General features: G+C 42.9%; 1 protein-coding gene across 1 annotated transcript; it reads right to left on the bottom strand.

The window, feature by feature from the left end:
- Positions 1-3,673: 3,673 nt before the first annotated feature.
- Positions 3,674-45,249, bottom strand: LOC115651507 (alpha-1-antitrypsin-like). The gene is made up of 5 exons (XM_030562588.1): positions 45,109-45,249; positions 15,794-16,460; positions 9,788-10,061; positions 5,455-5,602; positions 3,674-3,859 (listed from the first exon to the last, which is right to left on the bottom strand). Exons 1-5 carry the CDS (start codon positions 45,247-45,249, stop codon positions 3,674-3,676), a joined length of 1,416 nt encoding a protein of 471 aa, XP_030418448.1.
- Positions 45,250-60,948: the final 15,699 nt, after the last annotated feature.

Here is a 60,948-nt window from a genome sequence, read left to right as displayed (position 1 = left end):
CACAGTTGCTGTCTGGCAATCCTAATTAGGCCTAGTCCTGCACATCCAAACTCCCCATGAGGTCAATGGTGCACCCTCTGGTGCCTGAACACAGGGTTAGAGGAACCTCATTGAGGTCATTAGAAGTTTAGGGTGCACAAGAAATACAGGACTGGACCTTATGTAGCATTAAAATATGATCTTCTCATTGCCATACACAGAGGCTTTTTCTCAATGCTCACACTACTTGACCTTTCAACAGCCTTTGGCACAGCTGTCCATTGTTTGTTACAGATGGTCCATTTACAGGAGTAGCTAGAGTAGTCAGCCCAGCAGTGGAGTGACTCCAATTATTCCTCTCCAGCAGGACCTAGAGACTGATGATGGACAACCGTCTTCTTCTCCAAAGACGCTCATGTGTAGAGACCCATGGGGACCTATCCTATCCCTTCTCCTTCTCTTAAATAACTACATGGGATCCCTGAGAGGGGATAGACCCATGCGAGTCATATTATTATCATAGGATCCTTAATTCCATAGGACAATAAGATGATGTTGTATATGTCAATTTCCATCGACTCAGCTTATATCACTCCACAGATGTCAAACCTCAAGGAGATCAGTATCTGGATGAAGAACAACTGGTATAAACGCTGGTCTGGCAAGACTGGAGAGATGATGGTGAGAGGGGGAAACACTCAGACAGCAAGCTGGGACATTTCCTTCCCTTACTTTCAATGTGTCTGCTCCATGTTCATCAAATTTTGTGTGAAGTCATCTCTGGTTCTCTTTTTATCCTCACTAAGCCTAGATGATTAGGGTAGCATCAGTGATGAAAAACATCTTCCACCTCTATTTTGCTAGAAACCTTTTCTGATTTCTCTCAGATGAGGACCTGGCCACTATGATTCAGTATCAGCACCAGACTGGTTTACTGTAACACATTGTATCTGGTACTGCTGATGGCAACACTAAAGGCTTCAGTTTGGAAGAAAGCAACAGCTCATCACCTTAATGGAAGAGGTCACTGTGAGCATATCCCCCCTGGGTGCTAATCCCCTGGAAGTCTGCTTCCAGGATACAGCTACATCAGCAACTCCATCCAGGACTGCGGCAATCTCTATGGTACAACACAGTTTTACAGAACCCAGGAAGAAGAATGCAAGAGGAGCATTCTCAGTCCAGGGTGTTGTATCTTGCTAGGTGCAGATAGCAACACCAGATTGCAAAAACTTGTATGTTTGCTCCTAGGTGGTTCCTGTAACTACAATTCATAGAATATCAGACTTAGAAGGGACTTCAGGAGGTCATCTAATCCAACCCCCTGCTCAAAGCAGGACCCATCCCCAAACAGATTTTTACCCCAGATGGCTCCCTCAAGGATTGAGCTCACAACCCTGGGCTTAGCAGGACAATGCTCAAACCACTGAGCTATCCCCCACAGGCTGCACCATAGAAAGTGAGGGTGGAGGAAGGAAAGAGGAGGGGAAGAGGAGGAGAACTAAGAATGTCAGCTCTGTGAAGGAGCAAGGGAATAAAACTTATCTTTGCTCTCATCTAGTTTCCCAAGAATTCTTGAGAGGGTTCAGCCACAAAAAAGGAAGTTCAGGTGTGGAACAGCTTCCAAAGGAGATCAAACAGACTCAGAATCTGACCACCTTTAGGGCACTCTGCCAGCTTTCCCATCATAACCAAACTAGGGACTAATTGCAAATGCAGGGGCTGTATCTGTCTCTGTGTGGTGTGAAAGAAGTAGAAAGCTGACGGATAAGGTAGCAGGAAAAACAATGAGACAGCAAGAACAGCATTGGTAACATGGTCCTGAGAGAAAGCCAGGAGAGAACTTTTTGGGCAGAGTGCTAGCTGAACAGAGGCTTAGAACTGTGAGCAAAGAAACTGCCTCCTGTTGTTTGCTTCCTGCTATGTTTGGAGAAACAGGAGTTTATGTGCATTCTTTATAAATAACAAGGATTGCATCAAAGAAATATCTATTATCAGTAACTTCTCCTAATGAAAGCAATCTGCAAGACCCTAAATATTGGCTAACCACTCGGGCCAAAAAGGGTACCAATATATACATACATGGGAAAGATCAGAGGCCTCTATAAAGTCCACTACAGACCTCCCTATGGAGATCTTAATTAGCACATAGATATAACGCTGGTTGATGCTGGGATTAGCTAGACTGTTTGCATCATATGTCCTAATTGCTTAATTCCTGTTCTGTAGAAATCACAGAGTACAATTAAAAACTTTTAAATTTCATGTTTATTAATTTTCATTTCTCTGACATAATAACTTTTCTGTATATTTCAAGGTCAAATATAAAGACTGGAAATCATAACATAGAATACCCATTAACAGAATCACTCAGTAATTTACCTCTTCTTCCACTAAAGGTCAGAAAACATACCATCATTATGAATATAGGAGAAAAAATACTGATAGATCTTCTGAAAAAAAAAGTAAAATGGTATGAAGGTAAAATTTAGGTAAGAAAAATATATAAATAAGCATCTGTAGTATAAATTATCTTGGAACCCTTTGCATCCTAACACTAAAGAGAAATCCTATACAACTGTGACTATATTAAAATATAAAGCAGGTTTTGAGCTGAGTGCAGATATTCTGTGAAGGTACAATCTGGGAACAGGCAGGGCCCACTTCAAGATACCACAGCCAAAACATGTAGTTATGTAAAACTTGGTGTAAGTTACAGATAGGCTGTAAGTGATGGATTCTGCAAACATTTACTACTGGAGTGATGTTTACTGCCATGAGTGGTTCCACAGGATTAGATTCATCCTATACTGTCAAAAATACTGACTCGGGGACATTGGGGAAACACAAGCCATTTTCCCTATTTGGAAGCTTCCAAAACTCGACTTGGGCCCCGGCACAGGGCTGACCTAAACTGAACTTTGATTCAGTGCCGCACAGAGGCCACTTCAAGGATGCAGAATTGCTGCGGCACAGTTCTACTCTGGTCACACCTCCTCCCCTTCCTGATCTGCCACTTCCTTCTTCTGGCCTAATCCTGCCATGCCTCTGTCCTGCCCTAAAATGGTCAATACAGAGGTGTAAGTGTTCTTCAGCAGGGAGACCTTACACCTTCTCTATGACCCCTTTTCATCCGCCTGGGTGGCACAAAGGGGCCACAGGGCAACGATTTATTAGACTCATTGACAGCAATGGGGCCACTCAGGGTAGTAAGCACTACATTTATTAATAGGTGTCTGCTAGACTGAGCCCTCAGGTTGGTAAGAAAATGGATGTAAATGGTAAAGAAGCGTAACGGACTAATTTGGCAGTCAGTGAGCATGCAAAACAAATGTAATGTACACGGTGAGGAGGTGGACAGGAGGGGTCTCGACATCTTTTCTGATCCTCACTTTCCAGAAAATGTTTTGCTGCTTTCAGCATTACAAAGGATTTTCTCTTTTCACCTCTGCTGACAGTTCTGCCTGAACTTGAATGTCTTTTCTTTTCTTTGTTTTTAAATGCAAACTCAAACCAATCTATAGTGATGGTGATTTAAAATCTATTAAAGTTCTCAGTTGTGAAGCAAAATATACAACACTACAAGGGAAAAGGTGGCCTCTAAAGCCATCTCTACGCTGATTAGATCAAAATGTTTCTTTATTTAACAGTGGTGATAAATTACTCGTAATTAATGCATACAGAACTTTAGTAACTATTGTTCCACAGGGTTCAAAATTTTGCCCATAAAGAGTATGGCACCATCTTTAACTACTACCAGCATGAAGGGTCTGTTGACTATAACGGTAACAGGCACAGACATTGGCACTATTTCCATAGTAGAGGCTGCTGAAGCTTCAGTGCCATTCTCATCCACATTCACCATGGCCTGATGGATAGCCTACAAGGAAATCAACAAACATTACCGTTCTGAGTGTGGACTGCAAGCAGGTTTCTGAATATGAGCTTGATTGTTTTTAAAGCAAAAGTGTTGAGAGAAATAACTGCTAAAGAATGAGCAACAGGTGTGAGTGAACCCCACAAACCAAAAGGGCTACTGCAAATCCAGCAAGAAAAATTGGTGATCTGCATGAATCAAAATCCTTAAAAGAAGCCATTCTCATAGTCACTATTTCATACTATTATCGCAAACACTGGCCCTGATTCTCCTCCCGCTTACCCCAATGTAAATCAGGAACAACTTCACTGAAGTCAGTGGGGTTACGCTAGTGTAAAACCAATGCGAAAGCAGAATTACACCCAGTTGTTTGGCAAATTTATATAGTGGAGTAATAGTTCACAAGTGAGAAAAATCAAGAGTGGAAAGAAAATAGATTTGAGGGGTACAGATTGTTTTCCTTGCATATGTCTTGTATGTTAACATCAGAAGTTGCATAGATAAAATGGCTTTGGGACAGAAAAGGACACAAGCTGGTCCTTACCACACTGAGAGACATTGCTAGACCTGGATTCATTAGATTACATCTGTTCATTTGTGGGTGGTTGAGGTTTTCTGTATTGTTTTTTAACAGGAGTTCAGTGTTAACTAATCAAATGTACCTTGCATGTAAGGTATAATTGTAAGGCTCTCAAACTGACAATCCAAACGGACTGAACATGGGTTGAACTGTAATGGTCTGCAAGGGGCTGGTACTGAAGCTAACAGGAGCTAAGGGTGCTTCTCTAACTGGGAGAAATTTTTGGACGAAAACTTTTTTCAGTGAAAAACGCTGATTTGGTGACACTGAAATAGTTTGAAAATGCATGCCAAGTTTGACAAATTGTGTGTGTTTAAAAAGATTTTCAAAAAAAAATCAAGAATCAAAATGTTTTGATTTTGTTTCAAAATCCCCTTCATATTTTTTAATTAAAATGCTGTAAAGAGAAACAAAAGGTTTCATATCTGGTTGAGTGAAATGTTTCAGTCAAACCAGAACAATTATTTCTCACTTCTTGCTTTCTCAAAAATGTTGTAAGTTTGACCTGACATGATGTTTTTCCCTTGATTTTACTGGCAAACTTCAGAATTGCCAGTAAACCAAAGAACCTGTTTTTTGCCCAGCTGTTCGTAGCACCTTACAGAATTGAACCCAGTGTTTTTAATAATGGGAGAGGCAAAGGCAGCTATGCAGAAGCAGCAGAAGCAATGGAAGCTCTGAAAAACAGCACTTTGTACCCCTTTCATATCAAGGGGAAGATGGCCATAGGGGTCTCCTCTGGGAAGTGAGTGAAGGGAGAAAGAGATTTGCTCAAGTGTGCAGTAAGTAAAGTGGCCCCATGTACTGTAAAACTCTACTGGGCCAAAAATGTTGTATCACAGCAAGTTACAGCATATACAACTGCACAAGCAACCTAGCTAGTTTGGGCTGAATATTCCATCCCTCAGTCCCTGCTTTTCATACAGAGAAAAGCCTTTTTATGTGGGTTTCCCCTAGGAAACATTTGTAAAGATATCAGTTATCATGGATCCTTTAAACAGAAAGAAACCTAACTTACCTCTGAAATCTCGTGCCCGGGCTGCCCAGTAATTCCAGACAGGTCAGCTTCATTAGTAAATACTTTTCTGATGCCCAGGCTATAAAGAATTTGTTTTAAGTCAAATCTTCCATGAACAGAGAATCTTGGCAGATATAAATTGGTTGAACTGTCCAAAAAGAAATGCAAGAAAATGGTAAAACATTTCAATCAGATGTCACAGTGCAGGGCAAACTCATTCCTGACAACATAACATGCTGTGGTGATTACTGAGAAATTTGTTTGCATTGTTTCCACTAGTCCATAGAGAAGATTTGACTGAAGACCCATGACAGATTTCCTCAGGTGGGGAACAGGTGGTTTCTGATAAGTAGTATTGGACTTGGAGGAAGGATGGCTTATAGCTAAGGTGCTATCCTGGAATGTGGTAGACCTGGGTTCTATTCCTTGTCACTTAGAATCTCTGTACCTTAGCTTCCTATCTGTTAATTAGGTATAATAGCACTGCTCTGCCTCACATGGGCGTGGTAAGGATAAATACACTGAGGTCTGGGAGGTGCTCAGAGACAATGGTAATAGGAGCTATAAGGATCTAATACAGACAGTTTCAGGACAGCTCTAAGTAATATTGCTAAGTACAATGAGGCTGTGCTTCTGAATTTGACAAGTGCAGAGCATCTGGATTATACCTTCACGCAGCTTTTTTTTCCTCCCCATCCTCCAGGAGATTCCTTATCTGCCCCATCAAGAACCTGATTCAGTGACAGCCACTGAAGTCAAAGGGAAGATTCTCATTGACTTCAAAGGACTATAGATCAACCCTCAGGACAGCTCATCTCAATGTCCATAATCAGGAGAACTGTCCAGCAGGCTTTAAAAACAGACTCAAACTTCAGAGCCTGCTAGACCATCTTCCAACCTTCTATTACTGGTACATTGCCAGTGTCCCTTAAGATATCTAAGGTTGTACTGTATTCCCATTCTTAGGGAAATTTTCCTCCTTAAGGCTCTTAAGCCAAGATTTTCAAAAGCAACTAGTGATTTTGTGCTTGATTTTCAGAAAGTGCTGGGCATTCATCCTCTGAAAATCAATCCCTTGTAAGGTGTCTCTAGCTGGACACCTAAAAAAGCAAGGCACCCAAATTCATGAGTCCCTCTTGAAAATGCTGGTCCTAGCTTAACAATTAAATTAAACCTGTGGGAGGAAAACGAACAAAACAAATTCCAAAGAGAGCAGAAGAATGTGTGGTACCTAATTTATTTAGGAAAAAGCTAACAACAAAGCATATCTGTCTAGTTCATGAATCATATTGTTGGCTCTATGTAAGATTTAGTCGATTTAATGGAAAATGAATTCTTCAGTGCTTTCTGTAAAACTAGCCAATGCTCAGTATTTCTGGTGCCATTTTTTTCTCATTGTCCCACTGTCTCTAGTTTTTCCGGAGTTAGTTCTAGCATCTACAGTGGGAAGCACTAGCCATTTGATAGCACGTGAGAACATGGCATAAGTTAGATGCTAGGACTGTTATTAGCTCTTAGTGCTAGTGGAGGTGCAATAGACTCTTTCCTGATTGCTGATCTCTTCCCTTTTCCTGTTTTTTTTCCGGCAGAAGGTGCTGACTGCTTCCCTATTAATGATGCAACTGTCATGGGCCATTTTTATCCTGCCATTATATAGAATAACCCATTCCACTTGTCCCCATCTACTGCTAATGTGAGAGGAAAGAAGAATATAGCACACACACAGCCTTAGGAAGAGAGGAGTAGACACTGGGGCACACAACAAATTACCCACAGGTTAAACAGGGACCTTGCTATACATAAGGGTAATACTCTGTGCTTCTGTACCTTCCGTCCCACAATCTCAATGGGGTGACCAGATAGCAAGTGTTAAAAATCGGGATGGGGGCAGGGTGATAACAGTTGACAGTAACAAAGCCTCTAATATCAGGATGTCTGGTCACTCTAATCTCAACAATAATGAACACTTCTCACAATACCACTGTGAGTGGCATCAACCCATTTTGCGGGTGGGAAACTGAGGCACATAGAGGTCAAGTGACTTGACCAAGATCACACAGAAACTTGGTGTCTGATCTAGGAATAGAATCCTGAGCTCCTGAATCTCTAGTCCTGAGATTTAACCATAGGGCAACCCCTTCTTCCCTGAATGTAACCTACTGAAATGGCCTGAAGTACACTGCTCCCAGCTGCATGCAATTCTACGTTATCTCCATATATTTATTCAGACCAGAAACACCTCTACCCTGATATAACGCTGCCCTTGGGAGCCAAAAAATCTTACCGCATTATAGGTGAAATCGCGTTATATTGAACTTGCTTTGATCCGCCAGAGTGCGCAGCCTCCTCACACCCCTCCCCCCAGAGCACTGCTTTACTGCGTTATATCTGAATTTGTGTTATATCGAGTCACGTTATATCAGGGCAGAGGTGTTCATTGAACTGGACTGTGCAAAAGTTCTTCACTGAAACCAGGCATAACTCAGCTGGGTTTATGAAAGTCAAATGACCTCCCCTTGGAAGCTCTCTTCACTACCACAGTGGGGTGTGAGGCATCAGGCTGCAGATTGACATGAAGGTGCCAAAAAGAGAACAGGACCCAAGGAGTTCCAACTATATTACTGCTAAACAGAAAAACAGGTAGGTAGCCTACTCCCCTGGAGGCCCTTAAGTGGGTTTGATTTAGGGAGTGAACGGATTTATTACACCCTGCCAAAGATGCAAAATGGACCAAACCAACTGCTCTGAAGACTCTGTGGAGAGAAAGAAGAGGTTTACTGGTCCTCCGTTTGCATGAGTGCCAAACTCCAGTGAATTTCAGTGAGTGAACATGTCCACACAAAGCCAGCTCGTTGGGGTCTCTAATAATGAGGTCTTTCTATACTACAAACCATAGAACTCCACTGCTGCTTTATAAGTAGATTATTCCAGTTTTGGAAAAGGTAAGAACATTTTGCTTAGTTCTTTGTCTGCCGATACTAAGGCAGCTCCTCTTTGCACAATTCATGTTTATTTGACAGGGATAACACCACTGACATTATAGTTAAGTTGTTTCATTGCCTGGTACTGATTTTAGGAACAATCATAAGCATTGGGGCTGAAACTAGCAGTGTGGGGGGTGTTGCTGCACCTCCTGGCTTGAAGTAGTAAACTAACAACCCAAACACATGGTTTCTGCACCCCCACTATAAAAATTGTACCAGCACCACTTTTCATGAGGATCCTCCTGTTGGTAGAGCTAGATTAAATTTTTACATTTTTGAAGTTTCAATGAAAAATAGTTCACATGTTTCAGTGAAAATTTTTGTGAAAAAGTGTTGCCATGTTTCAAAAAGCTCTGCCAGCTAGTCAACGTAAAGAACTGTAAACTGTGTATTTAATTTAATTCATTTCCTTGTCTTAAAGCTGGAGTTTGGTAATCTAAGGCAGTATTGTTAAGTGTTCAGCCTGCTTGGTGCATTTATGTGGACATTCTTACTCTCCAGAATGAAAGGCCCTGGGTCCGCCAACAGGCACATGCTTAATTTTATGCACATTAGCAGTCCCACTGTAAACAGGCAAGAAGCCAAGCACATTTTCAGCACTGGAACCTAAATTTGTCCCTTTCAAAGTGAGTTAAAATTCTAGCTCTCATGGTTGCAAAGATAATGTAACATGAATATAATCAATGAAATGCCATCTTCTTGGGTCTGCTAGTAGCCTGAAACAAAAGCTGCCACAGGGAGGGAAATGCAAAAGGGGAAAAAATGAGATAAAGGGAGAACAACAGACTACAGAGAAAGGCACATGGGAAAGCAAAAGAAACAAAATGCAGAAATGGCAGTGGTCCTAAAAGGAAGCAGATTTTCACATTGAGTGATACAGAATGTGACAATAGGATATTGAACAGATAACATGTCCTAGGCTTGGTCTACACTGCAGACTTATGTCAGTGTAACTATATCACTCAGGGGTGCTATGTCGACAGGAGGGCTTCTCCCATCAATATAGCTACCACCTCTTGGGGAGGTCAAGTACCTACACTGACAGGAAAAGCTCTCCCTTTGGCATAGATAGCGTCTTCACTACACTACAGTGGTGCAGCTGCATCAATGCAGTGCTATACGTGTAGACAAGCCCTGGAAAATAACTAAACAAGTTAACTACATAAAGGCCATATTTTAGTCTTGATCTTTATGCATTAACCTCACTGAGGGTAGCACATTCATTCTAATGCTGTACCACAGCCAGGGGATCATAGTTAAAATACAATCATCCTTCCCCACGAATTTGTCCGACACTCTTGATCTAAAGGGACTGCCTGCCACCAGAATTGAGAGCTGAAAGATTTTACCTTTCTGAAAGTAATTTTCTCCATTTAGTCAGACTTTCACATGACAAGCCATTCTCCAATTTCCTCATTTGTCCTTCATCAGGCAGAATAAAATATGCTTTAATGCTTTCTTCTTTATAATCCATTTGCACCACGGTGCTAGACAGCTGGGCATCATAGGCACGTTTGCACATGCCCATCCGGAACATCATAGGGACTTTAACAACTGTGTTTCCATCCACAAAGAAGTCATCCTCTTTAGTGTACTTTGGATTGAAAGTTTTATTCCACGTGGCTTATGATTCAAAGAAAGAGAGAGTTAGTGGATGTTCTGGGAACAAGCAACCATCCTTAGTTGGCATTAACTGCAGTAGCTGTATTTGCCTTCAGAACTACACCAATTCACACCAACTGAGGATCTGTCCCTAAACGTATACATTAGAATAACTCAACTGTAATATGCTCATGGGGGGGTTGGGTTGGGAGTGGTTTAAACTTACCCAGAAGCTGTTCTATAGTAAAAGGATGGTGCTTTCAACTTAGATAGCCATCATATACCCCAATGCCTGTCCTCATGCCAGAAGGAATTGCCAGACTATTCTCAGGGAGGAGGCTTAATACATTCTCCAGTGTCCTAGCACAGGATATGAGTTGATCCTGCATGTCTGGCAGCAATTTTCAACTGACACCAAGCAGCATGAAAGCTGGAGTAAACATCTCCTGCCACCACATTGGCTGGGTAGCACACCAACATTTTAAACACCCTCCAAAACCTAATTTGGATGGGAAAAGCCATAAGTAGACTGTGCCCTGCTCTCATCTCTAAGAAACACCCTCACAACCTCCCCTCACCTCAGTCAAGTTTAGGTGCGGGACTAGGTAGCGGAGTTTTCAGCCCAACTGATCCCTTTCTTTCACTTGGGTGAAGTCCATAAAAGATCCCTTGTTCAAGGGAGTGGACTTCAGCCAAGTGGAAGAAAGGGATCATTTGGGCTGAAGACTCCTCTACTTAGTCCCACACCTAAACCAGATTGAGGTGAGGGTGTTTCTTAGAGATGGGAGCAAGGCACAATCTACTGATGGCTTTTCCCATCCAAATTAGGTTTTGGGGGATGTTTTAAATGTTGGTCTGCTACCCAGCCAATGTGGTGGCAGATGTTTACTCCAGCTTTCACGCTGCTCAGTGAAAACCCTCTTGCAAAATGTACTGGGCAAGCAGAAAACATGGGATTTTCAAACGCTAATAGCTTGGTCAAAACAAAACCAATCTTTTCTGAAGCGCTCAAAGTGTTTTCAGAGAAGTGTCTTCTTCTTGGTGAGAAGAAATTCCAAGCCAAAATCCAACTATTCACCCTCATTCACTGCATCCATAGGGCTGTTAACAAACAACTAGAAAAATAACAAAACATTGCAATGATGTTTCTTGTAATACGGAAATAAATTGTTTCCTGTCCTCCCAACCCTATGTACTAAAAAACAGTTGATCTATTAATCAGTCTTGCTTAGACTTTCCCAACTGATGTATTTTTCAGAAAGTACTGAATAACTGAAAACAGAGCATTAGAATGCATTTACATGCTTCCACTGTAATGCTGTATGTTCCCACCAGATAATGCTTAATATCTATAACTTCCTTTTCTTTGTATAATGCATATATATATATATATATATATGCCAAAAATGCACCCCTTTCTTGTAATTAGAAGCGAGATACCTTGAATTCTAGTCCCACCTCAGACACTGTCCTTAATGATACTAAAAATAGTGTGTGTTAATGCCTAGATATATGGTGATGGGAGCCTTAAAAATACCTCAATGACATTAGCTCGTAATAAATCTTGTTTAACTGAATTCTTGAAGTGACTAATCTCATCAAACTAAAGATGGTCCCAAGTGAAGCAGGTTAAAAACTGGCATTTCTGTCCTGCAGGAAAATTCTGATTTTTTTTGTCAAATCAAGACAATGCCAAAATATCAAAAACAGTGGAATGGAAAGTTCTGAAACATTTAGATTCAGAATTGTTGAAATGTTTCATTTTCATATTTCTGATCAAAATTAAATGTTTCAGTATTCCTGAATCAAAATGTTTCATTTTGGTATGTTGAACCTCAAAATATTTCTTTTTATGATGGTTCTACAATTAATCTGTGTCCTTTGAGCTGCTGCAATGTCTCATGGGAGCTGTAGTTCCCATGCCTTGTGCCCCTATTCTCTATGGGCTAGGCTCCCTAGCTGGACTACAACTCCCACAGGCACTGTGGCAGCTCAGGCAAACAGAGATTAATGTGCAATTGATCTGAAATGAAATGTTTTGATTTGGTTTCACAAACCAAAATGTTTTGATTCAGGTTAATCTAACACAAAATGAAATATTTAATTTAGATTTTCCAGATGAAAAATCAAAAAATTTAGGCAACAATCAAAAATTTTTACAGAAATTTTTGATTTTGTAGCAAACTGCATTTTCCATTTAAAATAAAACATATTGAAAATTCCTGACCAACTCTAATCCTAAACCCCAATATTCAGATCTGGATCTGGACTGCAAATTCCTCAGAGTTCATCCAGAAATGCCTCCTTTATGACTACTAGCCTTAGCAGCTCTTCCTAATTCAGAGACAATGAATCTGCATTTCTGAGCTGTTGGATGCAGTCTGCCATCATACAAAATGTCACGAAGAACAGAGGATACTGTAAGTAAGAGTTGACAATGTTCCATCTAACTGTTTTTCATGGAAAATCAAGGTTTTGACTAGAACCTTTTTTATGAAAAATCGTTGCTTTCTGGGGAAACTTTTGTGGAGCAACTGAATCCCTGAACACCAAAATATTTTGGTATTTGATATTTCACTGAAAAGTTATTACAATTTTCTTCAGAAACCAATCCCTATTTTCTGATCAGCTCTAAGTCTAAATTACACTTTGCTTCTCAATTAAAGTACATGGGCAGCACAATTACCCTGCTGGGTAAAATTGGTCTGGTTGACTAAACCCTGGACTGAGAACAATGTCCTCTGGAATTCTAATCCCTCCTCCAACCCTGAGTCACTCTGAGGCCTTGTGCAAATAATTTCATCTCTACCTTTTGTTTCCTCAGCTATAAAACTGGCATAATACGAGTTACATAGTACTTAAAGGTGTCATTATTATTAATTAATGCTTGTATGGGGCTTTCAAGATATAAAGTGCAAAGCATTATTCTTTTAAAGAGGAGAAAATTGCTACATTGTGACTGTAAGCTTCTCCATAAACGGTGTAGCCACAAACATGATGTATGTAATTTTAGAGTAAGTCTGTCTGTTAAAAGAAGGCTCCAATTTTTGTACTGTCAGGTCAGAGCCCCTGGACTCTTCTTTAACTCGGCAGAAGTATTACCTTGTCATGTTTTAGGGAAATTCCATAGTGAATCACAACATTTTTTGATAAGTCACAGGCCCAAATCCTGATATGCTCAGGCAGCTATTACTTGCTGCTTACTCGGACAAAATTCCTACTGGTTTCATACACAGCTTTGGTTAAAAACTGAGTAAGGATGTCAGAATTTGGCAGACAGATTGCATATTGGGGACATTCATTAATTCTTCCCTACTCCTCCATCCAAACCCAGATATGCCTGTGCTGCCCCTCCTCTTAGCAGGGCACTTTTCAAGGAGGTCTTGCCTCTGCAATTCTTCACAATGCTCCAGGGACAAAAGGAAACCCAGAGCTTTCCCTTTCCAGTGGGTTGGACAATAATTCCTTGCTGGACTATGAGGGCAAGTAAAATGACAGGATTTTTTTGGGGGGAGTGGGGAGAACATGCTCACTATCTAAGCCCCCAGGCAAACAAGAAGAGTAGCAAATCATCTGGTGAAACCCTCAGTACAGTGCAAGTTAGAATGCCACCAAGCTTCCATCGTCAGACAACAACTCAATGTAAGCTACAATGTATTGTGGAAAAGGGAGAAGAGACATCAGGACTGTGGGGGGAATAATCACATGGTACAGAGGATGGAACAGCCATTAAATGTTACGTCAGACTTTATAAAAGCTTCTAAAATTTCAGATTCTTCTCCAAACCAAACCTAGCCTCTGATCCATTCAGTGTTTTAGCCCATTGTTATTTTCCATGTGGAAGCAATGGCAGCAATAGTTTGGATTTTAAGTGTAATTCTTCGCAATTTCTTTAAAATCAAAAAGAAATGGAGTTTGTCTCAGGGCATAATCATCAATTCATAGCAAACATTTTACAGAGAGAGGCATTTAAAGTGGAAGACAGGATCTACACATACAAAATATTGGGGGTGCTGGGTATTCATTTCAGAAATGGAATTGAACATAGTGGCTAGGGGCATCTCTACTTTTAAATAAATATGCAGTTTAGAACATATGTGACAGCTCTGCCTTCATATGTGCTATGGAGAAGGGTTTAGTTCCTATATTATTTTCAGTGAATATTTTCTTCTTATTATTATAATGTATGATATTGTACTAAACTTATGGCTAAACCCTTCAAATCTATGTAACTTCTACTTCCATAGCTGTTTGATTTTCAGAGTGGGCAGAACCCACACTTTTGTTGTTGTTGTCCACTGTTAAGATTGGAAGGAAAGCCTGATACCTGCTAACTAAAAGCCTGTCTTGAAAATGCTATTTGGGAGATGAGTAAAGATCTTGAAACTAGAGAGGGACAGATAAAAACTGGCCTTCCTTGATGGAGTGGGGAAGAGGGATATAGATATGGAAGGACAAAGAAACATAGAATCATAGAATTAGAAGAGCCCATAAGAGTCATCTAAGCTAACCCCCTGCCAAGATGCAGGATTTGGATGGTTTTTTTAAACACAAGACAAATGGCTATCCAGCCTCCTTTTGAAAATCTCCAGTGAAGAAGCTTCCACACCCTCCTGAGGCAGTCTGTTCCATTGTCCTATTCTACAGTTAGGAATTTTTTCCTGAGATTTAATCTAAATCTGCTAAATGGTACTTTGAACCGATTGCCTCTTGTCCTGCCCTCTGTAGCAAGACAGAACAACTTTATTCCATTTTTTTTATGGCAGCCTTTCAAGTGAATCAATTGAACTAGATTCAAACTAGTTTTACCGCTCTACAGCTAATCCTTCAAAGATTTACACAAATGAATTGATGTAATTGAAAAACAAAGGGAAAATGTCTTTTCTGAGAAGGAGTGGGTCAACATTTGAAAAACTTTGACCAGCTCAATAGCTAGTTACAAACCAAGGGGTAACATTTCCAAAAACTTCACTGACATTGTTCATATTTTTTAAATTAATTTCAAAGTTTAGAAGTCAAGACAACTGGTATGAATAAAGAGACTGACATGTGCAAACACTGGCACAACTGGGGGCCCTAGTCAGGTTTCAGAATGTGATAAAAGGTATAATCAGTTACTTTAGTTCCAAAGAGGTGGGCTTTGAGGAGAAGCAGGAGTTCTGTTATATACCTGCCTCTGTGTGTTTGCTGCTGCTGGGACAGAATAAAGAATTTTCCACTCAGCAAGTTGTCTGATGAGTATCTTACAGCATTTTGCAAACTGCACTCTAAACCCGCTTATCAGAAATTTTCATAGCATTTGTCAAGGGTGCCAATTCAGGAAAGTACTTAAGCAATGAGTCCTACTGACTTCAGTGGGGCCTATGTATATGATTAAGTGTTTTGTTGAACAGGGATGCTCTCCTGAATTTGGTACCTGTGTGAATGTATAGTTTACGTACCCTTTCATCAGAAAAAAAGATTAATTTTTTACTAATTTTTTTTATCAGCTCTGGCTTTGATCAGAAAATAGGGAAAAAATCACCAAAATTTTGTCAAAAAAAACAGTCAACACTTTCAATCAGAAAATTATTTTCAATGAAAATGTGTTGACCAGCTCTATTCATAATTAACACTGTGAATAAAAGGTCAATTGTGAAGCAGGTAGTGATTCCCCCTCCAAAAATAGTACTCAAAAGGGAGTGGTGAAGCCTAGAGTTGGCACAAGGATAGCCAAATGACCTGAGGCGAGATGTCCTATGATTTTGTCTTACCCTTAAGGTAAACATAACTAAGAAGAAGAATTTCAGTAGTTGGATCTAGATTATTGAGTAGGTTGATAATTTTCCCGTGTGTTTTTTTCTCTATGTAATTATTGATCTTCTGCTGAGCTGGTCTGACATTCTTGAAGTTTTCTGGGAAAGCTTCTCCACTGTAAAAGTTTTTTAAATCATTTAAAAATTGTTGTTGCAGTTTCAGCTGGTCTTTCACAAACAGCACATTCCCCATATCCAGCTGGAAGTTAGCATTCTGGCGATTTTGTGACTGCATGAGCTGATGGAAACCTTCATGTATCTCTCCTTGCTGGATCTCATTTGGTTTAAAGTGGAGCACGTTAAAAATCTCTTGCAGTGTCTCTGATTTAGCAGCCAGGGACAGCATTGCAAAGGCAGTGGATACGCTTATGGGAGAAAAGATCACATTCTTGTTGTTTCTCTGAGAAGAAGCCTCCTTATAAAAATTAAATGCAAACTGACAAATGCTTCTCTCTACTTTATGACCCAGCATATTTTCGTTTGCTGGACCTACTTGGTTTCTGTTTCCACCGTGGTAATTTTCAGTGCTGTTGTTGTCGTTAGAATTCTGTTGGCAAGGTCTTTCACCATGAATCCCAGCAATCAAAAAACACAGGTAAAAGATTGACTTCATTTTTCTAAGATTCTGCAAGAAAAAAACATATTTGGTGTACAAATCTTAATAATTTTCAACATATGCTCACCAACAGAAAGGAATTGTTTAAGAACCTGAACATACTATGAAGGAGGCATAGAAACAGTGACCACTCATAGACTCATAGACTCTAGGACTGGAAGGGATCTCAAGAGGTCATCGAGTCCAGTCCCCTCTCCTCATGGCAGGACCAAATACTGTCTAGACCATCCCTAATAGACATTTATCTAACCTACTCTTAAATATCTCCAGAGATGGAGATTCCACAACTTCCCTAGGCAATCTATTCCAGTGTTTGACAGTTAGGAACTTTTTCCTAATGTCCAACCTAAATCTCCCTTGCTGCAGTTTAAGCCCATTGCTTCTTGTTCTATCATTGGAGGCTAAGGTGAACAAGTTTTCTCCCTCCTCCTGATGACACCCTTTTAGATACCTGAAAACTGCTATCATGTCCCACAGGCTATTTGAATTCAATATAATGACAAAAGGGTTCCGAGTATTAGCAATATTATATTTCAAGGAAACAAATTTTGGGATATTACTGAATTGTGAAAGAAGAAATGTTAAAATCCATGAATGTGGAAGAAGACCGAAATATCGTAAAAGATGCCATAATTAAGGTGCAGTAGACTAGAATTAATTTGAAATCAGTCATTCTCCATTTGTTTGCATATTTCAATGAGAGACTGAGGGTTAAAAGAAGTTTGGTGTGAAACAGAAAGGGGGAAGGAGTCAAAGAATATTCAGTTAAGTTTTGCAGGCAAAGATAAGGCAGAAAGAAAGCAGCATAAATGTTAGCAAAAGGGAAACAAAGAACAAATTTGTTCAATCTCAAGTGTGTTGAGGGGAAATACATATACCAGAGAGAAAATAAATCCATTAATGTATGAGGAATGGGTGAAAAATTATTATGGTTCCATAATGGGCGAACAAGATTTTTTAAAAATTTGTAATTAACAACAGAGAAAAATTGCTCTATGCAGTTAATACTTATTAAAACCGTTGTGAATATACTGTAGCAATTGGTAAAACACAAATAGGTAAGGGAATACAGAGAAAATGTGTATATATACATATCAACAAGTCCAGGTGATGTGCATACCAAAGTGTTAGGGGAATTGTTAATGAATGTACCAGACCAATGACAATTATTTCTGAAAATTCATGAATGTCATAAACAGATGGTTAAGGATTAATGTCTCTTTTACCTGTAAAGAGTTAAGAAGCTCAGTAAACCTGGCTGACACCTGACCAGAGGACCAATAGAGGGACAAGATACTTTCAAATCTTGGTTGAGGGAAGTCTTTGTGCTTTTTGTTTTGTTGTGTGTTCACTCTCAGGACTGAGAGGGACGGGCTATCCTTCCAGGCTTTCCCAATCTTCCTGAATCAGTCTTTCATGTTTCAAAATTGTAAGTAATAGCCAGGCAAGGCGGATTAGTCTTATGGTTGTTTTCTCAACTTGTAAAGGTTTCTTTTGCTGGAAGGATTTTTACCTCTGTTTGCTGTAACTTTGAATCTAAGGCTGCGGGGGGGTCCCTCTGGTCTATATGAATCTAAGTACCTTGTAAAGCATTTTCCATCCTGATTTTACAGAGATAATTTTTACCTTTTCTTTCTTTAATTAAAAGCTTTCTTTTTAAGAACCTGATTGATTTTTCCTTGTTTTAAGATCCAAGGGATTGGGTCTGAACTCACCAGGGATTGGTGGGGGGAAAGGAGGGGGTTGGTTAATTCCTCTTTGTTTTAAGATCCAAGGAGTTTGGATCTGTGTGAAGCCTCTCAAGGCAACCCAGGGAGGGGAAAGTCTGGGGGGGAAAAGGAGGGGAAAGGTTAATTTCTCCTTGTTTTAAGACCCAAGGGATTTGAGTCTGGGTTCCCCAGGGAAGGTTTTGGGGAAACAGAAAGTGTGCCAGACACTAAATTCTGGCTGGTGGCAGCATACCAGACCTAAGCTAGTAATTAAGCATAGAAGTGTTCATGCAGGTCCCCACTTCTTGTACTCTGAAGTTCAAAGTGGGGAAAAAACCTTGACAATGGAGAACTGAGGAGATCCTAGAGATCATAAAAAAGGGAGGAAAATGTGATGCTGATAGTGAGAGTGATGAGGCTGAACTGGAAAAATCTTGAGAAATTACAAATAGTGGAACTCCGAATAAACAGAACCAATGGAAAAGGACAGTAGCAACCAAAACAACTGGAGAGGGTTTTCCAAAGTGGTGTGGGAACTGTCAGTGTCAATGTACTTGTGATAACAGCATCTTTAAATACTGAAATGACATCAATGGGCACAAACTGTGCTAGTACAGTATTTAGTGTCTGGGTTTTGATCAACAGACCAAATAAAAAGTAAATAACAGTCTTCGGTATATGTAAACCCAATATGCCCAGTAGCCTCTCCATCCAGGGGATATGTTTTTAAAATAAAATATCCTGAACGAACAAACATAGTGTCTGGGATTTTCAAAGGGAGTTAGTTATATGTCCAATGTTGATGTTCAGTGGGAACTGGGCACCTCTCTTTGACCTAATTTGATTACCTCCATCAATTCCCACCTTACCCATGGCATTTTCTTCCACCATATTCCATCAAAGCCCCAGTTCTCCAAAATCTAGTCAGCTCTGAATGCTAGGAGGGACACCTACAGCAAACCCACCATGACTCCCCTGTCGTGTCAGCAACACATTTAAGTTTGTCGTAATTGATCTTACAGCATTTCAGGTTTACTCCAGCTTCTCTCTCTCGGTCTGCTTTTCCAGACTCTGCCTCCAGGCACTTCCTCTAATGCTGGCGCAAGAACCTTCTCTACCCAACTCTGCAATCTTCAAAAGCCTTTGAGTAATCCTCTGCCTTGTCAGCTCTTTCTCTCTCTCTCAAAGTCTCATGTTAAATCATATTTTTTCCTGCTTACATCAGCCTCCCTTTTCTCTCTCCCTGTGCCTTGGACTTGCGGCATAACCCTTTAATGTATTCACTATACAATCTCTTTATGCCACACATGACATTTGGTACCACGACTTTCTTATATTATTTAACTACTTAAAACATTTGGAGATACAGTTTATCTGAAAGGAGCTATTCCATACAAAGAAGTTCTGTAGTGCAGATTTTTTTTTTAAAAAGGTTAAAATTGAACAAAAACAACCTGCATGTGGCTGGAATAATTCCACAACTGATTATCCATGAACCAATCTGCATGTAGCACAGGGAACATGGATTATAATTCTCCAAGGGAAAAAACATTACTTACAGTGCAATCAACAGAGTCTTCTTGTGTTCTTCAAGTCCGCACTGCTCCTTGCTCTGTTGTTTATGCTGCTGAACATACAGCAAGGCACCTGCTAGTAAATGCTAATGACATCAGCTAAGGGCCGTGACTCAGAACCCAGTTTCAGAGAGGAGGCAGAGCAAGCAGTGGTGGAACTAGTTTTACTGGACACCTAATTTTGCTGAATATGCTTGTCCCACATGTGACTGTTTATATTACTCAAGATTGTCTAACTCTCCTTGATGTTTTAAACTGGTTTCCCTCAAACCGGTTGAATATTTACATCAACTACCCATCCTAACCTCACTTGTTGAAATCTCCCATCTCTCTTTAAACAAAAGGAGCTACCAAAAATAACAGGTTACATCCAATACCTTGAATGAGGTTTGTAACAACTCTTTAAGTGCTTCAACCAATATGCCATAAAGACAGTGTTTGCTATATTTAATCTACAGGGACAATTTGAAGTTGTGTGGGTTCACTGTACATTGCACATGATCTTGCTCCAGTTGACGTCAATGGCAAAACTCTGATTTGGTTCTAGTGGGAGCAGGGGTTTAACCATTTAGCAAGATCCTCGACCCTACCAAGGCATTTGTACAAAACAGCCATAAACCCAGCATAAAGAGCCACTTGAGGATCTCTCCTCTCCCCTTGGTATGGAGAAATCCTCTGATAGTATTGAGTTGGTATTGGGGTTCCATACCACATAGGGGGCAGGTAGCCAGATGAAAGGGGACATGGCTGGGATGAAACTGCATTCATCTGGTTCCCAGTTATAAGTATGGTCCTCAGGGACCATGGGAATCTGGGTGCCAAACAGAGCAGCCTTTAAAAAAGGTTCAGAATTGGAAAAGGTTGAGAAAAGGGCAATAAAAATTATTAGAGATATGGAACGGCTGCCATATGAGGAGAGATTAATAAGATTGGGACTTTTCAGCTTGGAAAAAAGATGACTGAGGGGGCGGGATATGATAGAGGTCTATAAAATCATGACGGTGTGGAGAAAATAAAGAAGAAAGTGTTATTTACTCCTTCTCATAACACAAGAACTAGGGTTCACCAAATGAAATTAATAGGCAGCAGGTTTTAAACAAACAAATGGAAGTATTTTTTCACACAACGCACAGTCAACCTGTGGAACTCTTTGCCAGAGGATGTTGTGAAGGCCAAGACTATAACCAGGGTTCAAATAGAACTAAATAAATTCATGGAGGATAGGTCCATCAATGGCTATTAGCCAGGATAGGCAGGGATGGTGTCCCTAGACTCTGTTTGCCAGAACCTGGGAATGGGCGACAAGCAGGGGTGAAAGTAACATAAGGGACCTACCAGTACACAGAGCAGCCGGAGTCCTGACTAAGGTGTGTGGGGGGGTAGCTCTGGGCTCCTGGAAGGGGCGGGGCCTTGGAAGAAGGGGCAGGGCTGGGCCAGACTCCCCCAATCAGCCCTTCAGCACTGCCTGGCCCTCTCTGCCCTGGGTTTTGGCGGCAATTTAAAGGGCCTGGGGCTCTTGGCCACCACCAGTACTAGCACTACCCTGGGGGTCCGGCTGTGATTTAAAGGGCTGGGGTTTAGCAGCAGCAGCAGCTGGGAGCCCTGCTCCCTTTAAATCACTGCTGGAGCCCCGGGGCTCCCGGCTGCCACTACGGCGGCAGCAACCTGGGCCCTTTAAATCATTGTTGGAGTCCTATTGTAACAGTACCGACACTGGCAGCCAGGAGCTCTGGGGCTCTGGCAGCAATTTAAAGGGTCAGGGACTCCGGCTGTTGATGGGAGCCCCGGGCACTTTTAAATTGCCAGGCCCCAGGGAAGCTACCCCTTTTGCCCCCATCCCCCCCACCCCCCATCAGCTGCCCTGCTGGTACTGTCGGCTGTGTGCCGGCTTTTACCAGTATGCCAGACCGGACCAGCTTACTTTCACCTCTGGTGACAAGGGATGGATCACTTGATAATTACCTGTTCTGTTCATTTCCGCTGGGGCACCTGGCATTGGCCACTGTCAGAAAACAGTATGGCTATTCTTATGTTTATGCTGAAGACTAGGCTGTTATCTGGCAGTCTGGTACTGGGGGAGCAGACACTTCTGATTCTGTGCAAGTGTAGCTGAATTGGCTCAGAGAATCTATCTTATTATGCTTAATCATGTGCCTGTCTCTTCTTACGCTTTCCTGCAGAAACTAAATCAAAACCAGACATAAGAGTATGAAAACAGATACCTCCTCTACGTGTTTATATACAAAAATGATATTGGTTTACAGAATCTGTTACAGGGACTCTACATAACTTGCTATTTTTTACAACTTATAACTAATGTGCAATTAAAGAGAAAGGATGAACATATGGTTAAGGCACTGGACTGGCACTCAGGAGACAGGCTTCAACCTTGGGCAAGTCACTTAATCTCTCTGTGCTTCAGGTCTCCATCTGCAAAACTGGAATAATAATACATCCTTACTTATAGAATCATAGAGTATCAGGGTTGGAAGGGACCTCAGGAGGTCATTTAGTCCAACCCCTGCTCAAAGCAGGACCAGTTCCCAACTAAATCATCCCAGCCAGGCCTTTGTCAAGCCTGACCTTAAAAACCTCTAAGGAAGGAGATTCTACCACCTCCCTAGATAACCCATTCCAGTGCTTCACCACCCTCCTAGTGAAAAAGTTTTTTCCTAATATGCAACCTAAACCTCCCCCACTGCAACTTGAGAATATTACTCCTTGTTCTGTCATCAGGTACCACTGAGAACAGTCTAGAACCCTCCTCTTTGGAACCTCTTTTCAGGTAGTTGAAAGCAGCTATCAAATCCCCCCTCATCCTTCTCTTCTGCAGACTAAACAATCCCAGTTCCCTCAGCCTCTCCTCATAGGTCATGTGCTCCAGCCCCCTAATCATTTTTGTTGCCCTCCACTGGCCTCTTTCCAATTTTTCCACATCTTTGTTGTGGTATGGGGCCCAAAACTGGACACAACACTCCAGATGAGGCCTCACCAATGTCAAATAGATGGTAATGATCACGTCCCTCCGTCTGCTGGCAATGCCCCTACTTATGCAGCCCAAAATGCCATTAGCCTTCTTGGCAACAAGGGCACACTGTTGACTCTCATCCAGCTTCTCGTCCACTGTAAGTTTTTCCTAATCTCCAGTCTAAACCTCCCCCACTGCAACTTTAGACCATTGCTTCTTGTTCTGTCATCTGCCACCACTGAGAATAGCTGAGCTCTTTGGAACCCCCTTTAAGGTAGTTGAAGGCTGCTCTCAAATCCCCCCTCACTCTTCTCTTCTGCAGACTAAATAACCACAGTTCCCTCAGCCTCTCCTTGTAAGTCATGTGCCCCAGCCCCCTAATCATCTTAGTTGCCCTTCACTGGACTCTCTCCAATTTTTCCACATCCCTTCTGTAGTGGGGGGACCAAAACTGGAGGCAATATTCCAGGTGTGGCCTCACCAGTGCCGAACAGAGGTGAATAATCACTTCCTTTGAACTGCTGGCAATGCTCCTACTAATACAGCCCAATATGCCATTGGCCTTCTTGGCAACAAGGGCACACTGCTGACTGATATCCAGTGTATCATCCACTGTAATCCCCAAGTCTTTTTCTGCAGAACTGCTTCCTAGCCATTCGGTCCCTAGTCTGTAACACTGCATGGGATTCTTCCATCCTAAGTGCAGGACTCTGCACTTGTCCTTTCTGAACCTCATCAGGTTTCTTTTGGCCCAATCCTCTAATTTGTCGAGGTCCCTCTGTATCCTATCCCTACCCTCCAGCGTATCTACTTCTCCTTCCAGTTTAGTGTCAGCATGTGTCAGTTTTATCTATTTAGATTGTAATCTCTTCAGGGCAGGGACCATTTCTGACTATGCATATGCACAAAGCATAGTACAATGGGGCTCTGATCCCAGCTGAGGCCACTAGGTACGTCTGTGGTATAAATGATTAATAATAATAATCAGATAACATTTTCTAAGGACTATATAAACATTAGGTTAAGGCCTCACCTGTGAAATGCCAGGTATCTTCAACACCCACTGAATTCGAGGTGACTGAATCAATGAGAGTTGAGGGTAATTAGCTCCTCACAGCAGGTATTCAGTGTCTTGCAGAATTAACCCCTTCAAGGGAAATATAAATGGCTCTTTGAACGAAGGACTGAGAAATAGATGGCCTTCTTGGATACAAAGCTGATTCAAATGTGATTAACCTAAATCCCACAAGGACACAGTATGTTCACCTGGAACAGAATTTATGATTTTATTTTCAGTGCTTCTTATTTTGTGTAAATGTCACCAATCTCACTCAGAACTGGCTTTTAAAATTGGGCTGTAGTGTTCATTGGGCCGAGATGGATTTCTGATGAAGGAATGTAAACCAAATTAAATATAGACACCATGCATGACAATGGGATGGCAGTGAGTAAACTATATTTAGATCCACTTTGACCACACCTCCACGTGTGTGCAGGAGGAAAGCTGCTACATTCAGCACATTGTGTACACTCACACAGCACACAGAGAAGAAAAGAAAATCAATGCTATTTATACAGATATGCGGGGAATGAGAATTGCCTGACACTGACATACCAGCTCTAGAAGTCTATATCTGAGTTTCAGACGGGATAATCCCCAGAATCCAACTACCAGGGACAGGGGATAAGGAAATAAGAAACACACTCATTTTACCATCATGATACTAAAATTTAGAGAGATGATAGCTAGGAACACTGAATCACAGGGAATCTGACCATTTCATTCAATTTTTGAGACCTGATATTCCAAGACTATGCTGGTATGTGCCAGAGATGTGCCACTAATAGCATAACAAGGTGCTCTCACTGAGCCCTTGTCTACACTTGGGAAATTTCTGAAAGTTCCCACTGTAGCTAACATAGGTTCAACCCCACTAATGCTAGCAGCAATAGTAGCTCTAGTGTAGATGGACCACCAGCTGCCACCAGTGTTGTGTCAATTATATCTGCTTTGAGAAGGGTTCCAAGAGAACTGTCTACACTAGGGTGTAGGGGTATATCACTCTGATATACTCAGTGGCACTGAACAAGTGTTAGCAATAGTGTGGAATTTTGACAACATTTCCTGTATAGATGGCATCAAAAAGGTTCCACCTTAGCCTGTGCTAAACCCAATACTTTAGATATGTTTGTGATTTCAGAGGAGTCGCTTAATCTGGAGACTTAGGAGTCTCTTAATTTGTTGTCCCATTGAAACTAAAGCTCTTCCTCACAACCATAATTAAAGAGGGAGGCAACAAGATTTGACAAGCAAACTTATACCAAGCTGCACGTGGCCGGAGCAGTGTATACTTTCTCTTGGAAAAATATACTGTCTCTCGATAGTAAAGTAGAGCATTCGGCTTCTGTAATTTGCAAGGTGTGCGCACATGCTAGTTGATGCACTCTGACGTATTATAACGCAACATTTTGTTCTTCAGAAGTAACTCCATGACCCTAGGTTAAGCGCGAGCTGAATCAGAGGCAGAAAATGGTTCCTGTCTTCCCTCCAGTTTGGTTGTGGAATTTTAACAGCAGCCTCCACCAGCAAATCACTGGCAACTCTATGGCACAACATGAATCTCCACAATGCGGGATTTAATACTAAATACCCTGACATGCCAGACCACCATTGACGCTTTCCTTTGTTTCTTTCTTATCTATTTCCTCCCTTAGCACTCACCCTCTTTTCCTATAGGAACCCATTTCCAAAATATACATATTTAAAATACTTCTTGTTGTGTGCAACTTGCCAGGATAGCTTCCACTCTCAAATTACATATTCTTATATTGCAAGAAACTATAGAGAGTTATTGAAAGCATTGTTATTCCCATATTACAGACGGGAAAACTGATGCACGGGGAGGTTAAATGGATCCTGGCTTTCAATCCTGTACTCGTTGCACAAGACCACATTCTCTGCCCCGAATGATTCAGATCAATTTTTTTCACAAAAGGCTTTTGGCAGCAACCTTCCAAAGTACTTCAGACATAACACAGTGTGCACTTACTCCAACACAGAGACAGAAGGAGGAATGGCATTAACCATGAGAAGGCTGCTCAGCTTAGAGCATTCCACAGAGGCAAGACTGCACACCACTGGCATGCAGAAGTACTGGTTCCTCAAGAAAATGAGCTCTGTACTCCTCATTTCAGAGGCATTGCTCTGGACACACCTAGTCTCAACCCACAGCATGTCCACATTTAGTCCCTGCAGCTACCAGTTCATGATTTCTCTGTTGGCCATTTATTTGCTGAGCATGTGCATGAGCAGCTCACTGGGTGAGCACATTCCCCTCTCTGGCATTTATGAGGTTTCAGACTGAGATAAAATCTGGTGCAAATTTTGCTTTCAGTTACACCTCCCCATACACACCCACCCTCCACACCATTGATTCCAATGCATGGGGTGGCTCAGACCTGAATTTGGCACCAAATATTTCCAAGTGCCATAATGAGAGAAGCATGAGTCTCAGAGAAAGAAAACAGAAACATCCAACAGCTTTGTTTCTCTAGGGCTTAACAAGACCGAAACCCATCCCATGCACCTATCTCTTCTATCTCTTCCTCCATTGCACCAGCCAGCCATTAGACATATTTTTTTAAAAGTTTCCTAACAGAGGGCTTTGGCATGAAAGAGAATAAAAATGCAATAGTTGCTCAACAGCTGTAAGATGAAAGGATCCTTTGCAGCAGCAACTGCTAAAACAGGTGGAGTTTTTTTGTTTTTGTTTTTTTGGCAGGGGAGTGGTGGAATACAAATCATCCACATTCTTGAGGGTTTTGCTGGTGGTTGCTGTTCTGGATCCCATCTTAAGGTCTCATCTAAAGTCCACTGAAGCCAATGGGAACCTCTCTTGTTGACTTCGAAGGGTTTTCTTCAAATCATACCCCTATTGGGGTATGCACAGCTTTCTGTCAGTCCACATAGCAAACTATAAATTCACCAACAGCTCATGCAAGCACAAAGCCCCGTGATCACATTCATGTGAATTCGGTCTCATATGTCCATGGCTATTGTTTGTTGCAAACTTGGTAGGCGCTGCCTGCTAATTTCTATGAGATTGCAGTATCCTATTCTGGTTATTGTGGAGTCGGGACCTGATCCAAAGCCCTTTGAAGTCAATAGAGAAACTTCCATTTTTAATTACTTTGTCTTGGATTTTCAGTGGGAGTTAGGTGCCAAACTCTTTTCAAAATCTACAGTTTTGCCCACTGGGTTGGTTACCTTGACTTACACATTTCTACTTTGTGTGAGTTCCAGGGAGACAGCAGTCAGACTGCCATACACCAATGCAAACAATATGAAGCATACAAACGGCAGACAGTATCTCGCTTTTGTTTTGAGATCAGTTCAGCGTTTGTTGGCTCCTCCTTCACACATAATAGGATAGTGTGGTTCCATCTTCCACTTGAAATCATGATTATGCACATTTCTAAATTCATTAAGGGGGTAAAATGCCATATTCCACTCCTGTCTCCTGCCCATTTTAAAGTGTCTAGACTCAGGATTTGGAAGCCTAAGTGAGGTTTCCTTTATAGGTCTTCTAAATATACCATTCCAGTTTTTGCACTTTCCTAAAAGAAAAATGGTGTCTACCAAAACACCCATTTTGGGGACAGAAGCAGCATTGTCAGCAGTCCCTTAAACTTAACTTTCCCATTCCTCAGCTCAAGGGAGCAAACTTTGAGAAGATGACTTGGGGTAACATTTTCAAAAGTGTCTAAGACCAAGTCTACACTACAGGGACTACAGCATGATACCTATGGCTCTGGAGCTATGCCAGCATACCCCACAGTGCAAATGCAGTCTACTGCAATGAAAGGGGCTTTTCCATCACAGTAGGAACTCCACCTCCCTGAGTGATGGTAGGTAGGTTCATGGAAGCATCGTTCCATCAACTGAGCTCCATTTATATTGGGGGTTGCACTGGCATAGCCAAGGTTCTCAGGGTTGTGGATTTTTCACACCCCTCAACACCATAGCTAGGTTTTAAATGTGGATCAGGCCTAAGTGACTTAGAAGTCTAACTTCCAAAAGATAATTCATTTTTGAAAGTGAGGTAGACACTTGGGGGGGGCATGTTTTTAAAGGTATCTAGATGCAGATAGGTGCCTAGTGAGATTTTCAAATGTGCATAAGCAGGTTAGGCGCCTAATCTGCTTAGGCACTTTTGAAGATCCCACTAGCACCTAGATTCACAAGCAGGACTTAGACATTACAACAATGAATATTGCAGCACCTAACTTTTTGGGCATGCTGGCACCTACTAGAATTCACAGCCCCAAGTTAGGTGCCCAAGAATGGCATTCACAGAAGCCAGCATGCTGTGTGGGAAGTTGCCCAAGCTAGCCAATAGGAAATGCTGAGGAGAGAGTGTAATTTAGGCCTTGTCCCTCAAAGTGAGAGAGGCACCTAACTTGGGGTCACATGGAAATGTCACCTCCGCTCACAGCAATGAATCCTCTTCCGGAGTTAGGCACCTATGCCAGGTCAGACGTTGCTTGAGAAAAAGCAAGGAAGAGATGGTGCCAGTGTAGGGTTGCCAACCCTCCACGATTGTCCTGGAATCTCCAGGAATTAAATATTATGTCATGTGATGAAACCTCCAGGAATACCTCCATCCAAAATTGGCAATGCTATGCCAGCAGCACTGGTAGTGGTGTTCCCCGTACCTCATAACAAGTGCTGAGAGCCCTAATTCTGCATGTGAGAGACCTAGCTTCAAATGTCCACTCTACCTGACACCTTGACAGTATTAAACTATTTTGTTACAATACAAACAGGACACACTGTGATCTAGACAAGATGTCTCAATCAGTACTAAGTAACAAATGCTTAATTATTTTAAAAATAAGATGTCAATGATTATGTCATATTGTGACATGTTAAATAGTGCATATTAAAGTACAGAGTACTATGCACTACTAGCCATGTCATGAAACAAAAAGAATAAAAATATCATAAAAATAAAAACCCATAAAATAAAATTTGAAACAGAATTTTGAAATTCCAATATAAAATTCCAAAATACCAAAACAAACATTTTCTGAAACTGCAATTTTTCAGGAATTTTTTGTTGTGGGAAATTTTGAAAATATTTGCATTCACTATGAATTAGAACAAAAAAAGTCAAAAATTCTCATAATTTGGAAATTCTAAGTTTTGACCAGCTCTGTTCTTAAGTGCCAATGGCACTATTTTTTTCATTTGTATTTTATTGTTTTTTTCCTTTTTCTAATAGTAAAGAGAGAACAGAAAAGGGAAAGGGGAGAGGGATAGCTCAGTGGTTTGAGCATTAGCCTGCTAAACCCAGGACTGTGAGTTCAACCCTTAAGGGGGCCATTTAGGCAAAAATCTGTCTGGGGATTGATCCTGCTTTGAGCAGGGGGCTGGACTAGATCAGGGATCCCCAACACAGTGCCCACAGGCACCATGACACCCACCAGGGCATCTAAGTGCACCCATGTACTGGCCAGCAGACAAGCTGCTGCCAACAAGCTGCTACAGCCAGAGGCACCACCAATTTTCAGCAGTATTTCAGCAGCAACACCTCTGAATGACACTACTTGGCAGCAGCAACACCTACTGACATTGCCACATTTCAGCAGATGGTCATCTATACCTCATCATCTCACACCCACCAGATGAAAAAGGTTGGGGACCACTGGATTAAATGACCTCCTGAGGTCCCTTCCAAACGTGATATTCTATGAAAATATAAAGGAGGAAAATATAGTTATAATAATTAGATCACCAAAATACATTGTCCAATAATCAAGAATTTGCATTATAAATATAACATACACAGTATATTTCAGCAATGCAATCTATATCACCCTTTTATATTTACTCAATGAAACTGTATTATTCTTTCAGAATACTATTAACCCATACCAAAAGAAAGAGCTAATGAAATAAATATTAAAGGTTAAAGAAAAAATGCCGGGGGAATGACAGGAAGCAAGATGAGAACAGAAAAAAAGGAACAGAAGAGGAGGGAGGAAGTGAAAGGGGGAAGAGAGGAGGAAAAGGTTGCTTCTGAAAATGGGACTTAGCCGCCAAGTCACATAGGTGCTCTTTAAAAATTTAACCTTGATACATAAAGTTACCTTTCGAATAATACATAATCACCTCAGACTAAGAATTCATAGTAATTCTACCATCACTCCACTCATTTCTTCTTGTTTAAAAAAATCATCTAATATAATATATTGTTTGTAAAGACAGGGAAAACATCTCAATTGTCATACTGTGTTTTAGAGGTACAACTCCCTTTAAATATTTTAATGATTTAAGTATAGCCTCATATACCTGGTCTTTCTTTCTTACATGCACACGGCATAAATCTGTCTGTGATTTGTTAGTAGATAGCTATTTACATCTTAATGAAAAATCAACTCACAATATCTTACTAAAACAAATCTTTCCCCAAAATAATTCTGGCAGCTATTTTGTCCCATGCTTGAGTTTCACAACAAATATTTTTAGCTCTAGACAGAATATTGGGTAATAATAATAAGTAAGCAAGCACTTCCTAAGCCTCCTGTTTATATGCAGGAATTTGTTATTGCATGTTGCTTAGAAACCTGTAATGAATCAACTAGTTTTAAAGAGCATGAGGAAATTGTAAACCCAGATACTTGATTTAGACACACAAACAGGGCACTTACGGACACAATCTATGTTCATCTCTCCAGACATCACTATATTTGAAGAATATGAAGTCGTTTGAAGAAGTTGCCCTTAAACTACTTGTTAATCTTCAGTATCACCCAAGGAGGCATGAACAATGACAATCATCAAAATATGCTATGGATCAAAATATATCACAAATCAACCATTAACCAACAAACATCACATTCAGTTACAAGGCTATAAAAATAATTATATCTGTACATTATCATGTCACAGAGATGTGAAGCAAAACAGTCATATGCTAGATCACTGTAAACAACAACACACTAGCAAGCATTATGTGGCCAGTGACCACAGTGGTTAACAGGTTAAGGTAGGTGATCACAGATCCCTGTGCACACAGCTGGCACAGATACCACAAAGCAGTTGGCAGGTGTGGTATAAGGAGTGTGTTTATGCCACAGAATTAGCAGGTTTGCACATATCCTCATTATGAAGCAAATCATAGCCAAGGAAGATTGACAAGAGATCAAAACACAGGATATAGCCTGCAAGCGGGAAATGTGTGCAAGGGAAGTATATATCTACCTCAAAGTGGAAGCTTTCTATGAAAATAAAACAACATGGGAAGCAACATTTGTAACAGATGCCACCTGACATAAATCCCTACATGCAGCATGTTGGCATTATTATGTGGTATCACACAAGCACAGAACTCTGCCTCTGCAGTCACAGAGTAGGTGTACATTGCAAAAAAAGGTGTATTCTTAACTTGGGTTAGCTACCTGGGGTCAAAATAGCAATCAAGATGAGGCAACTCAGCTTTTAACTGGGGTTAGCAGCAAGAGTTGAAGACTATAGGACAGCCTGAGGTTGAACTTGAACTGCTGCTAACTCCAGTTAAAAGCTGAGTTGCTGTGTCTTCAATGCTATTTTAACCCTAGTTAAAAATGTGCCTTTTTTGTAGTGTAGATATACCTTAAGAGGGTGCATACGTACCTAAAGAAATCTCTGGTCTTATAAGCATGTATTCATTGCTTTCTGTTATTTGGTGGTCTGGCCACACTATCCACAGCCTCAGCCTTCTCCTCACAGACCTGAAAATCCATGCATACACATGGAAACATGGTAACTTGCTGCATTATTATGCAGTACCCTTACACACGACACATGGCATACCCTTTGGTGCTCCACTCGTGTGGTAGATACTGAACCCTGTTTTCAGCAAGCCAAAATCCTTCACATTTCTCAGACATTTTATAAACCTCACTTATGAAGTTTAAGCTGAAGAAGCTGTGGAACCTTATGCAATCTGAAGAGGTATGTTAGCAATGGGTGTTATTGCCTAGGATAAAAGATGCATAGCATTAGGAGCAACAGATGCATGCAGATATGCTAAACACGTATGGTAAAGAACCAAATCAAACCCGTATAAAGACATAAAGGGAAATTGCTGATGCCACTATTGTTAGATGGCATACTTGAGCACTTGAAAGCAGCAACTATTTCCAGATGCACTAACATAATTTTGAGACAGACACACCCATCCTAATTGTTTGAAACAGAGCTGCTAGCAAAGATGATCATTGTGGTTCCCTACAATAAGCATACATGATTGTCAGTCAAACATAGGTCTGAATGCAGGTAGAAGACGTGGGCATAAGTTCATGAGCCATGACACAGGCCCATATCATGGACTTTGTTTCCTTCTGTCTGCGCCTTTCTCCATCCTATCATTTTGCAAATGACCCTGTTGATTCCCATTTCCACATTGTTCTCCATGCTGCCTGTATATATGGCATACCAAGTCAACATCATCTCCTCAGTTATATACTTTCTAAGGACTTATTTTTTCCACACTGCTACAAGAAATGAGCTAATTTACAAATATGGAGAAAGAGGAGCCACTAAGAAATGCACGTCGAAACTTGCTTAATGTGTGTTCTTATTACGGTTTTATTTATTTGTGTTACTATAGTGCCTTGGTAGGAACCCTAGTCATAGACCAGGACCCCATTGTGATAGGCACTGTACTGACACAGAACTCTCATGTGGAGTCTTTCCATTCCTTCTGGTCTTTGTTACTCTGACTCACTGTGGCATGTCTAAAATTAGCTTGCAAGAACATTGGGGCAGGGACTACCTCTTTACATTTGTTTTGTAAACTGCTTCACATGCCTTGGGGCACTACATAGATAATAAAAAGAAATCGTCATTATAATAATTAATAATAAACAAACATCAAAAGGTGGTCCAGGCACAATTTGAGCAGGATAATGCTACTCAGCATTTATGTAGTACTTTACATCTTCAAACCACTGTGCAGATGTTAGCTAATTAATTAAAGGTGACTGACAGCGCCATGTGGAGGCATAATTGGCTGAGCACAGAGTGCGCCTGACCACAATGGATTCTCTAACTTATTCAATGCACTCAAACAATTCTATGAAGATAACAATTGTACCATTAGAGTGCTAATGTTAACTGGTGCATAATGCTTAGATCCTCCTGACCACAAGTATGTAAATAAGAAATGCAGCAGTTGCACAGAAGGAACTTGTAGCTTTACTCAAAAAAAAAAGTCAGCATCTTAATACTGCACACAGAAACAGTGTCAGTGTCATAAGCAGTGGAGACATAGCTAGTTGGATCAGCATCTCACAAACCTAAGAGGGACATACAGAAGGATTTAGAACAGCTACCACACATTATGCAAGTAGAATGGCTTTGCACTCATTAGGGAATGATTCCTCATTCCAGACACTCACTGATTATGTCCCTCACATAATAATTTACAGAAAATAGATGCATGGTGCATTGTTTACACTACAGTAGATATAACCCTGTGACTGCCACATACACCGTGGAAATGCTGTCCTTTCCTATATCTTCTCTCTAGAGCAGCTAAGGGCTGAGTAACCACTTGTGTTCCGCTGATTGGTCCAGTCACATGTAGGAAATCAGCTACTGTATGTCCACAAACGATTGCTTCAGTGCACTTGGTTAGGTTACATCAGTGAGGAAAGCAATTAAATCATCCCTTTGGAGCACCATGATTTCAGAAGCTCTAGACACATGACACAAATGAGGGGATTGTCAACTGCCAGAAGCTGCCTGCTATCTGTGCCATCAGCTGGAATGATTCAAGCATTCCAAACATGCATAGGGAGCCCAACATCTCCTACAAACAAGGAATGTTGCAAGGGTGATAAAAAACAGAAGAATGTTGATGGGACAGAGGTCACATAAATAAATGATTTCCCATTGACCCAAATGAAACAGTGATATTCTATACATTCTGAATCAGACATGCCTTATTCACAGAGCCCTGGCAAATATTCGCTCAACCATTCACCCATTCATGTGTGCACATGCACACACACACGCACGCACCCTAGTCTTCAGTAAGGGACCAAATGACAGAATGGAGTCTACATCCCGTAACTTTTTCTGAGTTGAACAAAACTGAGACCTTTCAAAAATGTTCATGCAAAAAGCATGAATGTGAGGCCCTGGAATAGCCAGGACATTCACCTAGCATGTGGGAGATCTAGTTGAAGTCCCTGCTCTGAATTAGGCAGAGCAAGGGCTTGGACTAAGGTGTCCCCCCAGGCTCTAGAGTCTAGAGCACTGTTTCTCAAATGTGGCCACACAGCTTCCTGGGTAGGTGATGGTGGCGGTGGGCAGGAAAGTATCAGCCCAATTCCCTCCCTGTTGCTCCTGGATGCACCACTCTGCATGTCTCTGGAGACAGGTGGGGCACAACACGGAAGGGGCAAGATGAGTTCTCTAATGAGAGAGGGGAGGAACGGGAGGCTTACTGGGGCTCATAAGAATGGCCATACCAGGTCAGACCAAAGGTCCATCTAGCCCAGTATCTGTCTATCGACAGTGCCAATACCAGGTGCCCCAGAGGGAGTGAACCTAACAGGCAATGATCAAGTAATCTCTCTCCTGCCATCCATCTCCATCCTCTGACAAACAGAGGCTAGGGACACCGTTCCTTACCTATCCTGGCTAATAGCCAATGATGGACTTAACCACCATGAATTTATCCAGTTCTCTTTTAAATGCTGTTATAGTCCCAGCCTTCACAACCTCCTCAGGTAAGGAGGTCCACAAGTTGACTGTGCGCTGCGTGAAGAACTTCCTTTTATTTGTTTTAAACCTGCTACCTATTAATTTCATTTGGTGACCCTTAGTTCTTGTATTGTGGGAATAAGTAAATAACTTTTCCTTATCCACTTTCTCCACATCACTCATGATTTTATATACCTCTATCATATGCCCCCTTAGTTTCCTCTTTTCCAAGCTGAAGAGTCCTAGCCTCTTTAATCTTTCCTCATATGGGACCCTCTCCAAACCCCTAATGATTTTTGTTGCCCTTTTCTGAACCTTTTCTAGTGCCAGTATATCTTTTTTGAGGTGAGAAGACCACATCTGTACACGGTATTCGAGATGTGGGCGTACCATGGATTTATATAAGGGCAATAATATATTCTCAGTCTTATTCTCTATCCCCTTTTTAATGATTCCTAACATCCTGCTTGCTTTTTTGACCGCTTCTGCACACTGCGTGGACATCTTCAGAGAACTGTCTACGATGACTCCAAGATCTTTTTCCTGACTCGTTGTAGCTAAATTAGCCCCCATCATATTGTATGTATAGTTGGAGTTATTTTTTCCAGTGTGCATTACTTTACATTTATGCACATTAAATTTCATTTGCCATTTTGTTGCCCAATCACTTAGTTTTGTGAGATCTTTTTGAAGTTCTTCACAGTCTGCTTTGGTCTTAACTATCTTGAGCAGTATAGTATCATCTGCAAACTTTGCCACCTCACTGTTTACCCCTTTCTCCAGATCATTTATGAATAAATTAAATAGGATTGGTCCTAGGACTGACCCTTGGGGAACACCACTAGTTACCCCCCTCCATTCTGAGAATTTACCATTAATTCCTATCCTTTGTTCCCTGTCTTTTAACCAGTTCTCAATTCATGAAAGGACCTTCCCTTTTATCCCATGACAGCTTAATTTACGTAATAGCCTTTGGTGAGGGACCAGGCTTTCTGGAAATCTAAGTACACTATGTCCACTGGATCCTCCTTGTCCACATGTTTAAGACACGATTTCCCTTTACAGAAACCATGTTGACTATTGCTCAACAGTTTATGTTTTTCTATGTGTCTGACAATTTTATTCTTAACTATTGTTTTGAATAATTTGCCCGGTACTGACGTTAGACTTACTGGTCTGTAATTGTCGGGATCACCTCTAGAGCTCTTTTAAAATACTGGCGTTACATTAGCTAACTTCCAGTCACTGGGTACCGAAGTCGATTTAAAGGACAGGTTACAAATCTTAGTTAATAGTTCCGCAACTTCATATCTGAGTTCTTTCAGAACTCTTGGGTGAATGCTATCTGGTCCCGGTGACTTGTTAAGGTTGAGTTTATCAATTAATTCCAAAACCTCCTCTAGTGAAACTTTAATCTGTGACAATTCCTCAGATTTGTCACCTACAAAAGCCAGCTCAGGTTTGGGAATCTCCCTAATATCCTCAGCCGTGAAGACTGAAGCAAAGAATCCATTTAGTTTCTCCGCAATGACTTTATCATCTTTAAGTGCTCCTTTTTGTATCTTGATCATCAAGGGGCCCCACTGGTTGTTTAGCAGGCTTCCTGCTTCTGATGTACTTAACATTTTGTTATTACCTTTGGAGTTTTTGGCTAGCTGTTCTTCAAACTCCTCTTTGGCTTTTCTTATTATAGTCTTGCACTTAAGCTGGCAGTGTTTGTGCTCCTTTCTATTTGCCTCACTAGGATTTGACTTCCACTTTTCAAAGGAAGTCTTTTTATCTCTCACTGCTTCTTTTACATGGTTGTTAAGCCACAGTGGCTCTTTTTTAGGTCTTTTACTGTGTTTCTTAATTTGGGGTATACATTGAAGTTGGGTGTCTATTATGGTGTCTTTAGAAAGCACCCATGCAGCTTGCAGGGATTTCACTTTAGTCACTGTACCTTTTAACTTCTATTTAACTAACCCCCTTATATTTGCATAGTTCCCTCTTATCTTTGCATAGTTCCCCCTTAGGCTCGGACTTGGGCTCCAGCCATGGGGCTTCAGACTCCAACCCCGGCCATGAGGTGGCAGGCTCCAATCCCTGGCTCTGGCCATATGGTGCCAACCCTCAGTCCCACTGGTGGCTTCTGGCCAGAGCCAGGAACCGGAGCCCACTTCCACATGGCCAGGGGGTGGAGTGTGCGCTGACTCCCAGCCCCAGTCACTGACCCCGGGTGCTGGCCCCAGGCGCCAACCCTGAGCTCCAGCAGCTGCAGATCTGCGGCAATGGCCTTGGGCTCTGGCGGGTGCTGGCTCTGGATGCTGACTCCTAGCCCTGGCTGTGCGGCAGCAGCACAGACCGCAAGTGCCAGCCCCAAACCCCCAGCGGCAGCCAAACCCCGGTGGTGCGCTCTGACCCCCAGCCCTGGCCATTGACCTTGAGCACTGCTCCTGGATGTTGATCCTGGGTTCTGGCAGGTGCTGGCCATTGGTGCTGATCCCCGGCCCTGGTCACGCAGCAGTGGGCACCAACCCAGGGTCCGCAGGTACTGGTCCTGGACACTAACCTCCAGTCCCAGTTGCGCAGCAGTTGGCTCCAGTGGGTGCTGGCCCAGGACACTGACTCCCAACCCCGGCTGTGCAGCAGTGGGCATGGACCCCCAGTGTTAACCCTGGGTCCCGAGCCCTGGGCCCAGTCTCACAGTAGCAGGTGCCATGGGTGCCGATCCCTAGCCCTGGCCACACAACTGTAGGCACCAACCCTGGGCTCCAGTGGGTGCTGGCCCAGGACACCAACTCCCATCCCCAGGCACTGACCCACACCTCCGACCACATGACGGTGGGGCCCTCCATCCACCGCCTCGGGCCTCTGCTGCCTCACCCCCCCATCCCTCCATCCAGGTCTGAACTTGCCAGGACATGCTGTGAAAAGTGATATTAATAAACATATAAATATCACTTTTCACAGCATTATTTTTACTGAGTCTGCAAAAAACCTTACTTAAATAAATGACAATGATCTGGATGTGTATACTTGCATATTTATTTGGTTTTCCTAAAGTTAATTAAGGATTTTAGGAAAAATTGTCAGTGCAGCCACCAGCAAGAATTGGTGGCTGCACTCTAAGGCCACTAACAAAATGTTATGAGAACCCCTCTCAGTCTCAAACTCTCTTCTTGGAGCATTTACATTTTTTATAAATTATTAAATATTCAGTGGGCCAGCGAGAGAGAGAGACTGACTCATCCTATAGCCCAGTGGTTAGGGCACTCACCAGGGACTCAAACCTGTGTCTTCCATATCCCCATTAGGCACTCTAGCCACCAGCCTATTGGCTAGTCTCAGACACGTCTCTCTTTCTCTATCATTTTGACCAGAAATTCCATCCTGGACCTGAGAAACATTTGATGAATCAACATTTTCTGACAAAAAAAATCCTGCTGAAAAATTCTCTTCCTGACCAGCTCTACTTTCAGCCTGCTCCATCCTGCCATAACAATCATAGGTGTGTTATTCACAGGCAAATGTAATGAGCCACAGCAGTCATGATGAAATGCCTATAAACCAGTGGTAGGCAACAGGGCCGGCTTTAGGCCTATTCCACCAATTCCCCCGAATTGGGCCCCGTGCCTAAGAGGGCCCCACACCCAGTGAAAATGCCTTCCCTGGCTAGAGAGGCCTTTTTAATTTTTACTCACCTGGCGGCGCTTTGGGTCTTCAGTGGCACTTCAGCAGCGGGTCCTTCAGTGCCGCTGAAGACCTGGAGTGAGTGAAGGATCGGCCGCAGAAGTGCCACCTAAGACTCAGAGCACTGCCCAGTGAGTACAAGCCCCACGTGTTTTTTTGTGTGTTTTTTTTTTTAAGTCATCCCTGCTGAGGCCCCGTCAAAACTGTTCGAATTGGGCCCCACACTTCCTAAAGCCGACCCTGGTGGGCAACCTGCGGCACATGGCCTGTTAGGGTAATCTGCTGGCGGGCTGCAAGACAGTTTGTTTACATTAACTGTCCGCAGGCACAGCTGCCTGCAACTCCCAGTGGCCCGGTTTCCTCATTCCCAGCCAATGGGAGCCACAAAGGCACTGGGACCATGCCCATTCTTTTGCACTCTGGGTGCAAACTGAGAGTGATGTTTTGCAGGCACAAAATGCCCGTACAAAAGAGAAGCCAAGCCTCTCTTTTGAACATATGGCCTTAATTTTCTGACCTGTACCAACACTCAGAATTGCCTCTACAGAAGCAAACATGGGGTATCATGGTAATAGAAATGAACAGACAAACCTCGCCTATAGACTGGTATATGCTATTAGTCATGCAGCATCTGAAACACTGCGCTGTGCAATTTTTTGCTGACAAGCTTCACAATATGCTTCAACAGACAATCAGTATGACCTGACAGTGCTTGCAACTCCCAGCCTCCCTGGTGCGGATATTGTCATCACAAGTCATGAAGCAAGCCTGGTATCATGATGAGACATATTCCTGTCATAAATGAGGCATCATACAGCTATTAGCACAAGCAATAGCTGGCTCACCAGCTGACAGTCACTTTTAGCACACACTTAGCTAGCACACAACCACCTACCAGTGCCAACTGTCAGTTCAGTACTATAACCATGTCTCGTAGCTAGAGCAGTGAGTCCTACAGAAAAATGAGGTGCCCAGCCACCAACAATGTCATAGATTGGCTAGATGGGGCTTAGACCCTCAACTCCAGCTCTGGCAGTGCCAGGGCCAGGAAAGAGGTGGAGCGATGCAGTGGGAGGATCCCATTCCCACCTGCACCATAAATTCCCCGCAGATGGAGCTAAATTCCTCAGACCCAGCAGGGGGAACTGACTCCTGAGCTGTGCTTCCCAGGAATAGAAAGGGGGGGTAGATCCTGAAGTGATTGGGAGAGAAGGGGAGTCCCGGAGGTTTGGAATCCTGAGGTGACTGGAGGGGGAGCCCTGGAGTGATTGGAGGAAGGAGAGTCCCAGGGAAGTGGAGGAACAATGAGGTGACTGGGGAGGAGAAGGATTGCTGAGGGGATTGGGAGGGAAGGAGTTTCCTGGGGGAATGGGGGAATTCTGGTGACTGTAAGGGGAAGGATAGTCCCAGGGGAAGTGGGAACCAAAGCACCAGCACAGTTGCTAGGCCATGGAGTTACTATTGGGCTTGTAAAATGTGTGCCCATCATAAGGACGCAGTTCAGAACTGGATGCCGTGCTGGTACACTGAGGTGTTCTTTACTGTTTAGTGTAGTGCCATCAGCACAGCAAAATCTGCAGCAGCAGCAGGATGTTGCTAATGATGTCGACCTCATAGACTGGGTTGAGGCCAAAGTTACCATGAGATGAGACCCTGATAACCACCTGCAGCATAGGCACTCACATATCAAAGGCATGAGTGGAACATAGATTAGATAGTCTTGAGTGGTGATAAGGAGGCTTCCTCTAATCATTTGACATCATACAAAGGGAAGTTATCAACTAGGGCAGGCTAATGAATTGACTCGTCAAAGACTGTGCATGCCCTCAAAAAGAGCACACTGTTAAGAATACTGTGCACCGAAATGCATGGAGCAGTCTGTGTGTGTGATCACTGTGAAGCTCAGACCATACCATGACTGTACAGACATTGCAGACCTTGGTCACAGACATAGTGGGTACATCTACACAGCATTTTGGAGCCCAAGGGAGCAAGCGTCCCAGTCTGGGTTGATAGACTTGGACTAGTGGAGCTCAGGCTAGTGGTCTAAAAATAGCTGCGTAGCGAGTGCTTTGAAGTCTTGGGCTGGATCTCGGACTCTGAAGCCTAGGAAGGGGGGCTTGCTCCCATGGGCTACAAACTTCCATGTAGACATACACAGTAAGGCCACCACTAAAAGCAACAGAGGGCTATTAACTATATGGTGTGAATGGGCCAATGAGCTACACCATACCTGAGGATCCCTTGCTTACTACCCAGCACTTGCTAAGCCCATGTATAAGTGCCTGATGGGTGATGCAGTGATGTGGGTTTTGATGCCTTCTCTTTCCACCCCTCCTTTAGGTGCGGTCTCACTTGGGGATAGGTATGGGGGCAGTGCAATGCTCCTCCATACCTGTGTCTTTGACCTACTGCTTGGCTGCTTCCCTTGTAGAAATAAGACCACACATCTGATTCATGTGGGAACTTACCCATACCATGACCTCCTTCCACACCTTCTTGCCACCACTGACATTCAGCTGAGTGACAAACGAAGTAGCCTGGATGAGTTAGACATCAGTCAACTCCAGAGTCATTTCCAGAAGCCAGAGAAGTAGGAATGAATCTGTGTTAGACCTACTTGGAAAAAAATGGAAGGACTGAAGTTGACATGCTGTTTCACGACATTGATGCCTGAGCCCCTTTGGACAGACTGACAACAGAACTTCATGGACTGAAGGGGTGTACTCTTAAGTGACTTACTCTCCAGGGCAGAAGGATATAAAATGTTACATTTGGCCATAGTCCAGGTAAACTGTAACAACCTATTCAGCATCTCCATCACGATGACAGAGTGTTATTGAGAATCACTTTCACAATTGCAGATGTAGATGAGAATGTTTGATGGAGATCCCACAAAGCACTGGGACCAAATGGATTCCTTACAGATTTCTTCAAGTCATTCGCTCCCATTCTTTTCTCTTTGCACTGTCTTCTTTAATTGGTTTTACCACACAAATACGTATATAGTTTTTAGATCTCATCATCAGTGTTATGAACAAGTATTGCTGGAATTTAGCATCCTACTCCTAAAGATATTGATTACAGAATGAGAACAGCAGGTGCCCTTATCAGTGTTCGCTGCAGAATTCAAAGACACAGTACATTTAAAAATTCCACCCCCATAAATGATAACTAGACTTGGAAGCAGCTGATTGTTCACAAATGAATTTTGATGGATAATATTTGATGGATAATATTGACATTTCTTTCCAAGTACATTTTATATTTGTCATTATTATTTATTAGCACTGCAGCAACTCCTAGAAGGATTGGGTCCCCATGTGCTAAGCAAAGGACAAGCATGAAATAAAGAGAGAGACAGTCCTCTGCTCCAAAGGGCCTACAATCTAAGCATCTGATGAGATAACAGTTGGAGAAGAAAAACAAACAGAAGGGAGGACAGGGTCTCAGTGGCATAAGTTTGGCATAAAAATACCAGGCAGAGTACACCAACTGGCTAATCTTAATATATTTTTTCAATAGTAGGAAATTTTTAAAAGCATCAGACACCAGTTGTTATGTATACATAATGTAATGATTGTAGAAGATTCATAACAGACTCAGAAATTAAAGGATAATATTCAATAGTGTCAATTTCTTAATATTCCACTTTTAAGAATCACTATGTATTGTTCCTTGCTATAGACATTAATAGGTACTTGGCTAGGTTCTACTCTGTGGTATCACAGTGATGAATGAATTATAAAAACAAAGGTTAAAAAAATAAATAAGAATAAAGTTTGACTATAATTAGACAAACAAAATAGATTAGAGAGATTACGCAAAAATAGACTAGATACATTAGAGAGATCAGATACGTAACTGACAGTAGGGGTCTGGACTTATGTACACAGAATTGTAATGCAACACAAAGGTTCAGAAGACTCTGGCACAGCGGGAGGAGGACAGGGCCCCCCCCACCCCAGGTAACATGGGATGGATGTGGATCATGGGGAGGGGTTGGGGAGAGCGCAGGGGCCCCGGGCTGGTGGCGGGGTGGGGAGGAGTCATATGGGGGGGTCACATGCCCCCGCTCTTTAGCTGATGCCCCCCCTTTGTGTCCCTCTCATGAGTGCAGTGTACCATTAAGAAATGAATTCTACTTGCACCACTGGTTACTATCGGTGCTCAGCACCGGTGACATGGGAAACATCCAGTGTGTTCGATTCAGCGCGTTCACTCTCAATTCAGTTTACACCAGTGTGAGTCAGAGGAAGACTAAACAGGTGATTTCAGACACAGCCTGAGAGGAATGAGGTTCATGCTCCACACTAAGGAGTCTGCGTTTGTATGGGAAATGTAGCAAAGGGGAGGGGAAATTCTACCAGCCCTGAACAAGTTTGCCCTGCCTGCACGTCCACTCCCACTACCTCCTACCGCTTTTTTTCACTCCCTTCACTCTCCCAGTGCCTCGATCTTTTTCATTCAAACCCCTCCCTTAAAACACACTGCCTTCCACTAAGCCTGCCAGTGCAGTCATTAATCCAGTTACACAACCGACAATAATAATAATAATAATTACAATGCTTTAATGAGCACCCAGGACAAATGTTATCTGTCCAGGGTGTGTTTTACATCCTAAGCCTTGTGGGACATGAACTGTGCTTTTCCTTTTATAAGGCCAGTATTGAACAAATCAATAGCGTAAAAGTTATAATATCCAGATTCTGACCACAGAAGGACTGACCCCATAGTTAAATCTCCATTTCACCAATGTAGGATTGTATATACACCTCTACCCAGATATAACACGACCCGATATAACATGAATTTGGATATAACATGGTAAAGCAGCACTTGGGGGGGGGGGGGCTGCGCACTCTGGTGGCTCAAAGCAAGTTTGATATAGATGCACATGGTATATAATACTATACTAGTAATTTAGACTTTCATATCACCTTTCATTCCCAGAAGATCACAAACCGATTCAAGGATGTAAGGTACAAGGTATAATTTGTATATAGAAGAGGGCTTTTTTCTCACCCCTGAAATCTAGTCACTGCACTATTGTTCAGGACCACGTCTATTAAAGTGTTTATATAATCACTGTTGCGCTGCAATCTCAAACAAGATCTCAGAGGAAATTTGTCAGTACATGCTTACGTTAATACAGCAACACACAGGTTTGTTCCAGTGTAATCTAGGTACACCACTACCCACTATAACGCGACCCGATAGAACACGGTAGCAGCAGGGCTGCAGCGGTGCTTTAAAGGGTCTGGGGCTCCAGCTGCTGCCGGGAATCCCAGACTCTTTAAATCACTGCCACAACCCTGCCACTGCAAACCCAGAGCTGCGGCAACGGGGCTCCACCAGCGATTTAAAGGGCCCAGGCTCCCCACAGTGGCCGGAGCCTGGAGCTCTTTAAATCAGTGGTCTCCAAACTTTTTTGATCGCGCACCCCATCAGTAAAAATTTTCTGAGCACACACCTCCTGCTTCTGGCTGAACTGTCAAAGCAAAAAAAAGGGGAGTGGAGGGGGAAAAAAAAAAACATTCGGACTCCTGGCCGAACTGCCAAGGGAGGGAGGGGAAAAAAAAGGCACTTGGACTCCCAGCCGAACAGCTGAAGGGGAAAAAAAAGTGTCACTGCTCCGGCGGTGCTCCTCCTGCCGTGCACTCCAAAGGATCCTCTTGCGCACCCCCCCTTTGGAGACCACTGCTTTAAATCATCGTCAGAACCCTGCTGCTGCTACCTCGGGGCTGTGGCAGTGGCAGTGGGGCTCACAAGCGATTTAAAGGACCTGGGGCTACGGCTGCTGCAGGGAGCCCCGGTCCATTTAAATCATCGCCGGAGTCCTGCCGTTGCTACCCCAGGGCTGCGGCAGCAGGGCTCCGCTGGCAATTTAAAGGGCCTGGGGCTCCCCGCATCTGGAGCCCTAGGCTTTTTAAATCACCGCTGCAGCCCTGTCACCACTACCCCATATACCAGTGTTTCACCTATAACATGGTAGGGATTTTTGGCTCCCCACGACTGCGTTACATCAGGATAGAGATGTACCTCCCAAGGTACTCACATTGCAGAGCCTTTTAGCTCAGCAACTTTGTTATCCCCCAAAATTGGAGTTTTCCCTGTTTCATCATTTTTAAAAAGTTCATTTTTTAATGTCAAATCCTCAAAATTGGAGCAAACCTCCCAAAGCCACAGAGCACCAACAAAACAGCTCTGACTGCATTACTGATCCCTGTGCTCTTTGCAGGAGACCTGGGTAATGGACAGACATAGCAATGGATTCACCGAGCAGCCCCTCGTTTTGCCTACACATTCCACTACTGTATTGCTCCAAATAGAACAGCTAGAGCACTGCAAGATGGCATGCAGAGTGTACAGAGGACCACCTGCACACCTCTATTTCCACTACTTGATTGAAGACTAAAAAAAAAGCTCTCTCACAGGAGACTCTTAACTCTTCTCTTCAGACATTATAGATCAGATACCGCTTTGCATTCTCCCTTGACTTCAACTGAGTTCCTTGGGGTGTAACACAGAGCAAACCTTGCCCTTAGATGTACAAATATTTCCATTAGACACAGACTTACAGAAGTTAATAGGAAGTGGAGGTTCTTCAGGCTTCCCTTTATCATACAATAACATGCCATTTGGAAATTTATAACTGGGCAAATGTGGGTCTGAGTTACACAAATTCTTTACCTCAAGAGGTATGAGCAACTTTATTTATGGGGCGGGGGGGGGGGGAATCTTTTCTTTTCTCCAATGGATAATTAGCCACTGTTCTGCCTTTCAATTAATAGAATAGCATTGTTTCAAAGTAGTGTGAATCCAGTCCTCCTAGCAACTGTCATCCAATTATGTCTGATCTTTTAAAAGACAGCTGGGTTGATTTTGAATCTCTTTGCTGAGTAACAGAATCAAATTAAACCTTCATCAGGCTGACACAATGAACTTTAAAGCAGGTCCAATTAGCACATCTGACTATCTTTATTTCTTTTCTTCCCTTTGTCTCTCTCTGTGTACAATTGTCTCCATTTGTGACAAATGTATATAGACCATGTTCTTTTAGGGGCAAAGCGTGTCCTTGCAAAGGCCCCAAAAGCCTGTCATGCAATGGAATCATTATGGTGTTGCTCTGCAGCTAACAGGTAGTGGAAAAGTGATGCAGAGAGCATGGAGGAGAGACAAAAACCAATCCAAGTGATACCTGTAATATAAAGAACAAAATGACAATGACAGACTGTGTTGCATTGCTCTGCAGCAGGGGGGAGTGACAAGTCCCAAGAAAGGGAAGGGATGGGGCTGGTAGGTCTATAAAACTATATGGGTCTTCTGGTCAAAAGCCCCAGATGAAGGGACCATAGCTGGCTGCAGCTGCTGCTACTGTACAGCCCAGGAGTTGCAATAACAGCCACAGAGGGACTGCCCAGCTGCTCTGCATTGTGGCTGTGGTCTGGGGGATAAGGATTGCATTGCCCAACCAACCGGTTAAACTTTCCCTACAAAACAGATCTATTTAGTTTTTGGGGGGTGGGGGTGGAAGGGGAGAGATAAGAGTTAGGCGGGAGTTTTGTCTTAATACTCTTCTTTGGTTTCTTCAGTTTGTGATAAGAATTTTGAGATTGATCTTGCAAGGTGCAGTGCACTCCAGCGAAGTGTTGAGTGCCCTCAGCTGACATCAGGGGGATTTGAAGACACTAGTACTGGATCAAGCCTTTAATCAATTGGTGTTTTAATCAACCAGCATGTAAGATTTCCGCATCTGCTTTTCCTGTGTAGAAAATGAACCCCTATACCAACAAATAAAACACAACAGGCTCAGTCCCATACTCTTTGCCCAGGCAAGTCAATAAGGTTTGAAACCATGTAACTGAGGGCAGAAGAGGACCCTTTGATTGTGTTGAGACTTCTATCTGAGTAAGGACTGTGTGAGACCAGGCCAAGTACTAAAGAACCAGGGTTTAACACATTGATGGAGAAAATATTCTGATTCTCTGACAAATAACAATACAAAATATAATTTGAATATCAGCATTCAGTTAATGAATTCAGTAGCTATAAATAAGCAAACTTTAATGCAAGATCAAACTATTATTTACTCAATATATTCCTTACACAACACAATGAAGCCAAATCAAGAGATCTGCACCATCTACTGGTGAATCTGTTTTCCAGATTCAAAGTACATGAAACCTATTATTATTATGGAGCTTGAGTTTAAAACCATTTAAACCTCCATTATTCCAGCAGACCTATTTAGTAGTCCCTGCCTAAAATATTGTGTTACTTGGTCTGTGAGTTATTAATATCAACATACAGAGCAAACTCATCCCTGAAAGTGACTGATTTTAATACACTCCCATGTAATTCATCTTGGGTAAATTTGTTACACCAAAGCTTTCATCAAGGAAGCACTGAGAAGTCGATACAATTTCCGTCTCTGAAAGTTTGCCTAGCTCAATCCTCATGCTTATGTATGAATCCATGAATCCATTACAAAGTTAACAGCGTGACAAATGCTTTGTTTTCTTTTACGTTTATGTTACAGGCTAAATACAGAATAGTAATTCTGGACCAAGTTAATTGCTACTCAAGACTTCAATGGAACTGCACCCTTTTGTGACAGCAGTGAATGTGGCCTGCTCTGTATAGGTTCCAAATTACCCAATGTTACTGTTGATCCTAAACCCTCTCGTTAGTTGGAATATGATCCCTTTATGGGGCACTCAGTTGCCTATGTCTCTTGATGTCTTACATTGTATTTGACAGATAAAAGTCTTTTAGAGCTTGTAAAGATATTCTGCATCCTTTTCATTGCCCAGTGCTTAGGGTGCTGGCAACAGGTGAATTACAAGTGGATTAAGTAAAAGCAATAACTGAGAAATAGGATAAAATGTTTATTCAGCAGATTTAACAGGAATTGCTATAATATTAAAAAAGGGAATCATAATTTTCATTTGACAGTGATGTATTGATAACAGGCAACTTGGGGCCAAATTTTCAAAAGTGACCTCTAATTTTGGGGGTCTTATAATAAAGATGCAACACACAAGAGTGATGGGCAAGAGACTTGTCTTTATGTCCCAGACTCTATCACATAACACTGACACAAGTGGCAATCTATGTCCTCAACGCCAGCTGAAGACCATTGGAACTATGGGGACTCAGAATCTCTGAAAAATCAGGCCCTCGGTGTATTAAAGTGTGCATCAAAAAATTAAAGTACTCGCAATTAAAAGTCACTTTTGAAAATTCAGTCCTGTGGTGGATATGTAAATAATGCCATCTACTGGCACAGTTTGGAGCATAGGCTAAGGAATGGGCTCTGCAGCTCTGTCTGGTTGTCATTTCACCTCCCTCAGCAGTGACAATTTGGATATTATAGAGTAGTAGTGTAGTGCTCAGGAAGTAATATGAAAGCGTGTGTCTGTGAGTCACTCTATAAAGGGCAGGGAAAACACGACATATGTGTTACTCCCCAGGCACCATGCTGGAATTCTATACTCGTTCTGCTATGAGTAAGTGCACTGATTTTTTTTTTTAATAAAGATCCTTTGAGAACCATTTTAATTTGTTTCCTGAAAAGGGAAAAATGTCAGATCTTGGACTAATTCATTCAGGTCTCTAAGTGAATAAGCTTTCATTTGGACTATATGTAGAAATGCAAAGAGTCAAGATCTAGCAAATTTTTAAATTATATTTAGCCAATCATCCCCTTTTTTAGAGGGATTTGCAGTCAAGAAACATTTTGCCTGACCAGTATGTATTCCATGGCCAGAATCTATTTAAAAATTTGTCAAACATCTCACAAAAATACTCATTGATGCAGCTAGCTTCATTTTCTTTAAGGGATGGGAATTATTTGAGAATGAGAGACACCATATAAATTGGCTCAAGAGAAAGTGCTTTGCTTGCTACTATTCACAATATGGGTGTGCATACAGTGCAAAACCTTCTCACCTTGCTCAGACAGGCAATCCCATTGATGTCAAAGGGAAAACAAATTGAGCAGAAATTGACCCATAATTTTCTTTGTTCCTTCCCCCAATTCTGAGCTCCATCCAGTTCCAGGGCCATGTAGGGAAGGGCAGTGGTGCAAGGACAGTGGTACAGTCTGGTACGTCATATGGCACCTGTAAAACGATTTATAGCTGGTATGGCTTATCAGAAAGACAGAGGAGGAACCCGCCCAACCCTTCCATGAAGCCATCTCCTCCATCTGTACAGTAACCCTGCCGGAGGGCAGGGCTGCCAGGGGTACAGCTGCTGGAGGAGCTGCCTGTGTTCTGCTCCTTTCCCCGCTGGGAACCACCTCTGGCGGGGCTGCTGTACAGATGGAGGAGATGCAGCTTTGTGGAAGGGCAGGGGCTGGAGGCAGTACAACAGCCACACCAGAGGAGCTGCTGGCATTCTGATCCTTTCCCAACTGTGGTTCCCTGGAGAGCCCAGGGCTCTCTCAGGAACCACAACAGGGAAAGGAGCAGAAAATGGGGCCACCGGGCAACCTCATGCTGACAGCTCCTCCGGCACGGCTGCTGTACTGCCCCCAACTCCAACCCTAGTCCTACCACACAGCGGCGTCTCCTGAGTCCTTCTGCCTGGGATCTGTACAGCAGAAGTGTCCAGCACAGAGCCCCTCTTCCCCCCTGGTAATGTGGGATGGATGTGGATCATGGGGAGGGGACAGAGAGAGCGCGGTGGCCCCAGGCTGGGTGGGCGGGGAGGAGTCATGTAGGGAGGTCATGTGCTCCCCCCCCATGTCTCTCCCATGAGTGCAGTGTACCGGCAAGAAATGATTTCTACTTGCACCACTGGGGAAGGGCCACATTAATCCCAACCTGCTCTAGTTTTGGGGGCAGATCTTGAAAAACAATTTAAATGTTTCTCTTCCGTTCTGTGCAGTTATTTTCTTGGCTGCATGAGCTGCTGAGAGTTACAAAATATCAACATTCTTTCCTGCTGCGTTCCCATTTACAGCCACGCAGACTCAACAAATGTGATGCCTTTGGGAAATATAATTTTAGGCAACAACCAGGTTGTAATAGTAATCCCAAATGGGTTTTCAAAGAGGTTCTGTTTTCTGCTTCTTTCCCCTCCATTAATGCAGAGGTACGTTATACCATACCATATAGTCCTTAGTTATAAGTGGTGTGTTCTGAAGTAAGTGCTCCAACTTTTCATACTGGTGATACAGTATTCTTTAAATGTGGGGCAAACTTTGCTACAGCATTGTTTCTTCAGATGATGCCTAGAAAATCATGCTTTGCTATTAACCATCTGGATTGCTTGTTGGTCACTGACAGTATGCCTTATCACACTTTTTTCAAGGATTTCCAAACATTTTACCACCATTAATTAAACCTAAAAAATCTCTTGTGAGGAATATACTCGTAATTAAAAAAAAAAGAAAAACACAATTGGAAAAAAGTGAGCCACATGTCAGTTAGGTGATTTCCTCAGGATTAAGTGTAGGCATGCGCGCGCGCGCACACACACACACACACACACACACACACACACACACACACACACACACACACACACACACACACACACACACACACACACACACCACTTGAGAAACTGTTGGCAGGACTGGACCTAGCAAGTTAATACAGAGGGGGAAACAGGGCTGCTGCAAGGATATTTTGCACCCTAGGTAAAACTTCCACCTTCCGCCTCCCACCTCCAGGCCTCCCCCCGGGAGCATTGCTTATTATAAACTTTCAAAAATGAATACTGCATAATATGGCATTGTTCATTATAATTAATAAATTTTCAAGCCGAACGTGTATTAACTGCATTATTTAGACTACATATTTAATAAAAATAAATTAATAACCTGACAGTGTTGACATTGTTATTGTTTTCACTTTGCACAACATAGCATGGATCACTGTCACTTCCTTCCTTCATATCAAATTCTACATTTTATTCTACCTTTATAATATCCAATTATTGTTATTAATAAAATTTATAAAATTAGAGCCTAGCATGGTGTCAAGCATTGGGGGTAGCTGTGTTAGTCTGTATCCACAAAAACAACAAAGAGTCTGCCAGCAACTACACACCACACCACAGAAACACTAACCCAGGAACCAATCCCTGTTGCAAACCTCGTTGCCTATTCTGTCCCCAGATCTACTCTAGCGACACCAGCAGAGGACCCAACCACAGCAGCCACACCATCAAGGGCTCATTCACCTGCACGTCTACTAATGTTATACATGCCATCATATGCCAGCAATGCCTCTCTGCCAGGTACATTTGCCAAACCGGACAGTTCCTACATAAAAGAATAAATGGACACAAATCGGACATCAGGAATGGTAACATACAAAAGCCAGCAGGTGAACACTTCAATCTCCCTGGTCATTCTATAACAGATTTAAAAGTCACTATTCTTTGAACAAAAAAACTTTAGAAACAGACTTCAAAGAGAAAGATCAGAACAAAAATTCATTTGCAAATTTAACACCATTAACTTGAATAGGGACTGGAAGTCGCTGGCTCATTACAGAAGCAGCTTTGCCTCTCCTGGAATTGACACCTCCTCCTCAAATTATTGGGAATGGACTACATCCACCCTGATTGAATTGGCCCTGTCAACACTGGATCTTCACTTGTGAGGTACTCCTTTCTTTTCATGTGTCCTTATATAATACCTGCATCTGTAACTTTCATTCCATGCATCTGAAGAAGTGGGGTTTTTTACCCAGGAAAGCTTATGCCTAAATAAACCTGTTAGTCTTTAAGGTGTCACCGGACTCCTTGTCATTTTTATAAAATTAGAATAGCAGATACTCCTTGGGGATTGGGTTTAGCTGGGAAGGGGAAGGGGAGCAGACCGGAGTCGGTCACTGGGAGGATCGGGTTTGGCTGGGGAGGGAAAGGGGAGCAGACTGGGTTTGGTCAGTGACAACGACGGTTCGAGTTTGGCCGGGAATTGGGTTTGATAGGGAAGGGAAGCAGACTGGGTTCGGTCAGTGGGGGATTGGGTTTGACTGGGGTGCGGAAGAGAAGCAGACTGGGTTGAGTCACTGGGTGTCAGATTAGGTGGGGAAGGGGAGCAGACTGGGTTTGGTCAGTGAGGGTTTGGGTTTGGCTGGGGAGTGGAAGGGAAGCAGAATGGGTTCAGTCACTGGGACGATCGGGTTTGGCTGGGGAGGAGAAGAGAAGCAGACCAGATTCGGTCAGCAATGGTTCGAGTTTGGCTGGGAGGAGAAGGAAGCAGACTGGGTTCAGGTCAGTGGGGGATTGGGTTTGGCTGGGGAGCAGAAGGGAAGCAGACTGGGTTAAGTCAGTGGGATATCAGGTTAGGTGGGGAAGGGGAGCAGACTGGGTTCAGTCAGAGAGGGAATCGGATTTCATAGGGAAGGGGAGCAGACTGGGTTCAGTCAGTCGGGGTTCAGATTTGGCTGGGGAGTGCAAGGGGAGCAGACCAGTTCAGTAACTGGGAGGATCGGGTTTGGCTGGGGAATGCAAGAGGAGCAGACCGGTTCAGTAATGGGAGGATTGAGTTTGTCTGGGGAGGGGAAAGGGAGCAGACTGGGTTTGGGTGTGGAGGGGGGAGAGGGCACAATCTGGGTTTGGCCGGAGGGCAGCATAGAATTCAAAGAGCCGCAAGGTGAAATGGGCGCTCTCCTCTCCTGTCCCTGGCATGCAGCAGAGGGCCAAGTGCAATTGCAACAGGGCAACGGGAGCATGTTGCTTGCTTTGCCTTCACGAGTCCATCCTACACCCGGGCTGGGGAGCTGAATGCTGGGCTCTTGCTCTGGCAGGTGGGCGTGGGGCAGGCAGGACTGTGAGGCAGAGAGTGCGCTGCCCTCATGCCAAAGCAGGGTCGGGAGGATAGAAAGCTGGGGAGCAGGGAGGTGGGTTAAAGCAGAGCTGCCAGCCGAGGCATCCTTCCCTTCTCTCCCCAGGGAGCAATGGAGCCTCTTCCTGCAAATCCTGCAGCCCGCTCTCTGAGCATGCCATGCAAGCCAGCCCCGGCTGCACCGCATTGACAGCACAGCTCAGTCCCAGCAGGAGTCTTACACAGAGGTGAAAGTAAGCCGGTTCAGTCCGGTCCGGCGTACTGGCAAGAGCCAGTACACCATGCTGGACCACACCAGCTTCCACGGCGGGGATTGAAAGGGCTCTGGGCTGCCTGCAGCTGTGGGGAGCTCTGAGCCCATTATATCCCGGTTCCAGCCCAGAGCCCTTTGAATCCCAGCTGCGGCTCCGATGGCCGGGCTGGGGCCAGGATTTAAAGGACTCAGAGCTCCCCCCTGCTGCGGGCAGCCCAGAGCCCTTTGAATCCTGACCACGGCTCTGGCAGCCGGGCTGGGGCCAGGATTTAAAGGGCTCAGGGCTCCCCTCAGCGGCAGGAGCTCTGGGCCCTTTAAATCCCTGCCCCAGCCCCGCAAAGCTCGGGGTTCTCCCCCGGCGGCCAGAGCCCCGGGGCCTTTAATTTGCTCCACCTCTTCAGCTGGGAGCCCCTGGTTGATTTAAAGGCCCTGGGTCTCCCAGCCACACTTCTTCCGGATGAGGCAATGTCCCCCGTAAGTCCTGTAAGTTACTTTCAGCCCTGGTCTTACATTTCCTGCGGCAAGCTGCTCCACTCTCCTTCTGGCTGCTGTGCAATCTACAAGACAAAGGAGCTAGTACTGTGTAAATGTACTATCAACACAGCAATCAAATCAAAGGACTTTGCTGACTTTCTAAAGGCAGGAGAGCAATTCATTAGGAGTGTGGTTCTTACCATATACATCTTCCCTCCCTACAGTCTGCGATCTGCAGCCAGCATCTTGATTGGCGGCAGCGCCCCCAAATCTTGGTGCCCTACGCGGCTGCCTAGTCTGCCCAGTGGTTGCACTGGCCTTGGGGGGAAAGAACCCTAGGGTGAAATCCTGGCCCTATTGATGTCAATAGGAGTTTTGCCACTGCCTTTAGCGGGGCTAGGATTTCACCACAAGACTCCTGACCTCCAGTCTTGTGCTACAACTGTTAACACATCCTACTTCTTTCCACGATTGTCATTGATCGCCTTTCTTTCCACTCTCCAGGTATTGTTTATTTTCCTCTACTAAGCATTCTTCTTCTCTGCCACGTTAAGGGAAGATATGTGTAAGATATTAGTAGTTCTAGGTGTTGAGACTCTGGAAAATAATTCTGAACCCACTTTAATGTGCTTTTAAGACTAGTCTTAGGACATCTGGTGATGTTTACATGCAATACCTTAATGCTGTTACTCTAGGCCCTTGTTCAATTTCTCTTACCTGTCTTTGATTGTTGCCTATCTTGTAAGGTTTCCTTCATCCTTAATATCGTAATGATTTAGCAAACTGATTATTGGTAAAATAGGCTGTGTCTTGGGTGTTTTTATGTGTGCATTGGTGTATTATCAAAATCAATTAAAGGAACATACAGCTGTGACCTTACTATATTTGAGGGCAGTAATTTTACTTGATTACTAGTTAACACATATTTAAACCATTATTCTTCAACTCCACACTGTAATCACTGTAGCAGCAGCTTCACACTTTATTGCTTGCTTACTTTTTTAATCCCCATGCCATTGCAAAAACATTTTTTTCCAATATTTTTTCTCCTGCTGGTTGCCATAGTAACCACAGTAGTTGCCTCTTACAGATGGTTTTCTGTTGCGTTATATCACCTTAAAACTTTCAATGTCTTGATTTCAGTGTTTGCCACCGATCTTGTAACATTGTTTAAGTCTGTGATATATAGACCCCATACTGTTGTCTGTCAAAATACATCACTGCATGAAAGGTAGTATACAAAGGATGTGCCCATGCTAAGGGTCTGATTCCAAAAGATTTTGAGCACTTCTGGTAGGTGCTGAGTGCTCTCAGGGTGGTGCTCAGCACCTTTCAGGACTGAACTCCAAGAGAGAAGACCTGCAGGGACACTTTTGCATGAAGTGGTTTTCTGCACAGCTTGTCTTTGCAATAGTTTAGTGCAACCACGCAGCAACACTCTTCCAGACAGAACCCAGTTTGGTACCTCAACACACTGAGTACACCTTACAACAGCATTTGTAGCAGTGCATCTTGGGACTACTGAAATACATACCACAGAGTACCCAGCATCGTTGACAGGAGCAGGGGCTTGTAATTTCTGAATATGAGCCATAGAACTGAGAACAAGAACAAGCTGAACTTGGTGCAGCTCCAATACTTGTGTCTTTCTGCTCACATTGCAGAGAAATCATTGTAGGTAACACTAGTGCCACTGGACAGGAGCTAAAGGTCTCCTCCTGCATGTTGCAGCTGACTGCTACAGTCAATCAATACAGCTGACACAGCTGTTGTGTGTGGACACAATGCAACAGGCTCCAGGCATTCCAACCAATGAGGGGTCTGTTTGATAGCAACGTATTTACCTACTGCAGTCTGGGCCTGGAAGTTATGAAATCTCATAGCCTTGGATTTTCTGATGTCAGGAATTGAGTAGGCAAAAGTCCAGCTGGAGAATGGAGCACAAGGTTCTTCACCGAGGGAACAGCAAGGTTAGACTATGACTCTCTGATTTTTACACTGTAAAGAGCCAACCCTGGAAACCTGTACTGACTCAGACAATCCCATTGACTTCAGTGGGACTACTGGTGTGAGGAAAGCTTTCAGGATTGGGCTCTACATAATTAAGTGCAGTAATTTGGCTTTGCACACACTCCTGGTCTCCAGGCTGACCTGTGAAAAGCAGCAATTAGGTGGAAAAATAACACTGAAAGATTCCAAGTTACCCAGAAAAAGTGCTATTATGCAGGGACTGCAAATTTACATAATGCTCCATTGGTTCCAAACTATAGAAAACTTGTACTGTAGTGTACTGTGCTGAGTTGTGGTCACCTCACCCTGTAGCTATAGTATCTGCATAACATTTGCAGTCACCGATTCAAAGCAGATAAGGGGGCACAGTACTCTTGTCTAGACAGGCTGCTGGAAGAAAAATTCAGACCTAAAGACACAACTGGCAGCTTGATGACCAAGTTCCCTTCCTGTTATTTTGCCACAAGAGAAATCTTAACAATCTACACTGTCTACTGCATCCTGAGAGATTAATCTTAGCACTTCAGAGAGATACTGCACCTACTTAATTTTAAAGACAAGGCTCTGCTGTTGGCATCGATATCTTGACACAGGGCAGCAAAAAACTGGTTAGGAAAATATACTGAGAATCCTAAGAAACAGAACCAGGAGACCAGCAACTCTAAGAACAACATTTCTAAAGGCAATCACCCAGCCATATTTTGAAAGTCCCTTCTACAACAGGCTATTGATAAGAACTCCCATATCTTGGGATGGAAGACACAACAAGTTTGCTCTTTGGTGCCTATGTGTCTGAAACTCATAGAAGCTGCCAAAAAACAAACAAACAAAAACAAAACATAAACCTCCAGATATTTTCATCATGTTAACATAGAAAACCTGCCCCAGGTATATGTGAATAGCAATAATTCCTGGATGGAATTAGGCAGCTTTACTCAGACCTTGACAATGCATTTGTCTCAGAGGTACAGCAATTTCTGACATGGTGCCAGTATTTTATAGAAACCCTATTTTTCATTAGTACTTTGAGAATGAGCTACGTACTTTGGACGACAAGACCTATGCTGTACTTTTCCATACAGTGACAAAGGAGCGAGGTGGTAGAAAACCCTACTCATCTCCTTTGCACTTGGTAAGTATAAAATTTCAAATCAAACAACAAAGTGTTTGGGATCAAATTCTGCTCTCAGTTACAACTTTGCATCCATTTTGATTTCAAAGGGGCTGCACGAATGTAACTCAGTGCAAAACGTAGGCCAAGGTGTCTATCAAAGGTCATTGTTGAGACCATGTCTGGCGAGTTCATATCTTGATGATGATTTTAAGCACTTTTAGGAGCTCTTATTGTCCACAGAAGAACCATTGAACGTCATTGAATCAAAACTATACAAATAGCACAGAATATGCCAGTTTGTAAACAGAGGAAGTCACAGTGAGGCTGTGTGCTGATGGCAGTAAGTTTGTCCACAATGCTATGGTCAATAAACACAATATGAAGTCTACTGCTAGGCATTCCAGTGCACCCATTCTAAAATGGAGAGTGACAGCAAGTTGCAGGGATAGGTATGTGTACAGCAACATACAGTGAGATGTTTATTCTCAAAGTGTCAGATTCTGTTACTGGTTCCATGTGGACTTCTTGCCTTCACATCCTCTCAGATTCCTCATATGGAAAACTGGGATAATACCCTAAATCACAAAGATTTTTTGAGGTGTAACTCACTTGTGTTTCTAAAGCACTTTGAGATCTTTGGACAGAATTTCTCATTTCAGTGTAAATACAGGGACTGTGTGTAAAGCATCTGGTTGCCAAGAGGAAATAAGAGATATACTTACATACTTACTTCGTTGGCAGCAGCCCTTCAAAGAAGTGGATGTGCTTGGACAGTAAGGGTCAGAGGTGTCCTGCACTGTGAAGAAGGCAGAGAGAAACAGGACACCTCCAGGGTGCTGGAGGAAGTGTACTCAAATGCAATCACTAGTACAACTTTTAAAAGGTGCAGTGTCATCATGGGTGTTCAGCTCAGCACTGGCAGGGATTGAGAAGAGCCATGGTCATTCCCTCAACTTGTTTGGTTGCCCCTCATTTCTGGTTCCTTCCCACATGGTCTCAGTGGATGGGAAAGGGGCATTCTTCAGCCTTAATCTGGTGCATGGGGCATCCAGAATCTAACCCATAATTAGATTACGTTGTGCATGATTTATTCCAGTAGGAAACTACTTTCTGATTCTCAGAGAAAAGATGATGTACACGCAGGACCGGCGCTAGTGTTTTTAGCACCCTAGGCGCACGGCCATTTCGCCGCCCCGCGTGCTGGTCCTGTGGCTCTGGTGGAGCTGCCGCAGGCGTGCCTGCAGGAGGTCCACCGGAGTCGCGGGAGCAACGGACCGTCCGCAGGCACGACTGCGGCAGCTCCACCGGAGCCACAGACCAGCAGACCCTCCGCAGGAATGCCTGCGGCAGCTCCACCGGAGCCGTCTGCCACCCCCCCCCCCGGCAAAATGCCGCCCCCCAATAATCCTGGTGCCCTAGGCGATTGCCTAGGCAGCCTAAATGGAAGCGCCGGCCCTGTGTACATGTGAGAAATGTACAGGGTGGGGCAAAGAAATAACAGCATGGAATTCTAGTCCATAAAATTGCCCTTTCAGCTATAAAAGGATCTGTATGCAGTCACAGACTTATGTGGGGTTTGGAACCAAATAGATAAATACAGAACAAATGAACATTTGCTGAATCAAAAGGTAGCTCACTAAAATTGTTTCCAGAGAAATATGTAGAGCAGAAGCCCCTCAGTAGTCTTCCCACATAACAGATCCAGAGGCTACTTAGCAGCTGCCAGCAAAATGGTTGGGAGGAGTCTGCCAAGAGAGCCACAGGCTGCTGCTGGAAAAAATCTTCCACAACTAAGCTTGGCATTCATATCTCTGACTGCCATCCAGTGAATGAGAGGAACTAACTAAATTGAACTAACTAAATTGCACTGTCTACACTGATCACAATTATTTAAGACCATATTTAAAATTAGGAAAGTGAGAACACAAAAAACACCAGTAGCTCTGCAGTTCATCTATATTCACCTTTGCCTGCCACTTAAGTATTGTTAGGGTAACACCCTACTAAGTGAGCTGTGAGACATACAGTAAACTAAAAACTGAGGCCAACAGGCTAGATGACATGATACTGCCAAATTCTAATCATCCTTCTATTCAGAAATATATTGTATGAACTCAAGGTGGGAAACTAAGCAAATAATTAAAAGGACAGATGATTATTCAGTTGTAGGAATAGTTCATTCTTTCTCAGGATGTTTAAAGTGGATACCGACTGATTAAAATCTGCAGCACAAAGTTTGAAATTAACTGCACAGTTCCCATCCGCTGAAGTCCTTGGTCATTAGAATGTACTTTCACAGCCACAGATTTACTTTTATATGTGAGTGCATAATCATCATTACCAAGAGATCCAAAAATTGCTGTCACTGCAGGGTTTGCCAGAATGCAAAATTTACGGTGGATTTCGGCCCCAGACAGAGAAATACTTTGTTTTTATTATAAAAGATTGAGTTGCCAAGTTAATTTGAGGCAATTAAAAGTTTGCTTCTTATTCATTGATGTATAAATAACCTCCTGACCTGTACGATGGTTAGAGAGGGACTGGAGACAGGGGAGGCTTTTTGATGAGATTTTCAAGAAATGTCTCCATCTTTTTTCCAACCAGCTCTAACAATGTTTTTACAAAGCAGGGTCCAGTATGAAAGGCAGTTTACAGGGAAGTGTGCATTTTTACCTTAGCATTCTCCATTCCTCACACCGTAAAGAAAATAAAGGGATAATGATATGGCAAAAGCACAGAACCTGGAGTTAGAAGACATTGATTTTATTCTTGGCTCTGCCACTGAATTCTTCTACAACCGGGTGTAAAACACCATATTGCTTTGTGCTTCAGTTTCCTCATCTGTAAAATGAGGATAATAAAGACTTACCCCCATCTTATCAGCTCCCTTGGTTTTGTTCCTTTGCTGGTCTTGAAAGTGTTATCCCACAAACTGATGTTGCTGATACTCCTCTTTGTGATGCCGTTTCCACTGCTCCAGAAAGGGCTCTGGCCACATTCTCTAATATGAGTGTAACTATGTGTAAATGTAACCTTCTGCCCCTCTGAGTTGGCAGCAATAAGGGCCGGGTTCAGTATCCAGGGGTTACATTTCAATAACACAATGCAAAACCTGCTCGAGCCCCCACCCAGTGACCTCAGACAATTACATACCCCCCCCAGGCACCTCTAGGAGGCAATACTTCCCCACTCGCAAGCACGGAGTCTGAGTGTAGCAAAATCCTTTTAATAAAGGAGGGAAATAATGCGGCATCACGTTGGAGAAACACCACAAACTGGATTATAATACAAACCATAAGCAAAAAACCCACCTCCAGGTACGTTTGGCAATGTCCTTTCCCCCTTAGGGTCTTAAGTCCAATCACGCCAAAGTCCAACAATCCGAAAGTCTCTGCGCAGTACCACTGCAGAGTTCAAAAGTTTATCTGCAGAGTTTTGCCCCCCCCCAGCCTGAGTGGAAATGGGGGGGCACGCACAGGGTGTTAAGGGGCACCTTACGTGGGCCAGGGCCAACTGCTCCACCTCTCCGTGGAGTTCTGCTGCAGCCTTCACCACGACCAGCTCCACTCCACCAGCTGTGCCACTCCTCCAGCCGACTCGTTAGCCGCTCCAGCCAGCCCCGCAATCCGCTCTGCTCACTGTTCCGTGGGCTGCTCCAACATGCTGCAAACTGCTCCGCTCTGCCAGCCGCTTAGTGATAGATCTTCAGGCTCCCCTACTAGTTAACACAGCACTCAGTGATTTCAGCTCAGTAAGCTTAGCTCTTTTAGTGATTTCAGCTCTTAGTGATTTCAGCTTGTAGTAGGGGAGCCCCGGTGCTGGTGCACCATTGGCCCAACATGAATTCAGCTCAGCAGCCTCTAGATGGACTCTTATTAGAATAAAAATTAGCTCTGCTCTTCAACAGTGGAGAGAGGAGGATGTGCAATTGGTGTTCCAGGCCCCCAAAGGGGGCCCATACCATCAGGTACACACACCAGTCCCCAACCTCTCTCCTTTCACTGGGTTTTGGCACCCATGTCCCTTTGTCTAGCAAGTGCTACTTAATTGATGTTGAGACATCTCTGTCATAAAGCAGTCTCATAGTTCCTCATTCACATAATCAGGGTGACAACACTTTATTCCTCCTTCCCCAATAACAAAGAAATTGGGGATCCCAGAGCTGTCAAAATAACCATCCCAGGCTGCCGTGGGCTGTGCAAGGTGGGGTGGGTGTGCCAATGCAAATACCTGAAATTCCTTTCCACACTCCCCATAATTCACCACCAGATGTCAGGGTAGAGCTCATCCTGACTCTGCTTACATAAACAAACAATAAATCAAAGCACTCTCTCAAGACCCAACACGTTAAGCAGAGAAATCCCATATTCAGTGCAAAATGAAATAGCTAGTGAAGACGACCAGTAACCTATTCTGTAGCAATGAAGTCTTGAAAGGAATTATGTGGTTAAGGTATTGTCTTGGATTTTTAAATTTCCTGGGATACAATAAGTGGGATGCAGATAATGCAAACACAAATATAGGAATCTCAGCAGAGTAGGCAGTGAAAAATAAATAGAACAGAGACCACCAATATGATGTGGATATATTTTCCAAATGAACTTAATGGGAAAAATCTTTTTGGCAATGGTGCTCTCTCACATACCAAGCAAATTGAAAATCTTGCAAGATATTCCATTTCTTGCACTTGTCATGATCCTTTCCACAATGTAAAACTAGAATACCAGCAATTCCTCTGCCTAGACAGAACAACTTCCACTATTACTCACAGGAAACAGTCATTTCAGGTTCATATCTCAAAAACATCAATCTCAAAAGCCTTTCTCCAAAACAAATTACTCATTTAAGACACACAGTTACCAGTGTCTATTTTTCTTGCAGAATGTTCCAGACATGGCTTCCAGATCTCTGCTACCTTCTTCCTGTTGAAATAACTTGAAATCTCTTTTACCTTTTGGAAAGAAATTGCTTCAGAACAGATTAGTAAATTCTGGAAACAATCTCGATAGCTCTTTTGGCTTTAGTCATAAAGAATGCCAGGCTGCCATAAAGGAATTGCTAAACAAACAAACAAAATTTCTTAAAGAAAACCAGAGGCAAACCTTCCAAAAATTAAACAGAGACTCATCCAAATACTTTATAACCCCTCCAA

Source organism: Gopherus evgoodei, chromosome 4 (genome assembly GCF_007399415.2).
Source record: "Gopherus evgoodei ecotype Sinaloan lineage chromosome 4, rGopEvg1_v1.p, whole genome shotgun sequence".
NCBI lineage: Eukaryota > Metazoa > Chordata > Testudines > Testudinidae > Gopherus > Gopherus evgoodei.
This window is presented reverse-complemented; position numbering and strand designations above follow the sequence as displayed.

Coding starts and splice junctions, on each gene's coding strand:
- LOC115651507 (XM_030562588.1), bottom strand. CDS start 45,249: ATGATTCCATTGCATGACAGGCTTTTGGGGCCTTTGCAAGGACACGCT. Junction 5,603..9,787: donor AGAAAATTACTTTCAGAAAG/GTAAAATCTTTC, acceptor CTTTTTGGACAG/TTCAACCAATTTATATCTGC. Junction 3,860..5,454: donor CCGGGCACGAGATTTCAGAG/GTAAGTTAGGTT, acceptor ATTTCCTTGTAG/GCTATCCATCAGGCCATGGT.